This window comes from Pelobates fuscus, chromosome 6 (genome assembly GCF_036172605.1).
Source record: "Pelobates fuscus isolate aPelFus1 chromosome 6, aPelFus1.pri, whole genome shotgun sequence".
Taxonomy (NCBI): domain Eukaryota; kingdom Metazoa; phylum Chordata; class Amphibia; order Anura; family Pelobatidae; genus Pelobates; species Pelobates fuscus.
In genome coordinates this window covers 277,023,658-277,095,746 of record NC_086322.1, presented here as the reverse complement: position 1 = coordinate 277,095,746, position 72,089 = coordinate 277,023,658, and the positions used below count along the sequence as shown (strand labels likewise).

At 39.6% G+C, this 72,089-nt stretch overlaps 3 protein-coding genes across 3 annotated transcripts in view; all 3 read left to right on the top strand.

Annotated features, from left to right (window-relative positions):
- Positions 1 to 20,790: 20,790 nt before the first annotated feature.
- On the top strand, positions 20,791 to 36,799 carry LOC134614935 (keratin, type I cytoskeletal 19-like). The gene is made up of 8 exons (XM_063459218.1): positions 20,791 to 21,272; positions 30,565 to 30,647; positions 31,400 to 31,556; positions 32,348 to 32,509; positions 32,697 to 32,822; positions 34,352 to 34,572; positions 35,492 to 35,523; positions 36,603 to 36,799. Exons 1-8 carry the CDS (start codon positions 20,859 to 20,861, stop codon positions 36,722 to 36,724), a joined length of 1,317 nt encoding a protein of 438 aa, XP_063315288.1. The 5' UTR covers positions 20,791 to 20,858; the 3' UTR covers positions 36,725 to 36,799.
- Positions 36,800 to 39,171: 2,372 nt separating this feature from the next.
- LOC134614934 (keratin, type I cytoskeletal 19-like) lies at positions 39,172 to 50,835 on the top strand. The gene is made up of 7 exons (XM_063459217.1): positions 39,172 to 39,846; positions 43,353 to 43,435; positions 43,525 to 43,681; positions 45,652 to 45,813; positions 46,799 to 46,924; positions 47,227 to 47,447; positions 50,628 to 50,835. Exons 1-7 carry the CDS (start codon positions 39,463 to 39,465, stop codon positions 50,644 to 50,646), a joined length of 1,152 nt encoding a protein of 383 aa, XP_063315287.1. The 5' UTR covers positions 39,172 to 39,462; the 3' UTR covers positions 50,647 to 50,835.
- Positions 50,836 to 68,923: 18,088 nt separating this feature from the next.
- Positions 68,924 to 72,089, top strand: part of LOC134614933 (keratin, type I cytoskeletal 12-like) — a 10,672-nt gene continuing 7,506 nt past the window's right edge. Inside the window, exon 1 of the mRNA XM_063459215.1 lies at positions 68,924 to 69,424. Within this exon, the coding sequence (XP_063315285.1) occupies positions 69,032 to 69,424 (393 nt within the window). The 5' untranslated portion in view covers positions 68,924 to 69,031. The remainder of the gene's footprint in view (positions 69,425 to 72,089) is intronic.

Genomic DNA, 72,089 nt, shown 5'->3' with positions numbered 1-72,089 from the left:
ACCCACTCAGCTGCTTCATCCCGAAAAGATAAAGAAGCCATAGTTTCGTAAATAATTGATATATATCTGAACTAAAGGTTACAGAAAAAACATTATTGGTGATAAACTCATGAGATTTTTTGTTAAATCAATCATATATTATTCATATACGTATTTGTATTTTCATTTAGCTAGGTATGTTAGCTTATGGATACTCCAGTTATATTCTATAGACTGTATGGTCGTTAATATGTAAAACAATTAAGTATATATATAGTATCCCTAGGGTTATTCAAACATACTTTGAAGTTTTTTCTATAATGTATCTATTAGTTTTTTCTATAATGTATCTATTAGGTCTGCAATCACTTGGCACTTGGAATTCCAATTTAAACGTGGCCACCTTACGATATTGTTTAAAAATGTAGCAATCGTAAGATATTGTTTAACTTTGTGTAACAAATTTGTTTAAATATTCAAATAGATTCGTAAACACTTAGTCATTCTAAGGTGGCTTCGATATTTCTTATCCTTGAATTTTAATATGTCTGCGAGTGCAGATTATTAGATATTTGGCCGTAACCACACTCACTTTCAGGCCTTTTTTTCATTAGGCACTCAAGGGGTTAATCCCTATTTCAAAGTTGAGTAATCACTTTCACGTTTGCACAGCCTCTCTTTCATATAACCTACTCTCCAATCAAATCACCTGCAAGGTATATTTAAATCACTTTTTTCCGCCTTTCATTGTCTTGAAAAAAGTCCCACGAGGACTGAAACGTCGACTTGTATGTCTTTGAAGTTTGGCACAATAAATTGTTTATATCTTTAAGAAGACCTTCCGAGTGCACTCTTTTCATCTGTATATATATATATATATATATATATATATATATATATATATATATATATATATATATATATATATATATATATATATATTTATTATATGATTGTATAGAGGCACACTTTGTACATTTTTAGGCAGAAGATGGATGGGCAGATATATCAGCGGACAGACAAACAGTGGGCGAGCAAGACGGGTAGGACCATAGGCAAAGAGACAGACACTCGGATAAAATTCCGGGAGACTTTGCATCAGAGCTATTTTCATGCATCTTACAATGTTTTAGACTATCCACCTTTCAGCGAAACCCAATCAATGCAAAACTATTTTTATGCACATTTATCTTTTTACATCAAATATTTTATATAATTTCTATTTAATCTATTATTTAATTTATTGTACTATTTATCTGTACATTAGATCTCTCTCTATTGTTGCAGAGCAACTAGTACATTTTAGACTTATTTTAGAAAGAAAAATTATAGACTTATCAGCACTTCGATATTAAAAAGTGATGTCAATTTTTTTAGAGGTCCTTTATAGCTACATACCATATCCATATGTGACAGAACATGTTAAAATCAGATTCATCCATTCCTAATAGTGTTTTAAAACGCTCCCTTCAGGTCAACTGCATGATAACGATCAGGTCAGAACCAGAGATTTCATATTCTCCCTGACAGATTAATACTCTTTTAATATTTTACAGCACGTTATAATGTATATATAGATGTTATAACATGATATAAGAGCACTGTGGCCTCAAGGCATGAATCATTCCATTAGATAGAAAAAGGTTTATTTCAATATCGAATATATTTTTTCCAACATTGTAGGAAAAACTGCAAAAATATTTCTGGTTCTGCATGATTAAGCACATTAGCGAGTAGTTGCTGATTCCTGATGTTGTCGGTGCATTTTACCAACGAGCAATTGATTGCTAAAAGATTTCATCATTAAATAAATAAAATAAATATACGGTCAATACAAATTTGGCCTTCAGGGATTGAAATATCGGGTGACCCTATGTTTAAAGTAACTCTCCACAGATAAAGCACTTCATAACGTCTGTGTGTATGTATCCGATTGCATGTGTATCTGTGTGTCGGTGTATATCTGTGTACATATGTTTCTGTATGTATGTATCTGTGTGTGCCGCTATGTGTGTATCTGTGTTTGTGTGCAGTGTATGTGTGTCAGTATGTGTGTGTGTGCAAATATGTGTGTATTTGTGCTTGTGTGGCAGTGTGTGTATCTGTGTTAGTGACATCGTATGTGTACATGTGCATACATCTGAACATTCAAACACCAAAACTACACACAATCAAATGGCAGCACTACATACAAATACGGCAGTGCAATGAAACGTCAAAACTGCTGCACACAAACAAAAACTGCATTCAAATGCCAACACTACACACAAATGCATACCTATATTCACACACACAAAACATGTTATGTTACACAGATACTGTTCACAAATACAGTTCAGCAAACATGGGCAAATGGTAAATCCCCAGCTGGCAAAACATTGTGAGAGTTCTATGACAGTTGAGGATCAACATTTTGGCCACTCTTGCACTACAAGGCCCTAAAAATTCCTTACACTAGGGCTTTGTCTGTATTAGTTTTGTCACTGCCACAGTGCTAACAGCAGCAGCAAACACACTGTGCTAGAGTGAGACTGCTTTCCTTGTACTAAAGCTCATTGAAAAACATTGTAAAAATGTGACCACATGCATGCTTGCGGCTCCAACAGAAAGGCTTCTACTGCATAGACTAAAAGTCTCTGCTTGGGAAAGAGGACGTGGACTTGCAAAGGCTGCAGACAGCAGATGAGCAGCTTTTGTAAGCTGTGTTTTCATATACCCTCCAAAAAGACTTTTGTAATGCCTGGTGCTGGTTGTGGCAAAGGTAGATATGGGTGTAGAAACAATCACACTCCTGGGACTTGGCTGAAGTAGTAACATTTAGCTTTTATTTAGTCCATATAAAATATCAATGTTTCAGCTACAACATGGAGCTTTCGTCAGGACAGGTAGCAACCTTTTTAAAACCAGCCCTATACTATGCCGTAAGTCCATCCTAAGCCTTTGCTTGAATTCAGAGTATTACATTAATATATATGTTTAAACTCAATATCTGCGGTATAATCCCAAGATGTACAGTACAAACCCATCACTCTTCTGCATTAATGTCCAGCAGCACCTACAACATGAGCAGGACCTAACCATCATGCTGTGGACAGTTGCAGAAAGTTTGAGATCCTAGCTAACTTCCATTTATAAACAATATGTTGACAACTCTCATAGCGGTTCATACTGACACTTCAAGGTGTGCCGAGTTCTTTGGGCATTTGATAATCAAGTTTACACTCAGTTACTTGCAGATTCCGTGGAGCTCTGGCTTCTCAACAGTGCAGCTTAGGATGTAGCTTGGACTGGAGTGGTGGCCGACCTCCTTGACAGGATCAGCTTGGGCATCAATAATTTCAGTTTTAGTCCCCTACCCCCGAGACTGATGGGGTTATCCCAATCGCTACCAGTAAAGATGCCTCCACTCAGCTAGTTCCCTTTGACTGGGTCTTTTTCTTTGACATGTGAGCAGCTCTTTAGGAATGGCAGGTACAAACAACCTGGCGGAGACGATGAGTTTGCAAGGCCCCACAGTTCACTCAGCCTTTGAGACAAGCAGCATAGAGCATCAGCTGGCCGCACTAAGCCATTTGTGAACAGTTTAACCTAAAAAGGTTAAAAAGCACAACGGACCTCTTGGCACCATAACAACTTTATTTTGATGAAGTTGTTAGTGTGCTTTGAAAATTTATTAAGATTATGTGAGAACAAAAACACATGATTCTGTAAAACCATACAGGGTACATATCACGTGACTTATCAAACTGATGAACAAAAATTTATTTCTTGGCTTGTTTGGTATGGATATTCATAAGTATTTATACATGTAGCATTGGAGGTGGGTTCTTCATGGAATGATTAGGATCGAGTTGATACTTTTAGATTTAGCAAATGTTCACAATTTCTTTAGTTGAGTTCCTTGTGTAGAAATTTAGGTGAACATGCACAGATATGTAAACAAGTTGCTTATAACGTGGAAGAAGCCCAGTCTGAAGATTGTGGGAAAAGAGAAGAAAGAGACATCTTGTATGTTGTGATATTTTCATTTCTACCATTAGACATTCTTATATCAATGCATTTACATTATCTCGTTTAACAGTTTCCAAATTTCAGTCTTTCAACATCTGACAAGAAAAACAGCTTAAATTTATTTTTCTAGTCTGTGTTTTTATTCTGCATATATAATGGGTTTTGCCCCAGACGGCATTTAAATGTAGTAAAACATTCTACAAACATACTTTGCGGTGTGTCACAATCACAAAAGAAAAACTCTTGAGATGTCAAACGGTGATTTGTGATCATGTAATCCCTCCCCACGGCCATTTGCAACGGTCTCACTTTTTTGGCTCTCGAGAGATGATCTGCAAATAATGTACTGAAATAATACAATTTTGACCTTATAAACAGTATGGGACCATCCCAAAAACCACTTACTTGGTAAATACGTTTTTGAATGTTTATTTTTGTTTTGTAGGAGAAAAGATAATTTCTTTATAAGCTTCTGCAAAGTGATTATTAGTCAATGTTTGCCAACAGAAATGAATAAAGGCACAGAATAAGTAGGATAATGTTCCAGTGGGGGAAGAACGTTTTTATATAATTACAAATAAACATCTATTACATATACAATAACTGGCAAGACTTCTGCACGGCATGATTGCACGGGACATCTGACACTTGTGCATGTGACAGTTCTTGAAAACATTTTAGGGGAAACATTTGAACAGATATAAATGTGGGGAAAAAAAGTTGTCAACTTGTCATAATTATAATATTATATCTTTATAAAGTAATATAAGTAAAATAGCATATTGTAATGATGATTCATTGTTTTTTTTTTTTTTGCAATGATATAATAATGTGTCCTGGGGAGCATCTAGGGAAATGACAACCCATTCACTACTTCCACCGTGAGAAGAACATTTCCCACCCATCCAGTGCCCTATCATTATCTTCTGCCAGCTGAGTTTGCAGAGGTAGCAGGCACTGCCACACTGCGAGGCTCAGTCAGGCAGGGCTAACACTACAATAAAAGACATTTGAAAAAAGGGTTAGACACAGCAGCAGGAGTAATTTAATTTGAAGTAATTTTTAAAACATTTTTTAATTCACCAGATGTTAGAATACTTTTACAAATGTTCAAATTAGTTTGAAGAGAGGGTTGAGTGGCCAATGTGATCTTGCTAGCCTCAAGTATTAAACTGAAATGCAGGATAACTCATTTTGAGGAGCTTGAACTTGAGGAAGGTTATTTTCTCCACATTCCTTGGGGGGACATTTGTGAGCCTTGGGGATTCGGAAGGTTCCCTGGAATGGAAAACACTTGCTCGTTTTGAACAGTGGTCAGTAGACATGACAATAGCTGTAGGGCAAAAGAACACAGAGCAGGCCACATGCTCTTCTTATCACACTATTTCAGAGGGTCATCAGGTAGAAGCAAAGCACATTCAGACAGGTAAGCTTTGACCATTTCAAATGCACTACTCACCTTTCAGCTACTTGCTAATTCACTTTCTTCCCCCAAACTGCCAAGAGCCTAAACCCAAACTGCAGATGCTATCCTCTGCTCTATTGAGGTTACAATGCTGCTTCTGGGAGTAGTACCCAATGGATGTATGTTACGTTTAATCTGCAAATCTGTCTCAACCAGTAGTCCTCTTTGTAGATGCAAATCATGACTGTGTTAATATGTCTGTTTCTCGAGTATGTCAGACTGTTGTATAAGAATGCCACTTACGTCTTAAACAGAGAATCACACATCGAAGTTAGCGTCAGTTCAGGGCAATTACAGATGTGTTCATGAAGATGAACTTTGAGCAGATTTTTCAGCTTCCTGACCACTACTGCTACATTGGTGTGTAGCATACCACCAGGAATAACTTCCTTGTTTTCCAGCAAGACATACATCTTGTTTTTGAGGTGGGTGAATAAGGGGCTGACCTGTCCCACACTTGCATAATCGTGGCTCAAGGTTTCTGTGACATTCCTATATGCTTTAAGAACTGTCATTTACTGTCCTACTATTGTCAAATGTAATGCCCCAGTGGGGAGTCAAGGCCAATGAAGTAATATGAAGATACATTTTGAATTGCCCTCTGCTGTTTCACAATTATTTCCAGCATTCTTAAAGTGGAGTTCCATTACATGCTAACATCCTTTTATAGACAGTGTGCGGGAAGTCCTGATTACTCTTGCACTTGCCTCAAGAGTTGGATAGCCCTGTGTCAGGGTTCTCACCATGACATCCAGACATGATTGCTCCAGACGTGCCCAACAAGGGGATTTGAACCAGGGAACTTTGCGGTCCTGGGCCTGCATTGTACCTTTGAGCAACAGCCTTTTTGTTTAGTTTCAAGCTTTTCCAGTCCTGTTCATCCTGGCTTGTCTGCAGCACTGGGGGCTGGACTTTGACAATTGCTGTGATTCACCTGACCCTGATCAGACATCAGCAGGGTATATAAACACAGCCTCGCCCTGAGAACTGGATCAATTCTTTGATCCTGTTGTGTGTGTTCCGTTCCAGTGTTCCTGTCTATTGATCTACTACTTCATATTGACCCTGGCTTCTGACATCATTTTATATGACCTCTGGCACCCTTTGACTTTGGCTATACCTTGACTATCCTGCTGTTTGTGTCCTTGCCTGTACTGCGGCTTGGAACTTTATCCTGCACAGCCCCTGTTCACAGATTCACAGTCCAGGTGGTTTATATTCTCGTCACCTTGGACTATGTCTATTTGCAAGGGTGAGCCACAGACTCCCAACTCAGGTAAGATCCGAACAAAAGACTGGATCATATGGAGTCCGCAGAAATGTGCAGGCAGCATACCCAGCAAGTGTCCTGCCTGGCCCAGACTGTTTCAGAGTTGCAGAGAGAAGTCGTGATTCTTAAAGGCGCAGTACACCCAGCCCCGGAACCTGCTTATCCTGAGCAGTTCGATATGAATAGAAAGTGGAAGTGCACTCAACCCTTCGTCATGGAATCCAGGGTGCTCCAATGGACAAGTCCCAGTACCAAAATGGACCAAATGTAAAATTATTAAATGTAGAAAATAATCCAGGCACTCCAACAAACTCCAGAATGCAGGCAATTGTATTGGAACCAGGAATTACACAGTAACGTTTCAACCCCTTAGGGCCTTTGTCAAGCTTGACAAAGGCCCTAAGGGATCGAAAAGTTGCTGTGTAGTTCCTGGTTCTAATAAAATTGCCTGTATTCTGGAATTCGTTGGAGTGCCTGGATTATTCCAGGAGATTGGCAGTGGCCACATCGGGAGTGTCTAAGCCGCACCATTTTGTGTGGCTCACCCGTCCCTTTGCTAGACAACCTCGCGGTATGGGAAGTGTTCCCAGGGGGGTTTATTGGGAGGGCATATTGACAAGTCCCAGAAGTGTCCGACACTGGAGGGTCTGACCAAAAACCTAACTTTTTGGAATTGTTCCCTATTGTGGTGGCAGTGGTGTTGTGACGGATCGACAGGTAGTTTTCCACTGCGATAACATTGGGGTGGTGTTGGTGATCAATAACTTGTCAGCTTCCTCCCATCTGGTAGTCAGGATTCTCTGTCGGCTTGTGTTGCGGTGTCTGCAGTTTAACATTTCATGAAGGGCAATTCATCTCCCCGGAGTGACCAATGTAATGGCAGATGCCCTCTCTCGTTTTTAGTGGCGGGAGTTCAGGGAGGCGGCGCCTGGAGCAGATGCAGTTGGGTTCCCGTGCCCAGCAGAATTGTGGTGCCTTGGGTTGACAGAGTGATGGCCTGGATCCAGGGATCAGTGGCGGACGTCACATGGTGCAGGTATAGTAAAACATGGCTGAATGGCCTTTGAGCAGGTACACAAAGGTTTCAGGTCGGATGAGGAACGGCTTCAAGGCTTGCTGCGCTTGCTATGGTTCTGGGAGGCATCGGGCAGCTCTCCCACTGTGGTGTCGGGTAAGTTGGTTGGGATCTGATTCTGGTTTAAATTGTCAAGAGTTACCGATGTTACCAAGGATTTAAGGATTCTATAGCTATGAGGGGTTGTAGTCGGAGGCTCTTTCAGTTAGTCAGTGTGTTCAAGAAGTTGAATGCATTGAGCATCCAGAGTCGGGTCTTTGGGGGCCACTCCTTTAGGATTGAGGCTGCGACAGAGGCATTGCGCTTAGGGCTCTTTGATATGGCTATTTGCAGCATTGGTAAGTCGTAATCGGGGGGGGGGGGTTTAGGTCTTACGTGCGTCCCGTCGGGCTGATTTTGTTTCCTGCTGTCTTCTCTACGTATGTTCCGAGCAACGTGTTTGGGTGATTTGACACTCCTACGTGTATTGGGCTCTTCGACGTCCTAGTGCCCACCCAGGTGGCAGACGTCTGTTGGTTCATGTCTCTGCTGCCTGAATTGGTCCAATTGTCCTGTTTGTTAGGAGTACGGGACTTCTTGGTGTTCCACCTCGAGGGCAACGACCCAGGCAATTACCCAGTATTGGGACTGGGGGACATGATTAGGTGGGATCTAGCGCAGATGCTTTTACTTTTCCCAGACGTCTGCCTAGTCTGGTCGTAGGTGGTGTCCCGGAACTATTGGCGGTGCACCAGGGATCAGCGTGCAATGGAGTGGAGCAGGCTCAAACTTAATAAGTGAGTGCCTACATTTATACGGGGGTTTGGGGACATTGCGGTTCGGCATCACATTTTTGAACAGAATGGGGCTATGTTTTTCAGGAGGGGTAAATAAGCGGGGGATTGTGGCGGAAAAAGTCCTTTGTCAATCAGGGTTGGACCAGCGGTCCAGTGGAAAGGATGATCGGGGCTGATCCCTCCCCTAACCTCGGTTATGATTATGTGTAATGTACGTGCCCATTAAGCGAGAGGCAGGCCAGTGGTTAGCATGGAGTTCATGTTAGGCCAGTTGTGAGGCCAGTTTGTGTATAGGATGAGGGGGAGGGCAGGTGCTCAGGATCAGCAGGAATGGTTGGCAAGGGTGTTGAATTGGAAATGTTTATGGTTACATTATGTTAATGTATGGTGTTTAATAAAATTAATGCTATTTATTGATATTAATAAAGTTGTGGCCTGTTTGTCACCATCAACGTCTTGCATCTGTTTTATTAAGGTAAGCTAATATACGGGTGTGTAAACATCTACACGGTCCCCACTACCTTCACACATGATGGCAGCCCTGACCATAAGCAGCTAATGGGTGACCTTTTAAATTCAGCATCCTATGATTTAGCAGACACCAATAGCAAGTATCATAACTTCGAGAACAGTTGTTTATTTAAACACAAAGTTCCACACTTATACTCTCTCTGATGTGTCTGATGTGACACTGGAAGGCTAATTTTTAACAGGTTTGATTTACAGTTCCACTCAGACTGACAGTTCTCTTTAAAAAGTAATAGCGTGACAATTTTCAGCAGTAATAAAATAACGCAGGAATTTTTCTCAAGAAAAACTATATTTCTGAAATAATGTTAGCTGAAGAATGTCTCTATGTGTTTGTCATAGAAAGTGTGGTATGCATGTGTAGTAGCGATGAGTAATTATTCAGTTATGATTTAATTATCACTCTGTATTCCTATTCTGTTTTTGTACTTGCTCCAGGCAAACGTTCAGAGCAGATAGTAATTCCTCATCTGTAATGCTAGAACTGTGAGCCCTAAGAGCCTACAAGACTCCAATGAGCAATACAGTGGAACCTCGGTTTCCGAATTTAATGCGTTCTCCGGGATGTTTCTTATTGCGAAAAATTTGTAAACCGAAACGCGGTTTCCCATAGGAATGCATTGAAAACCAATTAATACGTTCTGGGGGTCAGAAAAAAGTCAAAATGAGCAGGCATAGGAACCAACCCACATTGCGGAACACACAATAAAAGGCATGCAATCGACGAAGCTCAGCTCCCTACCTTTCCACCGCTTGAGAAATGCACCAAAAAATCCCCAAACAAACGCAAACAATTTCCAGAATGGCTCCAAAACTCGATGCAAAAAACACTACAACACCTCCACACTCGACGCCACGTGCTACCCTCAGGCTCCAGCATGCAGGGGGCGGAGCTATAAACCTCCCAGGTGCAATGCATCCTGGGGAAACTTGCTTTGTATTGCGAAAAAAAATTGTAAACCGAGGCATTATTTTCAATGGATTTTCATTTAAAAACCGAAAATTATGTTAACCGAGGCGTTTGTAAACCAAGGTCCCACGGTATGTCAATATAGGCTTGGCACAGTAGCTGTACTAATGTAGAGAGGGTTCTGGTGCATGAAATTATTTTTGGCCTCATCTAGTACAAGGGCAGCAAAAAGGTCAAGTGTTGTGCAATTCCCCCGTGACTTTGCCGGCTTGGTATACCATTTGTCCATCCTTTTATATGGAGTGCATGTGTGTGTGAATATAAGGGTGTATTTCTGTGTAGTACTGGCCTTTGAATACACGGGTGTACTTGTATGTAGTGTTGGCACTTGAATTAATTTATGTGTAGTGTTGACATTTGAATGCAGGGCACTGTTTGTATTTGGCACACACATACATACACATATGCACTCTCTGGCACACACATATATACACACACTGGAACACATACAAGTCATAATTTACATATTTTTAGCCACCCACCTGTTCAAATCTGGGCGGGTTCCCTGGGGTCCAATGAGAACTAACGTGAGTCTGCGGTTGTTCCAGGCTCACTTTCCTCTCTCTGCCTTCTCATATCCTTCACAGCATGGCTCTCTGTAGCCTAGAAGGGATTGACCTGAACTCACTTTCTCTCAACACTTCCAATTTGGTCGCACCGTTAAAGGGCAGTGGCACCCGGCCAAGCCTCTGATCAGAGATGTCTATTGAGTGTGATCGACCCACCTGATTGGCCCTTTACCAGCCTATGGGACTCAGTGTGGTCATACTGGCTGTACCACCGGTAGTTCCAGCTCTGGCTTGGCAAAGATTCTTTAGAGCTAAAACTTGATACTTATGCCTCCATTGTCCGTTGCCTTTTTCCTAACAAAGTACTTTGTGAGTTCAAATAGTTGCCTGGAGTTCTTTTGCACTACCACTCAGTGTCTGGTCCTTTTCTTGGGTATATTACATCATCATTATATTTAATGAGAGTCAGACAGCAGTGAGCGTGGTCTTTCTCTTGATTTTTCTTGCTCAGGGCAGACGTCCATGTTTCTCACAAAGAGAAACAGAAGATTCATACCTCTTTATGGCAAGCACTCTACTGGCACAGTGCACTGTGTAGGACCCCAATGCTTTTTTACTGAAGCACTGGATTGATCTGAGAAATACTCACTAGTGATCTTCCAGACACCAAGTGGAGCTGGGGCTAGGAGACCTCTCACGGCTCGTTTAGAGGTTAGTTCGCAACTGTAACAAAAGTAAAATACATACTGGTAGATTTACATTGTATTTTAAAATTAATGTATGTGTTTTGTTCTCTTATTGATAGTGTACATTATTTGCTAGTACAAATTACATGGATTATTCTAAAATATGCACTGATACTGTAATACTGCCCAATAATTTCCTACAGCTCAAAGGTGTTGTAGAAGAAGAACAGAGAACAGCAAGAGGAAGCCACCATGAATAGTTACAGAGTGACTAGTAAACTTATTGGTGTGACTGCTGCAGTTCTACGGTGATGCCACAGACCTAATAGAAGGGAGAAGATCTATTATACCTGGGTTCAGTTCCTTGACTTCGCAAGTCCTCCATAGGTACAGGTTGAATGGGAAGACTATAAGGGACATCATAGCTGACATTGAGACTAACATAATCAAGCTCTGTATTACCAACACATATCAACTACACTTTGATGATGGTAGCTGGGTTCCAATAAAATTGGTATGCCAGAGGTAAGCACCTTACTCGGTCACACAAAACATGACACAGACTCATTTTAATCTGGAAATAATTCTACCTGTTAATATTATACTAGGTAATAGTCTAAGGAAAAAAAATATTTTTTCAATGGTCCTGATGCTCTTTTGGATCTCAATGAAAGTATAGCGGTGTAATCACGCTCCGACAAAGTTCATTTTCCCCGAACCACCTCTTGACTATCACCCAGGGGGAACCATACTACTGATCTTTCTTCTTATAATAGGTGACTGCTTTGATAAAAAGCTCCATAAAAGTATTACTTCAGGACTCCAGCCCCCAAAGCCCACTCCTAACAACAATTATGCATTGCTGTAACCGAGTATTGACTTAAGAAATTAATCGTCAGCAATAGTATATCAATGACTTTTAATGCACCAATATTATTTAAAAGCCTTCTCAGTATTACTAGTTTGGTGTGTATGCCATATATATTAATACTGCTGCAGAATATATTAATGTTTCTATTTATACATTATGATAACAGTAACATTACAGTAACATTAATGGCACATGTATTATAATAAAATTGTTATACGGACATCCATTGACGTTGCATGTATCATATGTAATAGAATCTGCTTCTCTTAAATCTGAGCATTCTGGTAGTAATTTTTTTTTTTTTTTAGGTACGGTACAATGACTGTAATATCCTGCTCAGATTATACATGTTCGAGGAAATAAGCTGAAATTCCATTGAGATACATGTAAGCTATCTGCAACAATATCTCTAACAATAAACTATGTTCAATCTGACCTTGGGCCCCTTTAGTCATGACTAGGGAGGCACACCTGCTTTTGTGGCATGGGAGGGTTTTTTTTTACGCAATGTATATTAAATGACCATGCTTCAAGGAAATGACTTGTAAATTTTTTGCTTTGAAGTTTTCTTTATACATTTGAAACACTCAAGGTCATGTCAAAATCAATATTAGAGCGGGTAATAATTCAATTATACCATTTGACCAAATGTGTCTCTGATGTAGAGCTGATCCCAGGGTCATTGACGTCTGGGTACACGAACATTGTTGGTGTCCCTAGATGAGTGTGGCTATATTGCTAAAAGCATCCCCTTCACAAACATAACACTTTTAGCCACACCCTTTTTCTATGGAAACCACTCCACTTCTTTTGCCTTGGGGGCCCAGGCTTTCGGAAATTCGGCAATTCGAACATTCGGAAGCATCCGAATATCCGAATTGCCAGAAATTGGTCCAAATTTACATTTGGAACAAAGGAATTGCACATGTCTAATTGTCAATGTAGGCTTGGCACAGTAGTTGAACTAATGTAGAGAAGGTCCTGGTGCAAGATATAATTTAGGGATTACCATTTGCCCATCCTTGCAGTGTTGTATTTGTCAGCAATGTTTGTGTGTTTGAATGTGAACATGTTTTTGTATGGAGTATGTGTGCGTGTGTGTCCCCATTTGTGTAGTGTTGGCATATGAATGCAGGGCTGCGTTTGTATATATGGTTAGAGTTTGACTGCACTGGTGTATTTGTGTGTAGCTTTGGCATTTGAATGCAGTGGTACATTTGAAGTGTAGTGTTGGCGTTTGAATATTTGAATGCATAGATAAATACACATACACTGAAACACACACCTACACATACACACACTGACACACACAAACATGTCATAGTTTACATATTTTTAGTTAATCTCTTGTTTAGATCAGGGCGGCTTCCTTGGGATCCAGCGGGACTTAAATGAGTCTGGCACTGGTCAGGCCACATTTTCTATGGAAATGACTCTGCCTTTGTGGACCCCCTAATTTCACCAGGTAACATGTCACCTACTTCTCAAAGTAGCTAGTCAGTGCCATTGTTGTCCCACAATAGCTTATCAGTGCAATATGTGTGTCAAAATGGCTAATCAAAGACATCTTTGTCCCAAAATGGCTAACCAGTGCCTGAGTCAATTTCTCTTTTAAAACAGCTTACTGATGCCATATTGTACTCAAGCAGCTTGTAACCTTTGCCTACCAGCTCTGTAACCCGGCACTGATTGTGAGAGGCAGGAGCCATAACAAGAGTGGCAAGACACAAAACGAGGGGGCGGTGCCTAGCACTGCACACTCTGCCCTCTAACTAAAGAGGACCTGGGCGCTGTGCACCCCACCCAGGATCAATCTGTTCTGATGAATACAAAAATACGTTCTTGGCTGATGGACACTGTAGCAATCCCTACCAGCCAGGAGTAACATGAATTTGAGCATGGATGATTTTCTGTGTTTTTATCTACTTTTTGTAGTATACAACCATGTTAAAATGCAACTGCCAACCCATGTGTACCTTTTTCACAGTTATTTGGTTTACACGGATTCATAAAATACTTTGTCACACTGGAGTGCCTGTGTTAAAACTGAAATCATCAAGGTGAATTGTTAGTGTGGATTGAACCAAAGAGGTTTGCCTTGACATCTGAAAACCTTGTTACAGCCCCCTGTTAGGGATGTGCATGGGCAAAAAATTTGAAATGTCCGAATGGGCGAAATTTGTTCGAATTTACATTCAGAACTAAATAAATTGCACGTCTACCCCCAGCTTACAAACAGACAACAGGTCATGTTACTTCCTGATTGTTTAGATCAGTGAAGCTAAACCCAAGATTCGAACAACTGACCAGAGCACCTGCTTTGCAAAGACTTCTGATTGAGCTGGATTGAAAATCCAAAAGTAAAACAATTCATGGTTATTTGAATATATATTGTGATTTGGTAAAGTGCACAGATCATTTTGTTGCACTGTTATTTCTATGTGAAGGTTAGTGAACACACATAGGTCACCACACAGGGTCTCATCTAACCTACAACCGAGCATTCAAGTTTATAAATTTCTGGATTATATATAAGAAGCAATTCTGTTGCCTAAAATTGGAGGTTTCACCAATGGAATATCTCAAATAGTTTTCTCCATTTATATAATAGTTCTCCAAAATGTTTCTCTAATAAAACCTTTATATTTGGCTTTTCTATATTGCAACATAAACATGAATTGGGTTCCGAAGGAATATACAGTATACCAAGTTTTGAACTTGCTCCTTTAATAACATTTTCGGAAAATATCTTGAAATGGTAATATAAACCTAGACACAATATGTCTATGTCTAAGCACTGTATAGATGTTCTCCAGTTTCATAATAGGAGACATATTAATGTATTTATCATAATGTTATAAAAACTCATGGAGCAAATTATGATCTATTGGAGTCAAAAAAGCAATAATCCTAATCATACTACTGCTCCCTTTTGCAGCTCCATAGACAATATTTGCATTTATATGACCAGCATTTGTTTGTGCGACATAGTCAATTTCAAGGTTCTACTGATGTAAATGTGAGTGCATTAACCGTATATACATTGGATGTGTACTCAAAGCCTAACTGGAAGAAGGCTGTTAAGCCAAAACACGTTTGTTGCTATTGAACATTTGCATTTTTGTTTTGTTTTCTTAATCCTAAATTACTTTGTGGTGGTGAGTGGGACTTGTAATTGTATTATAATTTATCTATACATATATATTGTTTCACCAGCATTCTAGTCCAGTACCCTGGGATTTTATTTTTATTATGTGCTTTTTTTATTTCTATTTTGAATAAGATATCACTTTTTTTTCCGGACCTACATCTGATGTCCTGTTTCCTGCCATTGGCGAGTGGATCTTGCAGCCAGGATTGGAACTTTTGAGCCTTTTATACAGAGCCTGGTAGAGCTCTGGATCATGTGAGTGGAACTCCTACCATAGCATAACGGCACTATATGTTTTTAGGGTTCACACTTTGTTGGTATTTTATCTGTTTTAGGTATTTTTATCACTGCTTTGGTACCAGTATCCACAATACCCTATTGATGGTTGTATAAATTATAATATATATTTACAAACTTTTCTAACTGTGGTATTAGTGTTCTTATACACTGATACTAAACCATATCACCTAATACCCAGCATGTTTTCCCAGTAAACGGCATAAATTATATAATACTAAAAACTGCACTATTCCAACACTTACCATTTCCGAATCGGTATTATACAAGCATGTCAGTCCTATAACAATGCAAACTCACAGTTTGAGACTGTTGGTTTCCAAAAACCATGGCTTTGTAAGATGCCTCCTTTGCTCTGGGTTTTATTTAGACATGTTTTTGAACTTAAAGAGACACTCTAGACTTCCAAAGCACTATAGCTTGTTAAGTAGGTAAACAGGACAAACAAACATTATGTATATAGTGTATTGTTATTATATTGACAAACATGTACTTCGTGGCTGTATTGTATGCAACTTAATTTGCTTCAGTCAAAATAACACAAATGCAAATGTATATTTAATTACATTTGAATATTTAGAGGCTAATGTCTCTACCAACAGTTTGTAGTGTCTTAAACATGAATTATGCTCCAAATAAAAACCAAAAGCTTTTAGAGACACTATAGGCACCAAGACTCCCAGTATAGGGGGAGGAAAGGGTGGGGTGGGGTGAGGAGGAGATAGGCAGGAGGGAGTGCACAGTGAAGGGTGGGAGAGGAGAGCTATCATCACCTTGCAATGCACGGACGACAGATGCAAAATATACATAGAACTGAAATTAGGTAGTCAGGAACAGAGTTCAGGGCTGTCTAAGTCACATGTTCGAGGGGTACAACTAGCTCCCAGCAAACAATTAAAAATGTCTCAAGCTAAAAAAAATGCATATACAAATTTATTCCACCATGACCACTTCCAGGCACTGAAGTGGTCATGGTGGTTGGAGTAACCCTTTAAGTAGATAGGAATAATTAGCAGGTAGACCAAGTTACAGTTCCCTTATCCGTTTTCCATCTAAAAGTGTCACATTTCTAAATACACGGTGTGGTTTAGTGGGGTTTAGGTTTCTTTAGTTAGTACAATGGGCAATGTTAAAAAGAGAGTACTCCAAGAGTAGATTGGTGGATTTTTCTTCCTTAATGGCCACTCATGATCTTCCACCAACCTCACAGTTTTCACGTATGCAGTTGAAATCCTTCTTAATTCAAGGACAAACAAAAGACCCCCCCAAAGCCAACCGATAGACAGGATATTACTACCTGGGAACAGATCTGTATTAATAAGCGAATGCCGCCAAACTGTGAACCTCTTTCCATGTGTTACAAGATGTTGGTAGACTACCTCCCATTCCCAAAATCTATACCTGCAACGCAATTGAATGATGACTTAGATTACATTAGCTCTCCACATCAGTGGAGCACACTATTTAGCATGACTCAACAACTTATTAAATCCGCCACCCTTCTGGAGCAGCAGCGGAATATGATATATAGATGGTACATGGTACCGGTGCAAATCAATAAAATATTCCCCAAATGTTCTTCAAAATGTTGGAGATGCAACCTAGAGGAAGTTACAGTTCTCCATGTCTGGTGGCAATACAAAGAAATCCACCATTTTGGTTCTCTGTCCAAGACTTCTTAAAGGAACTGACAGTAGGCGCCCTGCCCTTACGCCCACTCATTTATTTAGCTATGCATCTGCCAGACCGAGTCCCCAAATTTAAGCAGAAACTTGTAATAATAGCTTAATAGCTTAATAGCTAGAGCTTGGAAATCAAGGCATCGCCCACCCTTAACCACCTGGAGGAACTGAGCAACCAATGCACATATGAACGTTGCTACCATAATGTGTGGCCACCATCTAGAACAACACTTGCAGCATGGGAGGCTTGGGACACATGGAGGTCGGTAAACTCTGCACCACAAAGTGCCTCTAACCCACCAATATAATTATTGCAGATGGTTGGATAAAGACCCTAGGGACTCAGAGGTGTTAGGGTTGAACACGAGTGTGGTGTGGCTATATAACTATAGATTTGGACATGTGTAAACTGATTTAATGTGGAAACTTGTCCTCACTGTAACTATATTTCTTGTGTAAAAATATGTTGTATTCATGTATCTGTTGTTCCCCCTCCCCCTTTTTCTCCTTCTGCGCACCCCATCCCCATCTAGAATTGCTAATTTCTTGTGAAAATAATAAAAACTGTAATTTCTTTTTTTTTAAAGAGAGTACTAAAACATACCTTTGTTCAGGTACAGTTCTGAAAGTTTTTTGATTATTTAGGACATGGCATTGTACATGCAGAATAAAAGGTCTATGTAGTTACGATCACTACCTTTTCAACGTTCCAGACTCATGGTCAAACTGCAGTCATGTTCAAATATACATCTTTTATGCATTCACAGAATGGAAACAAAACCCAGGAAGTCTTACAAAGAGAGTGATATCTTTAATGTCAGATATGTACCCACCTTAACATTCACAATTCAAAGGAGTACGTATCACGTATTGGGTCTACATGGTTTAGGCTATCTTAGAATGGGAGGTAACATGTTTACCAAGGCACAAATGGAGCAATTCAAGAGCAAAGTCACCTCAACTCAATTGTAAAGAAAGAAATGTCTGTTCATATGTCTGAGTCTACAGATTCAAGGTGAGTATCAAAGAATCAACATAAAAAGCTGTAGATATGAAAGCAAAAAATACATATGATTAAAAATGGTAAATTGGGCTTTCATTACATATTTTGTATGTATGTATATGATATACCCATTATTTAAACAGGATTCTTGAAAAATCCATAAACCATATGATCTTTGGCCTTGTGGGATTTCTTAGACTGTTTAGACTGGAGACTGTTGTCTCCAGAATGGCATCACTTTCTCATAATACATAACGGTTTAATATTGTGTACACCCTCTTTCTACGAATAATATATATGCATGAATGCCGAGCAGCACAAATGAACCAGTTACTAGCAATAGGTTCCCACCATGCCTGGTTTAACCCCTTAATGACCAAGGACGTATCAGGTATGTCCGATAAAAACTGGTCGTTAACGACCTTGGCGGTACCTGATACGTTCGTGGCACATTTGCGCACTGGAATCGATCCTGATCGCTTCCAACCGCTCTACGGGTATTGCAGCGATGCCTCGATGTTGAGGCATCCTGCAATAACCCCCCTCACTGCCGGGCCGCCGGGTGATTGTTCCCCCAGAGCGATCACTTCCGGGTTGCCCCACATGGCGCCCGGCAGTGAGGCAGAGCATCGGAAGCCATCAGGCAGGCGGAAAGTCCAGGGAATTTAATTTGCTAGCACTATATTTAACCTTGTAACTTTCCAAGACAGCCTAAAACTTGTACATGGGGGGTACTTCTTTGCTCGTTAGACCTCGCTGAATACAAATATTAGTGATTCAAAACAGTAAAACATATCACAGTGATGATATTGTCAGTGAAAGTGAAGTTTTGTGCATTTTTCACACACAAACGGCACTTTCACTGATGATCTTTGTTGTAATATGTTTTACTGTTTTGAAACACTAATACTTGTGTTCAGCGAAGTCTCCCAAGTATAACAGTACCCACCATGTACAGGTTTTATAGCATTTTTTAAAGAAAGTTACAGGGTCAAATATAAGGCTTCAGTTTCTGTTTTTTCACATTGAAATTTGCCAGATTGTCTATGTTGCCTCTGAAAGCGTATGGTAGCCCAGGAATGAGAATTACCCCCATGATGGCATACCATTTGCAAAATAAGACAACCCAATGTATTGCAAATAGGGTATGTCCAGTCTTTTTTAGTAGCCACTTAGTCACAAACACTGGCCAAAGTTAGCGTTCATAATAGTTTTTTGCATTTTTAACACAAAAACAAATATAAATGCTAACTTTGGCAAGTGTTTGAGACTAAGTGTCTACTAAAAAAGACTGGGCATACCCGATATTGCATACCCTGGGTTGTCTACTTTAAAAAAAATTGTACATGTGAGGTGTGATTCAGAGATATATGACAGTTACAATGTCACTATTGATACATTTTAAAAATATATATTTTGAAACAGCAATGCCCTTGTTGTACTTATAGCCATATAACTTGCATAAAAAAAAGCTAAGACCATGTTAACATTGGGTATTTCTAAACTCAAGAGAACATTTAGAAACTATTTAGCACGGGTGTTTTTTGGCGGTTGTAGATGTGTAACAGTTTTGGGGGCTCAAAGTTAGAAAAAAATTTTTTTTTATTTTTTTAATTCATATTTTCTACTTTTTTATAGTAAATTATATATGATGAAAATAATGGTATCTTTAGAAAGACCATCGAATGGCGAGAAAAACGTATATAATATGTGTGGGTACAGTAAATGAGTAAGAGGAAAATTACAGCTAAACACAATTTTTCAATTATCTTACCGTAGGTCCTTTAAGTTTGAAATTCACTTTGAGTTTAATTTAGTGAATAATCCTCTCACTTTTCAAGGAAAAAAAAAATTCTATTTTTAAAGGGGCTGAAGTGATTATTTTTAGATACACATGGACAAATTTTTAATCTCAGGACATACTGTGCAAAGAGTTCCATACTAGCTTCTAATGATATTCTTAACAAGAACTTTTTTTTTTTATCTGTAGAAGAAATAACTACAGATGTTACTGGAAAATAGCAAACATTACAAAATTATAATATTTTTCAACATTTTCATCATTTTAAGATTGTATCCAAAAATATTAAATCAATCAGAAAGCATATTAGAGAATATTAAATCGAGGAACTTGTATGTATGATGTTGCCACAAATTCTAGGTGCTACTGCTTACAGTGTTCTTTTAAGAGTGTTTTAAGAGAGGGTGTGCGTACACCACAACTCAGCAGGTGGAAGTTTGAAAAACACAGCTGAATAGAGGTCATTAATAAAATTCTGTTTGCAAGTTCTCTGTTTGACAGAAACTACAATATGGGTCCTAGATAGGTAAACACGGTGCAGGGTAGCTTTCGAAAACCTTCGAAGAACTATGGAAAAAATCAGGAAGGAAAACAGTTCAAGATTCAAAGGTTTTATTTACACAATCTTCATGCCTTTCTTATCATTTGCAGAAATGGATTATAGCACAGGTTTTATAGCAGAGGAGGAGTTGAGAACCCTGGATATATAAATCAGGTAGAATTTCCAGTGTGTCACTAACGTCCCTCTGTCTGCCCTCTATTCATTACTCAGCCTTCAGCTACAATGTCCAATTACAGTCTAATATCATACAAAAGGACTGGATCCGTGGAAAGGGCACCAACTTTATCAAGTTCAGTTGTTAAAACAAGGTATGCAGGCAGCGTGTATGCTGGGGCTGGTGGATATGGCACTAAAATATCAACTAGTTCAGGATATGGCGGCAGCCTGGGCCTTGGCAGCAGCGGCAGTACCCTGCAGATATCCACAAACAGTGATCTTCTGCTCACCGGTAATGAGAAGGCCACCATGCAAAACCTCAATGACCGCCTGGCCTCCTACCTCGATAGAGTGCGTTCCTTAGAACAAGCAAACTCACAGCTGGAAGTACAGATCAAGGAGTGGTACACCAAGAACGCCGTAACCCCAGACAAAGATTACAATGCTTACTATCAAGTCATTGAAGATCTGAAAGACAAGGTGAGACTTTTCTTCATATTAATACCATTTTGCTATTTTTTAAAGGTAAAAGAGCATTGCAATACTTTAAATGTCTGCTAACAATTGACGTTGAGATAAGGGAATTGTAGCAATTAAGTGATCCGTACATTTACTAAGAATTGTAAAGGATATGTACTGACTTTAGAACAATGCTCCTTACAAATGTGTTTAAACAGCAATAGCTACCAACTAATCAAGCATCCATTTAGAACAGATTCGAATGATGAAACAATGTTAATGAAATACAGATTCCAGAAGGATATGAGTTCAAGATTTGGAAGTATTGATATTTTCATTTACTCGAAGATCAATGGGGAGGTATTTAGTTTGTCTTCGAATGCATATGATGGTGTAATGTAATATTATGTAGGAGCACCATTGGTGTCTGTTTTCACAAATGTATTGGAACAAAAAACCCATTGAAAGCTAATCTTTCATGTTCATTGTAAACTGGTTTCAGTGGGTGTAGTACATAAAAGGTATAAGGTTTATAGACAGAGCTACCACGTCGTTCTTCTAACACATATAGCACAGATATATAAAAATATAAACTTGTGTCATTTCTGGAGAAGATCAAGAATGCTGTCTACATCGTGGGCATGGTGGATGTACATAATTGCACCTTTCACAGAAACCATAAAACGGGTCATAAACTTTATGATTTATGTCTGAATGTATAATTCTTTCTTTACATTTTTACCTAACATTTATACCATTCTGTAACTGATGGTAACACAAAAGATTAAAGGGTTTGGTCACAAAACGTTGAATTTTAAATAAACTGTGCACCCTCTAGTCAAAATAGCTCAAATGGGAACATTTTTCATTTTTCTCTTTTGCTCAAAAGTACATATATTAACACAATTTATGGTTGAATGAATCATTGTAATTATTTTTTTTTTGGAAGGATATACCTTATGCTATGCAATGCATTTTATTTGCAATAATAACATTATACATACATATCTCATATTTGTCCTTAGTTTTGGTTTCAGAACAAAAGAAATATGCTTGTAATTACTAGCGAATAAAAAAAATATAGCATTAATAAAGAAGTATAATGTAAATAAAAATCAACGATGCCTAAATAAACTTTAAAAAAAAATGAAAAAAGAAATCAGTGTTAAAATTATACAACACCGCAAAATTGGATTAAAAGTGGGCTGTTGTTTTAAAACTCAAGGCTCACTGCATGGAGCTTGCATAACTGGTAGAGGTCAGAGAGGAAGATCCAGGTAGACTATGGGATTCTAAATAGATGATCTTGCACAAGCGCATGAGATGACATAAGATACGATTGCGACGAAAGGTGCCACTACTCATCACTGAGTGATGAGAAATGGCAAGATGTGGTGGTGATGGAAGGTTGCTTGAATTGATCTCAATTGCCACGTTTTGCAAAAAAAAAAAGGTGATCTCCCTTATCATGGGGACATTTTGGGAATGTACTCCTAGACTTGATCAGAAATCAAAAACGACTTATTAATCTAGAGTCTGGTTACTTTAGTAAGTTCTTCTTAAAGAAGTCTTAAAGAATGCCACAAACATGTACACAGGTTTAACTTACATAAATGAAAGTTCCACCATCAGTTTCAACTATTATATTACATACCTTCAATTCTACTTATGAAATTCAAGTATTAAATTAAACATGAGGTACTATCAGTTGCAACAGATATTTATATACTTAAGTCATTCATTGACAAATAATGTAATATAATTCATGGAGAACTGCCAAGCTGAACTGGTTCTATGAATGGAATAGTTGGTTCTCTGGTAGTAAACAGTTCATTGTACTGTGAAAGATATATGTTTGGAGATAATGGCTAGTTGTAGTATGTAATCTTGAGATGCTTCAGGCAAATATAAGGACTTACAGAGAACATTTACTTGTTTTTCTCGGTCAGTTAAAAAGTAAATTAAAGAAGCACTCCAAGCATCATAACCATTACATTCCTCTGTAGTGGCTATGGTGCCAGGAGAGCCTAGGCACCCTCCAAATGTAAGTAGTCAATTGTTTTGCAAATTACCTGTTGGCTTGGTTCCTCTTCTGGACGTTTAAGCTCCTTGCACTGCCGGATGCTTAGTGGAGCTAATGGAAAGTCCTTGCAGGACCTTCTAAGCTCCAGATGAGGAGGAAACAGGTGGACGTCAGGTAAGTTGTCAAACTGTTCATAAATAACTTCTCTACTTACACTTGTAGGGCGACAAGACACTTCTTGCACCATAATCACTACAGCCACGTTTTTTAGTGCTTGGGGTGTTCCTTTATTACAAAAAGGACATTGAACACTGAATAGGACAAATTAAAATGCCTGTAGATTACATTATAGCAGTTAATCATCTTAAGCAATGTAATTGGGATAAGACAAATTCTTAACCACCGTCTACCAGCATGCTCTGATCTTTTAAGAAACATATATTTTTAAAAAAGCAGATACATTGTGTCATTTTTTCCATAGCACACACCCAACTTGTATTACCTTTGGTAGATACTGTAATCAGATTGCTGTAGCACACACCCCTATCATAAACATTGAATGGGTCCCAGAACATTGTATATCAAAATAAAATAATAATATCATCATAAATATTATAGATACAACCTTGGCTAATATATAATATTACCATTGATTATATTGTTACACTGGTACCTGTTAAGGTGTGGGATATATTGGGCAGCAAGTGAACGGTCAGATCTGGGAGCAGGAAAAATGAGCAAGCAAAAAGATATGAGTGATATGGACAAGGGCCAAATAGTGATGGCAAGACAACTGAGTCAGAGCATCTCCAAAACGACATGTCTTGTGGGATGTTCCTGGTATGCAGTGGTTAGTACCTACCAAAAGCGGTTCAAGGGAGGAAAACCAGTGAACCAGCATCATGTTCATGGGCGCTCAAGGCTCATTGATGCACGTGGGAAGTAAAAGCAAGCCCATCTGGTCCGATCACACAGAAGAGCTACTGTAGCTCAAATTGCTGAATAACTGAATGATGGTCATGATAGAAAGCTACCAGAACACACAGTGCATCTCAATTTGCTCTGTCAGAGTTTTAAGAAGAGTTATTGTAGCTTAAATCGCTAAAAATGTAATTCTGGGCATGGCAGAAAGTGATAAGAATATGCAGTGCATCGCAATTTGCTGTGTATGGGGCTGCTTAGCTGCAGACCGGTCAGAGTTCCCATGATGACCCCTGTCCACCACCGAAAGCACCTTCAATGGGGACATGAGTGCCAGAACTGGACTATGGAGCAATGCAAGAAGGTTGCCTGATCTGATTAATCCCATTTTCTTTTAGATCAGGAGGATGATCGGGTGCATTGTTTACCAGGGTAAGAGATGGCTACAGGATGCGCTATATGAAGAAGGCAGGCCGACAGAGGCAATGTTCTGCTGGGAATCTTGGGTCCTGGCAGTTATGTGAATGCCACTTTGATATATAAAAACTACCTAGAGTATGTTGCAGACCTTGTACACCACTTTATGGCAATGGTTTTTCATGATGCCAGTGGCCTCTTTCAGCAGGATAATGCTCTCTGCCACACTGCAAAAATTGTTCAGGAATGGTTTGAGGAACATGACAAAGATTTATAGGTGTTGCCTCGGTCTCCAAATTTCCCCAATCTCAATCCAATTGGGGATATGCTGGAACAACAAATCCGATTCATGGAGGCCCACTTCGCAACTTGCAGGACTTAAAGGATCTGCTGCTAATGTATTGGTGCCAGATACCACAGGACAAGTTAAGAGGTCTCGTGGAGTCAATGCCTCAATGTATCAGAGCTGTTTTGGCAGCACGACGGGGACCTAAATGATACTAATCAGGTGGTTATAATGTTGTGGCTGATCAGAATATATAACTGGGGGTTATAAAAATGTTCAGGTTTACAAAACTGGGTTAGATTTATCTGGACTAAACAGGTGCTATTTTGTGTGCAGAGCAATAACTATTGAAAGATAATGTTTTGGTTTCCATGGTGATATTGCTTCTTATTTAGCACTTTGCCCAACATTATCACCTGTTTTTGCCTTGATATATCTCCCACCTAATCTTTTGTAGAGAAATGTAAACACGAGAGGTGAAAAAAAGGTAATTTGGAGAGTGTGTGATTGGCACGTGTTTAGTATTGGGTTAGGATGACTATTTGAGATGGGGTGATATCGAAAATGAAGAATTGAGGTTATTATAAATGGCAATAATAATAATAATTTAAAAATACTTTATTCTGGGACACATTTCTGAAAAGCAATGATCATGGAAACATATGTACTGCTATACTTTTAACTCTTTAAACTAGAACTGATTTTCATATATATATACATATATTACCATGAGACGTATGAAATTGGTACAGGGGTGGGCAAGTCTACTGAGGCATGTCAGTGAAATCACTTTCAGATGATCCGATTTGGAAATGGGTACAGAGTCCACAAAGAAGGGATGTGTCTAGCCTAGCTTGAATGCATGTTAGGCCATACAGCCTGTCTTCTTGGCACCACTCAGGACAAAACATGTGTTGGGCACTTTCAATGTACTTTAAGTATTGGTTTAATGCCCTTACAACACGTAATGCAAGGGCATCTTTTGATATGCTGGCACAATGCTGATTGGAGACAATGAGATAGCATTACAAATTCAGGGTAGTCATGCCAAAACCCAAAAAAGTGGGGAGGAGTGAGTAATAAACTAACTTGGTTAATTTGATTATTTGGTCTGAGACCTAACTACAGAGCAGGGCCTAGTGGTGGTAGACGTGTGGCCAAAAAAAGCTAAATTATTCAAGGGAAAACTAGTGTTGGTTTGGAGACCAATAGTCCAAGTAGATCAGTAGAATGAATCTCAATATATAACACCTTGTCAAGATAGTACCTTCATTGCCCAAGGAAACTATTGTCCTATAACCCTTATATCTTCCACCTTTATTTAACATTATGAACAGAAATCTTAATCTGTGAATCATCTGGCTCCTTCACTATCTCCAGTATCCTGCTAATAATGGAGTGCCATGGCAAATACCATGTCCTACAACTCTTCAATACAAGTAGGAAACCCTAGATTTTGTAGAACACAACTGCCACAATGTTTTGTCAGTCTTTACAATGGCAAAGCCTCATGGATGTTGTATTTTTTAAACACCTGGGTGTTTGGTCATCCCTAATATAAATGTTTCCTTCACTGCAACACACTTATGGAAGGTTCTGCTTCTAAATTCCCACAAAGATTAATTTTCACCTGTATCACTACTATTGAAGTTTTTTTTTAAATCACACACAGTGAACACACCTCAAACAAAAAGAGGAACCTTCAACCTGTAACTTATTAACTCAGGTCTAGATATCTGGAAATTCTGTACTTCAACATGTAATTAAACACAGTTGGCTAAGCACGTAAATCGAACTATGTCATGGCATAAAGATTTCAATGGTTAAGGGAGTGGACGGTTACAGTTCACACCAGCCGTAAGAGGAAATCTTTGAACCCTAGTAAACCTAGATTAATATTAACCATTCCTTTTTAAGTCAATGTCACAAGTAAGCTGTAAAATAAAGAGAAACAAAGCCACACAAATCACATCAAAGCATTTTGTTTTCCCGATCTAAAAATTATTATATGGAATTCGTCCATTTAAAAAAATATATACCGTATATATTTTTTTTTTTTTAATTCTTTATTTTTGACAGTGCAGAAATTAAGACATCGTTAACAATAATACGAGTAAACATAGGTACATTGGTAATTGACAGAAAACAATGTTCGTTAGTATGGTAATGCAAAGCGTATTGCACTGTTGTTTTTTTTTTGTTTTTTTTATAAAGTATTGTAACAGCATATTAGAACATAGCTCTCTTCTATGGCTTCCTACGTGTCCCATCTTAATATGTAATCAATGCTTACGACATGTATCCAAGCTGGGAGTGTGTTAATAAGGTATGCAAATTGAGCACAAAAACAGAAAACATAGTAAAAGGCAGATGACAAAAATACGAAAACTATACTTGAACAGAACGGGATGTCCCATCTGTCTTACTAAATATGCAGCCCAGGTGAGATAGGCTTAACCCAGAGCGGGCATAAGGTTCGGAGTCGCTTGTGGCTAGCCGAGTCCTATGATGATGTGTTATGACATGTGCCCAAATCGTACATAGGTATCTAATTGACTGGGTACCTAAATTATACATATATGTCTCCCACTCGACTGGTTACAGGCAAGAAAATTAAACTGAAACTTGAGAGAACTGTAAATGTAAAAAATAATGGTAAGAATAATATCTCGAAAAAACAGGCGTTATAGGCCTGCATAAGGAGGTCTCCGGTTTATTAGGGACCTTGCTGGTAAGTGGTCTGCGTGGAATCAGCCGATTCCCACGTCTAGGAAGCAGAGGTCACGGGAGTGGGGTTCTGTAAGGCGGCTGGTGTCTGGCAGCTATCGTGAAGAGATCTTACAGTGGCACATAGTGTCGTGATGCCTCCCTGCAATTGCCAGTGTAGGCAGGTCAGTCGCCTATCTCATTCACCGGGCACATAGCGTGGTTGGCTCGTGCCATATCATGTGGGAGGCTAGGTAGGAGCAGCGTGTAGGCTCTCTTGCTGCTGTGTGGAGTCTGTTGTGGGTACCCTGGTAGTCATTGTGTCAGAGAGGTCGAGGGGTGCCCAGGTGTGTGGGTGCGGGATTTCCCCTAGGTTGTCGTGTGTGTCAGGTCCTCTTAATGGCCAGTGCCCCGCTGTTGCAAGGTAGACATGCGACTAAATATGTGTGGAGGTGGATAAGTTGGGCGAACCAGTATGTGTGTTTGGTCAAGAGTGTGGTAACGTCTGGGGTTGCGTCCCTTGGCAGCTCCTCGATGTTTGGGTGTCCCTGTCTGGTCGGTTGCGTGAGGAGTGTGTGTAAATAAAGTATGTCTTGTCTCTGCTGGTAGGTTTGTTTGGTTTTTTTTTGGGGGGGGGGGTAGTTTGGGGGGGGGGGGAGTTTAAATAGTAAAGTCGCTATACAACCGTTCAATCAGGACTAATTTTTCCTTCCTGGTTTTCGTGGGGACGGGTGGGGCCGAGGCCCTGCTTTGTTATAAAAAAGGGGGGGGGGGGTACCATTGTCAAGTCCATATAATAGATTGTAAGTCCAATATTAAGTTGAGGTTTCCCGTAGGCAGTGGGGTGTCTTCCATACAACTCCTGAGGATTGTGTAGTCCCAGGTTTGGTGCGAGACTTAAGTGGTGACCGCAGCATAGGTCACTGGGGTTGCGCCTCTCGGGACAAACGGGTTGATTGTCGCCGGGTCCCAGTTATGCTTCGGCGTAGTCTGGTGAGGGGGTCCTTCCCGGATGAGTGAGTCGTGTGGGATGCCCAGAGTCTTCAGGAGGTCCGCTGCGTCCTGGATATCATGGATTAAATGGGAGTCCGTGCCTTGTTGTACTGCGAGAGATCTGGGGTTCCGCCATCTATATCTGATACCCTTTTGTTGGAGCAGAGAGGTGAGTGGTCGCAGTGATCTGCGCCAGGCTAGGGTGCCGTTGGACAGATCAGCAAAAAAGGTCAGTCCCCTATTTTCGAACTGTAGCGGGGTTTTGCCCCTGAGGGCCGTGAGGAAAGTCGTTTTATCCCTTCCATTTCTGAATGTGATTATTGTGTCTCTCGTGGCTGAAGGCGGCGCCCTGGGTGGTTTAGGGATCCGAAAGTGGTCTGTTGGGCTAATGGCGTCGGACTGTCCCTGAGGTAACACAGCCCCCAATATACGTTGTATAACATGCGGCAATTCGGACTCTAATATCTCTTCTGGGAGTCCTCTGACCTTTAAGTTTTGCCGTCTCCGATCGTCCTCCTGGGCCGCGAAGCGGCGTTCATATAGCTGATTCTGTGTTTGTAAGTCCTGCACTGCTTTCTGTAAGGACGATACGTTTAACTGGTGGCTCTGTGAGGATGCCTCCAGTGTGCTGATGCGGCCTGTCAGGCCCTGCACTTCTGCCCTGAGGGCCTTAACGTCTGTAAGTATGTTGTTTTGGAGTTCCGCCAGTAGGGCCTTCAGAACCCCTGTAGTTACTAATTCAGCATCGGGTCCCTTCTTCTGGGGCCTGGCCTTCTGTGGCATGGCTGGGGCTGGTAGGTAGTTGTCTTCGGCGTCTCCCGAAAGATCATCCGAGAAATCGGAACAGCCGCCGTGGAGGGCCGCCATATTGGGCTCCGTCGGGCCTAGCGCTTGTCTCCACATGTCGCCGATCGTCAGCCCGGCGGTAGGTTTATCTGGCCCCGGTTTTTTATTTTTCTTTCCCATTCTGATGTAGGGGGTCTGTGCAGTCGTGTTGGGTGGTCAGTGATTATATTTCGTAGGTTTAGGTAGATTTTCGTCGTCTGTTATCAGGAGCTCTAGTTTCCAGCGACCGCTTTCCTCGGCAGTTCGGCCCCGCCCCCTCATACCGTATATATTTTTGATATTGATATATACTAAATTTAGGTTGTTAATTATGCTTTACATAATCTAATAAAAAAAATAGCATTTAGACAGAAATATCAATATTAATTAAAACAAAACATATAAAAGTATTTCTCATTTTTAAAATTACTTTACGATATGTATATTGTTATTATTATTTCATTACATGCTGAATATAATTATCAAAAATACATGACACTCATTTTTTTTCTTGATTAAAATTCATAAAATAAAAAATTGATACTTTAGAATAAAATGTATTACACTATTAATTTGAAATTTTACATCTGTTGTCATCAATTCTTTTTTTGCCAGTTCTAAATCCTTAAAGGGACACTATAGGCACCCAGACCACTTCAGCTCATTGAAGTGGTCTGAGTGCAGTGTCCCAGGTTCCTTGACTATGGAAAGGTAATTATTTCAGTTTTTAATAAACTGCAACAATTACCTTTGAGGGTTAAATCCATCTCTAGTGGCTGTCTACCAGAAGGTCCTTTTAACGCCTTCTGAACCATGGGAAGTGGGGTGCGACGGATGGGGACACTACGGGGAGCTATAGTGCCAGGAAAACCACTTTGTTTTCCTGGCACTAAAGTTTCCCTTTAAAATTTATTGATCTGCATAAAAATAAGAACTGCCACTTCCCAGGATTTTTTAATATTATGTTTTCTTATATCAATAGTTAACAAATACATATTTGCTTCCGAAAGAGCAGCAAAACTGAGGACTTTGTCACATACCTTTTCATTTTTGATACTTTGAACCTAGTTACACTAGAAGCCTTCTAGAAACAGAAACGACACATCAGAGCCAGATTACTAATCAATTAATTTTATTTTCAGATTCTAGCCTCAACTTTAGATAATGCCAGAATTTTGTTGGAGATAGACAATTCCAAATTGGCAGCAGATGACTTCAGATTGAAGTAAGTTGAACTCCTTTAATGTGGCAAAAACTCAACAATCATAAAATGCTGGTAATAAATAGTACCTCGTATCATTGGGATATCATTCAATGTTTATTGAAAGCAGTATAAGAAGTAAATATAACAGAACTAAAATAAATTGTTACATGAGTTAAGGTTTTGAGAAAAATAACAAATAATAGGATTGTCGTGTGACAAAGTACATAGAGTGAAAGCAGTAGTCTAGATTGGGGAATTAACTAAATAGGACAGGAAGAAGCAAGGAAGAGGTGGGGGTTCTCCCACTCCTTGGGCATGTAGAATTCAAGACCTGAGGCTGGTATAATACCCTGTATTGGGGGATCAGCATACATGTTTGGGATGTAATATAAAAACATGTTCTTCGACCTCAGTGCATGGTCATTGTGACACAATAGAAATATTTACTGGAACCATTAATCAGTTAATAAAAAAAGTGACACATCACCAAGAAATAATTGTGGAATAAAAATTTAGAGAAGAGAAAATTCCTAACTACTGTTGTAAATCAAACGTAAGCCGCAAAGTTATACTCTGGGCAGAGACAATAACAATATACATGAAACTGGTGAGATTGCAAACAGTAAAAGTTTAAATATTATTGGACGGCAAAAGAGAAACGACAGTTTTGTTGTCCAGCCTAAGCATCTTTAGGTTTTTTTTAGACTGCAGCTTCCAGAATGCTCTACCATATAATGGATTTTTTGCCCACTGCACACATTGCTGTTTTGCAGGTTTGAGAATGAGCTGGCTCTCAGACTCAGTGTGGAAAAGGACATCGGTGGACTTCGTAAAGTCATTGACGACCTTAGCATCACAAGATCAGACATTGAGATCCAGATTGAATCCTTGCAGGAGGAGCTTGCCTTCCTGAAGAAGAACCATGAAGATGTGAGTACAACCATGATGGTCCTTAGATGTTGTTTTCTTTATTAGATATCTGAAAATGTATATACAGTTCCTAGAACTCCTTGCTTTGCCCATAAAGTATCACTTATCTGATAAGCCCAGCATGAAGAACATCAGTCACTCCCTGGTTGGATGTTAATGAAAGCAGTACAGATGCTGTACAGCATGGATAATTGCAGCAAATGCAAAAAACTTCAAATTTGAGTAGCTTTTTAATTATTTATATTTTATTATTTTTACATATTTTTAAATGAACTATCCATATGCACAGCATCCAGCTAGGAGTATCCATGTGATCATTCTTTTTGCATGTAATCATTCTGTCTCTGGTCCAAAACCTCAAACTGTTTCCTTGTGTTCTAGTTATCTGGGAATTACAAAAGACACACAATACTATCATTCTAATGTCCACTGAAGAGGAAATATGTTGTTATTCATAAACAAAGTGATTTTCAGTTGAATTTATTCTCCAATAAAAATTAAACCAGGACAGGAATTGTATGAAATACTAGCTAAGGTTTGATGAGAAGTCCATTGCACCTATGTAATTCCTTGATAACTCACTACTCATCAAACCGAGAGCCTCTGAATGAAACCCATATATATCATACTTTTTAGCCTTCTCACAAGACTATTAAAATAAATGGTGATGTCTTGATCTATAGATTTAATTTCATATAGAAATAATCTCCATAGCAATATGTTGTACTACATCTAAAATGGCATTTATTTAACAAAGCATAATGCAATGTTTTCCTTCAATATATCCACAGGAAATTAACGTTCTCCGCAATCAAGTAGGAGGCACTGTTAATGTAGAGGTGGATGCTGCTCCTCCAGTTGATTTGGCAAAGCTCTTGTCAGATATGCGTCTTCAGTGTGAAACGTTGGTGGAGAAAAATCGTCAAGAAGCCAAGGATCGATTTGACGTGCAGGTATGAAATGAAATGAAGATTGTGCGCATAGCAAGACTTCTAAGAGATTGAACGTGTACCCAAAATTATGCAAGTATGACAAATGACCAGTCTGATCATACATCAGGCCCATCATTCTGATGAAGTGAAATCTACTTCAAAAATATATATCTTTTTTTTCAGGTTAATCAGTAATTCTGTTTTTCAGGTACAAGAAGTAAGTGTGCAGATCGACTCAAGTCAAAGTGAACTTCAAACATACAGGACAACAATTACAGAACTTCAACGTAGTATCCAAGGGCTGGAGATTGAGTTGCAAGCTGAGTTAAGTAAGGTAGGTACACCTTGCAGAATTAAATAATAGCTATCTAGTAAGGTCTTTTTAGAGCTATATGTGGGTTCTAGATATCAAAAGATCTCTTTAGAAATAAAAATGTGTCTGATGGGGTAAACAAGGAAATGTGGTTACGGGGTTGAGGAAAATAAAGCATTTGTGAGTTAGGAAACATGGCTAATGGGATGTATGATTGGGCAGGTTCCTGAGAATTTAGAAAATATGCAAGGATAGCATAAAAAGAAGGAACTGGCAAACACATGATAGGATGGAAAACATAGAGTACAGTCAAAAGAAATGAATGGAGTAAAAGACACAAAGAATGATTCCACATATAGAGGTTGAGCTGAAACAAATTGAAAGGGGTTAAAAAAAACAGTGAGCAAAGACAGTAAGAGGGTTGTGACAGATGCAAATTGGGGTAAAATGTATGTTAAGAAATGTGTGATGTAAAATGCTGCTAAATCTACTAATTTGTAGTAAAAAATATATACTAGAGTGTACATGCTTTGATGAGGTAGAGCTCATTAAAGGGCACCTTTAGTCACATAAAGAATAATCGCTTTCTATCAGTGTAATCACTGTACCCACCTCCATTAATGTGAAAAAGTTAAGTTAAAGATTACTTACTTAGTTTCCAGCGCCGAGACAGAGTTTCCACTGCACTCACCCACTCTGCTTCGCTTTTTCTCAGCATACCTGCTGTCTCTTCCATATTCTTGTATAATTGAATTCTTCTCACAGAGAAGCATTGGGGACGAGATAGACATGCATGTGAAAACACCACTCTCAAATGCTACTATGAGTTTGACTCTATTCCTGAGATGGAAGTGCCTTTAGTAGCTATCAAAAAAACAGCCACTGGAGGTATATTGAACCCTTCAACGTAAACACTGCAACTTCTACAAAATGGCAGTGTTTTACATTGAAGGGTTAAAAAAAACAGGGCCACTGCACATAGACCACTTCATGAAGATGAAGTGGTCTGGGTACCTTTAGTAGTCATTTCATGATGTTCCAGAGTATTCATTATTAAAATGGACCTATGATCTCTCCAGTAGTCAAGTTTTTCATTCTTTGTCCAGGTGAAGATCTCATAAAAAATCTGTCATTGCAAGATGCATTTTGGCTTTTACAAGGAGATCAATTGGCTAAAGATAATAATAATAATAACAAAGTATTTAACCAGGAAAGGTACATTCAGATTATTCTGGTTTTCAATTACATCCTGGGGATGTTACCTTAGCCCAACATCCAGGGGTTGTTCCTATTACCCAATTTAATGGTACTCATTTAATCTACCTCGGAAGGATGAAGAGCTGAGTCAACCCTGCTGGGATATGAACCTGCAAACCAAAGGTTGAACAGATTCTACTGATGATGCATTAGCTCACTGAGCTATTAAGATATAAGCATTTTTAGCAATTCTGCATGTCATTCACTTATACAAAGTATTTTATGTTTTTGTGCTGCTTATTTTGTGTATACTTGTTAACAAAGTTAATTGTTGACTGTGTATTGTCTTACAGAAAAATGCTTTGAGTGCCACCTTGGACAATGTTAATGCACAATATGCTGCCCAGTTATCCAATATACAAACAACGATCACCAATTTTGAGAGCCAACTGGTACAAATCAGAAGTGACATCGGACGTCAGACCCAAGAATATGAACTCCTCCTGAACATAAAGCTCCGTCTGGAAATGGAAATTGCCACCTACCGTCGTCTACTCGAGGGAGAAGATGAAAAGTGAGTACTGAAGTTTATTTTTCATATCTTACAGGTACATTGTAGGCACCATTATATTTTCAACTCATTGATTTAGTTATAAAGCCTGTTCTCCCCTTTATTGTCCCTCCATTCAATGTTAAACCATGTTTGTGAAGTTTTAACAATAAATAAGAGTCCTTGGCTGCCCCTAACCCAGCCCTAACTGGAGGTATGACTAAGGCAGAGATTACACACTTCATGGCAATCATACTGATTTCTAACTGCAAAATCACTGTGGTAGGCTGTAATCGGTCTGCTGACACTCTTATCCAATTACAGTCACCCATTGCTGCTCAAGCTAATTGTTCCACATCAGCCAAAGCAGCACCGAACGGATTGGTTGCTGGGAACTCTTGTTTAGCATTAAAACATTGCATACAGTTAAATAGTGAATGGAAGGACAGTGCCAGGTGACTCTTGACACAGTAACCACTTCAATGAGATGAAGACGTAACAGTGCCTGCAGTGTCCCTTTAATATTCCAATACTACACAAGGATAAGTTCAGTTAAAATAAGTCTATAAAAAACTATAAAAAAAACTCAACTGATGTAGACCAATCCTTTTGTGATTATTATGGATCATGATTTGCACATTTGTATGTATATGTGCCTATTCTTTAACAAATACAGTTTCAATTATATATTGTTATGGTGATGCCATAATACACTAGGAGAGCACAACTACGCAGAATTACTACATCAGAAGCTTCAGATATATCCCAAGGCTTGTCATATATTTAGGTATAGACATATTGATTTGCTAAATAAAAGGGGTATGTATTAATACAGAGGACTAATTTAGGACTAAATATAATAAGACCAATCTCTTGTAGTGTTACAAAATGTAATAACATTTTGTAGATTTGTATTTAATATGTACATTCTCTGATTTCACAGTTGGCAGCTTGACTTAGAAGAAAAGCTGAGAGGTAAGGTTTAAAGCATATTGATTTTTTCTATTATTTTCAAGTTTCTTTAATATTTTTATACACGTAAAAACACACTTTATTAAAGTCCATCAATATTACCAATGCATTGTATTTATTTATTTTATTTATTTTAATATTTTTAGAAATTTAATATCTGGTTAATGAGGATCTCTGTGGTTCTGCAAATCAATTAGAGACTAATTTCACGCCAATAGGGAGCCTTCTTCAATACTCCTAAATTTTGCAATCCAACAAATAGAGCATCTTATTCTGGTTTTAACTATAATACCTCCTCACAACTAAATTACTGTGTTGTTATATTATTTCCCCTTTTATAAATCCATACAGTGAACATGACAATTGGTTCCACAGGCAGATCCTTAGTTACCTTCGATATGCAAAATGCGATCTGAATTTGTCTTTACTTAATAAAGCAAAAATTACATAAATTAATTAAATGTGCAGTAGTTGTATGAGTATGACAAGGTTTATGAGAACTACTGCATCAATTGCACATTCTACACAAGGCAAATCCCCCAAATTCTTCAATAGATGAAAAAATTAGTATTCCTTTTGGGTGCACAGATTATATTTTCATTTGACTCTTTTTAGAAAAAAAATACAACATTCTACAATGACAGTTGCTTACTTATACTGTATAAAGGAACCATGTGACCTACAAGGTATTAACCCTAAATTATGAATAAAAGTAGCCATAAAGGTAGTTTTAGACCAAAAAGTTCCCACTTGGCAAAACTAATCTAGACATTATTGGATCTAAAAGGATTAACGCCTAAAAAGGAATATTGAACTGAGGTTACTTACCTGTTGTTTTGAACTACAACTTGCATTATGTTCTGGAAGCCTATGGTGATAGTAGAAAACTAAGGAAGTTGTAGTCCAGCAGTAGCTGGAATTTTGAATTTCAGGATAGGAAAGGAAGGCCAATACGGGATCTGGGTCGGAATGTTGTGCATCTTCATTGAATGCTATATCACAAACTTTAATTGTGTCTCGTTCACTTGAGAGATGTTCCGACTTGTCTTGTATGTTAATAGATTCCAATTTTCTTCTTCTAGAACAAAACAGAAGTCGCAAAATTAAGACAATTGTAGAAGAGGTGGTTGACGGTAAAGTTGTCTCATCTGAAATCAAAGAAGTGGAAGAGCATCTACCAAGTGTCCTTGTGCCTCACAAATAAGGACAATATTTGCGTGGCAAAAAAAAATATTTTCTTATAGCTGTTATGGCAAAACTTTATGAATAAAAATTAGCACATTGAGTTTGTGTTGTATTTTTTTTATTGTGTTGTTTTTTTTTATTGCAAATAGATGCAAGTGTAGTTCATGTGTATAGCGCAAAACAGCGATAGCCAGATACCATGGGTCAAAGAGTTGCGTATAGAAGAATATGTAATGGAAACAGGGGTGACTAGTCCATGACTTGGCATCCAGACCTGTCCCACTACATACTTTTCCCCTTCATTTCTATCACCATGGACCATCTAGTACATCTGTAATTATTCTTCAGGTATTGCCCTCTATCCACTGGACTGGTAGGTATTATCCCCTCTGCCTACTCCTTTTTTCAAGAAAGTATTGTCCCCACCGCCTACTCTTTCTTCATAACAGCAAACACTGTCTTTACAAATACACGTTTGGCTCACAGGCCATGTTGACTAAGCTCACTGCTAGCAGGTCTGCAGAGTCATAACCAACACCACAAAACCCCCAATAACAAATACAACTCTTCGCCTCTTGGAAACTCATATACACTTTATTTCACACAAGGAATAGGCTTTGGCAGCTATCCATTCTACTCATGGAGATATTCTCAAAATAACATACTTAAATAAAAAAGGCAGGGAACAAGCAATATATAGCACAGTAAAATATAAGTCTGCACGAATGTGTTAGAGAAAGTAGGAAAATGCAGACACTAAATTAAAAAGTATAAAGGACATACTATGCAAATAAATGCACATATGTATATTGTACAGATCAAATAGCAAGGAATGTTCACACAATAGTATTAACAACAAAATAAATAGAAACAACCCCAATGAAGGTCATACTATCAGATTCAGCTTATCAACAGTACAAATAAACTTATATGTAATTTGGGGTAACTGTAGAGGAGACAGGACCATACACGATCATTGTGGAGGTAGAGAGACCAACAATCATCATGGGACTAGGGACTCCATGGGTCTTCAGGGTCAGCCCATTCCCCAGAATGACTTAAGGAATGGTACTAAGCATTGCTATAATAGAGGTGGATTTAATACTTTCACACACTGGTACTGCTTATTTGGATGTCATTTGTCAATGGAGTAATGCATGATAAAATTCCACAGATATGTATTGTGGTGGATGAATATGAGATTATTGGATTTGAAATTAAAGCAACGTTTCTTAAAAAGTTTGTTCTATTTTTTAATAATTAAAAAAACATGTTTAGTGACTTAGTCACTTCCAAATTCCCTGTTATTGGAGGACTCAGATCTGTGTTATCACCATTAGAGACCTATTCAAGACTTCCTTGTGGTCATAGAGTGCAGATTGAAATAATTGCTTGGGCAATGGTTATGGCATTGACAAATAGTTATATTCTATAAAGCAACAAAGATGGATGATTAACAAAAAAACCTTATCTGTGTTTCTCTGCAATAAAACTAGAGATTAGTTACCTGAGTGCCAATGTCCAATGTGGTAAACCTCATAGGGAACCTGCCACCACTAGCTTTAAACTCAGTCACCCGCCATGATCTCTTTACGCTTCTGTAACACCCACCTCTGGTCCACCTTCACTCCTTCTGCGAGTTTCACTGATTCTCCCTATTTGAGGATGCCTGCAGTGGTTATGGTGTCTGTGTCCTCTTGTGTCGTCTCAATATTAACCTGTCGAAAAACACGTATGAATGGTTCGACACTAAACTGTCTCTGTGGGTTGTGGAAGTTTATGCTTCAGAAGTTCTTATTTCCAGGTTAGCATACCAGCTTTGGACATATCTCATTGGTTGAGAGAGTCAGCCGACTCTCACAGCCAATGAATAATGTCCAACATTAGTATGCATCAATATTGTAAAGAGGAGGTAAGATTGTCAACTTTAGTTTAGAAAGGACAACTGAAAGGATGGCAGGCACCTGACAACTAGATAAGTGTAAAACTGTTCATAAACTGTCTGACAACTTACACAGGGATGATACCATGGGACTTCTCCTGCCACCATAACCACCACACTACACTGTAGTGGTTATGGTGCTTATAATATCAGATAGTACAGTTATACAAATGCTAACAAATATCTAACTCAGTATATTTATTTAATGTATTAGCACATTTTTTGGGACGCAAACCTCTCCAATGATTAAAATGAATTTTCAGATATACTTCTGTGCAGCATGTATATGGCATAAAACAAACCAAATGAGAAAAAAATGTATTCCAGTACACTGGAGAAAACTGCTTTGTACAAAATCTTCAAACAGTTACTTGTTAATGATATACCAATGGAATTTTTGGGATGCTGTCTGTTAATAATTTAACTAAGGACAATTCTATGTCTGTAGCAATTCATAAAAAGTAAATACTTGTAGTCTAAAAATCGTGTTATGCATGTAACTTGACTTGAGAAGATACCAATATGAAAACAATATGAGCCATGAGCTTTGTGTTATCGAAGTGAAATACGGAACATTCTCAAATTCCATGTTATCTAAAAATAAGGTTTGTCATTACAAGAGCAGATCAATGACCCTTCGGAGAAGATATTCAAGGCTGTTGTGGTATGTAAGCAAGCTTATCATTATTTAAATATTAGTCAGAATAGAAGAACGGTCTTCTTTTCAGGTATATAAGGGGGACTGAATCAAGTATAACATAGTTTCACTGCAACGGTTCTAACTTGGTTAGTCTTTTGGTAATCTTTCGAATATAATGTTTGGCCAAGTCAAGAAGGTGAGCTCATTCAAGGCTGGACATGTACAAGCCAGCAGAACAAGTGGAGGAAGCTACAGCAAAATATATGTTGGTGGATATGCATCTAGTGTCTATGCAGGGGCCGGTGGTTTGGAAACAAGGATTTCTTCCAGTGCACAACATGGAGGGTACCAGAGAGATATGCCAATCAGTGGTAACGAGAAGGAAACCATGCAGATTTTAAATCATCGTCTGTCCAGCTACCTGGAGAAGGTACGGTCTTTGGAAAAAGCCAATGCTGAACTAGAGTTACAGATTCGAGACTGGTACAGCAGCAATGCAATACGTAAGGATCGAGATGACAACCCTTATCATCAAACTATAGAAGATCTGAAAGGCAAGGTAATATTTCCTTTTAAGAACAGCTCTTTGATAGCTTCAATATTCAACACCTTATTGGATTTATGTTCTAGGGTTAAAAGCATAACTAGTGTTTATTCAGTGTATGGTATTGATTTTACACCAGTTATACAACATAATATATTGAGAAGAATATTTAAATACACAAGTCCATTTTCTGCTTCTCCTAAAAAAGAAACATCATTCAAAATATTTAATGTTTATGAGTTATAGGGTAGAACCTGAATTTAGCATTAATGAATTAATGAAAGTAATCGTTGAGCATAAAGAGGAGCAGACCTAATGTATATAATAAAACTTAACTTTTAATAACGCTAAGATAAAAATCCTCAAAATGGAGAAAACAAAATAAAGTAATAATAACTGAGTATGGAGAGATAGAGTATTAGCTCATGAATGGGATGTGAATAAATCTTGAAGATGTCTTATAATAAGAACAGAAGGAGTCTTTAAATAAAGATAAATCCCAAATAGGTGCTTAAATCGTTGCTACAATCTACTGGTAGCTATTAAGAAAGGTTCCCATCTATAATAATAAATGGTAAATCACAGTACCTGAAAATCTCTTAGTAAAGACTTGTAAGGTCTAACAGAGTAGCCAAGTGTAACAAATGTTAGACAGCAGGAAGAAAGTGTTAAGCAGTCATTTTGTAGGGATACTGCTAAAAAATAGCTACACAGTATAAAGTAGAGAGATTACTAGTGCAGATTAGATTGTATACTATAGATGAAGATCTAGTATAAAGTTGCTGCAGCTCGTTTGAATTTGCTAGTGCAAAGTGAAATGTATAGCTGAAAATAAATGATAGAGAACTGCAACTAAATTCAGCAAGAACAATTATGGGTACCTGTTGAGAGAGGGGGAAGGATACAAAGAGAGTCACCAACCTAGACCATCCCTTACACCCCAGACTAAATCCCCAAGTGAAGCACAGTTACCGCTTACTAGAGCTAAAAATCTAAATCTAATTCTGTCGAACTAGATATTTTTCTTGCTGAATTTAGTAGCAGTTCTCTATAATTTATTTTCAGCTATACATTTCACTTTGCACTAGCAAATTCATACGAGCTGCAGCAACTTTAAACTAGATCTTCATCTGTACAATCTAATCTGCACTAGTAATGATTTGGATAATACCCCTGACAGGGTGACACGCGTGATTACCATCTCTCTCTTGTAAGTTCTCTACCACGTGCAAAATGTATCTTTGCCTTATTTACTTCACCATATTTTGTATTTTTGCCATTTAATAGATTCCACGTTCATGATCAGCCATATACAGGTTGTATTGTTTTGTACCACCCTCTACCTGTGTATACCACCCTTGGGGTTATATACACACGTCTTTAAAGGAAGTGTTTAAGAAGGCTGTGCAAGTCACATGCAGGAAGGTGTGACTAGGGTTCATAAACAAAGGGATTTAACTCCTAAATGGCAGAGGATGGAGCGGTGCGACTGCAGGGACATGATCTATACACCAAAACTGCTTCATTAAGCTAAAGTTGTTTTGGTGACTATAGTGTCCCTTTAAACTGTAGATTAAAATAACCCATGTAGAGTATATCACAGAATGCATTATTGCATATTACTTGTGCAATCAAAATAGACGAAATTGGAAGAAAGAATGAGAAGAAGGAAGTGATAAAGGGTGCATTCTTATTTAGTTGGATTATATTTGAAGGCCTCCACAGATCACACACAAAATACTATTGCTATGGAATCCACATTATATGCTGTGACATGAATTTATTATGAAGAAGGATATTTGCAATAGCAGATACAAAATTGTGTCACTCTCTGCTTACAGATTCTAGAAATTCCCTTCTTAATATATATCTAGCTTCTCAAGGGTTTTGGAAACCCCCTTCATCATGACAGTCCTGGTAACTGGCCAACGACCTGACATGAAATGATTAATAGGCTCTCACACACCCAATTCTCTATTCTTTTAATGTCACATAGTTATTAAAATGACATACATTTTTTTTTATATACTTTAATGAAATGTGAAACAATATAAAGTTGTTTTCCTATATTGGGCATTTATCACGAAAAAGTCCTTTCACTTACTAGTTTTATATATTAAGAAAAAGATAAGCTCCAATATTCTTGATGGATAACATGTGAGGAATGCATTCAACACTAACTTTATGAGTGACACAGGACATACCCAAGATATTTTATTATGAGATCTGTATGTACCAGGCTAACTGTGGGTGCCTTATTAGTCACCCAGCCCTGTAAAACCTAAATAGGTAGCAGGAATGACATGCACAAATTGTAGATCTTTGCAACAGATGGATACATCATGCTTATACAATTCACAGCAAATAATAACCAGATATTTTGGATAGCTACATGAGCTCCTTGTAATATTTGGCCTACAGATGACAAAAATAAATTGAAAGCATTACTCCAAGCATCATGCCCAGTTTAGTATTTTGAAGTGGTCATGGTGCCTGGAGTTTGTATGTGCAGCGTTCTTAGTATGAAATGCTGCACATATGGAGTTTAACCCACCCCCGCCCCCCCTCCTTCCACACCCTTCTCAGTTACAGACACGTCCACTAATGACATGTGCAGGGCATCAATACAAAGCAGAAGGAGAGAGAAAACTGACCCTGGATCCAGCTTTACATGAATCACATTGATCTCTCTTCTCCCCCTTTTAGGATGTTGCAAGGTGAAGAGATCTTCCAACTGCATGTGTGTATATCTGTCAGCATGCCCTATGCAATTTCCATCTTTCCTAGGAATAGGACAATGATTGGTTGGATCAGTGGGTGTGGAAAGCATAAGAAAGAAGAAGCAAATAAACATGAAAAAAAATCATATTTACCTGTTTTTTTCAACCTGCAAAGTGAGGCAACTGCCTCATCAAATCTAAAGCTTTTGAATGAGATAGTTGTCTCAAAGTGATATTTGTCACTTTAAGTAATTTCCTTAAATTATTCTTATTATTATTGGCATTTATACAGCACCAACTTATTACGCAGCACTTACAATATTATAAAGTGAGGAATTTATCAATAGATGAAGCAATTCCAAAATGTTACTAGAATAGGTTGATCCTTTCCCCCCTCAAATGACCTTATAATCTAGAGCAGAGATAGGCAACCTTCAGCATTCCAGATGTTGTGGACTACATCCCCCATAATGCTCTTATACCTATAATGCTGGCAAAGCATCATGGAAGGTGTAGTCCAAAACATCTGCAGTGCCGAAGGTTGCCTATGCCTGATCTAGAGGATGATCAATAGTGTAAAAACGACCACTTTTAACAAAGTTGAAGGTCTCCAGGCAATAGCATCCCTTTGTTGAGTTATATTTCGTCATGAATTTCAGGATTATTAATGCTTACTCCTACAACAGTGATGCATAATAACAGACAGAAACTTTACAGAATTAACACAAATGCTGGAAGCCATATCGGAGCTTTTCAACTTATCACTTTTAATCATATATTTATTTGCATTTAAAATTTCAGATCCTAAGTGCCACTATGGAAAACGCCAGCATATCGCTACAGATAGACAATGCTAGGCTAGCCATTGACGACTTCAGAATAAAGTAAGGAAATATAATTCCTTTGTTTCTTGGTTTTACTGTCTCCGTAAAGACTACAAACAATTATTGCTAACGTGCTTTATTTACTGCAGGTTTGATAGTGAGCAAACTCAGTGTGCTGCTGCAGAAAATGATATATTCGAGCTACGTAAAGTCATTGATCACTTTACCATTCTTAAAGCAGAACTGGAAACACAGATCGAGAACACGAATGAAGAGTTGATTTTCCTTAAGAAGAACCACACTGACGTGAGTGTAAACATATCTGAATTGTTGAGGAATATGCTACCCATAAAGCTATTAAAGTATATTTTACATGTGGACCTTCATTTTTATTTTAAATCTACATACATAACCAATACTTAATACAACAGTTGGCTCATTTAAATTTAAACGTATCATTTCTATCTCTCTCTATTGATTTATCCACACTCAACAGGATTGTGGTAAGGTCAAACATTATACAATTTCCCACTAATGGATTCAAATTCAGAAATTATTGTTATATATTACTTAAAGAGACACTCCAGGCACCCAGACAACTTCTGCCCATTGGAGTGGTCTGACTGCCAACTCCCACTACCCTTAACCCTGCAAGTGTAATTATTGCAGTTTTCATAAACTGCCGCTCATGCGCATTAGGTCTCCCCCGCCGGTGGCCGCGCATGCACAATGGGTCTCCCCCACCGGATGACGTCGGCTGGGGAGGAGCGTGGGCGGACACTGACCCAGAGCCGAGGGATATCAGCGCCTGATGCAGATAAGTCACTGAAGGGGTTTTAACCCCTTCAGCAACCTGGGATGGGGGGTGGAAGGGAGAGGGGACCTGCAGTTCCAGGAAAACGGTTTGTTTTCCTGTCAGTGGAGAGTTCCTTTAAATATGTTCATTAAGACATTGCAAAAGTCTACTTTGGGCATAGTAATTCTAAAAACTCATGATTTCACAAACCTCCCAGAATTCTTAGATAAATATGCAAATGTGCTTATGCATATCAATCTGGGAATTCCGGGATAATTGTGTAAACATGATTTCTCTGAATTACTGTTGTCAAGGGTTTTTCCTTTGTGCTACATGAGACATACAGATGAAGCACAACTGTAATTATAGAGTATAAGCACAATTTTTTTGTATTTAACTAGAATTGATGTGTGTGCTGTTTTCACATGTTTATCGGTGCATTCAAATATTTAAGAGATTATACTTTTTTACTTTCACTTTATGTATCTTAAAGAGACACTATAGTCACCAAAACAACATTTGCTTAATGACTCAGTTGCGCTATATTGATCATGCTCCTGAAGTCTCATTGTTAAATTCTCTATCATTTAGGAGGTAAATCCCTTTGTTTATGCAGCCTTATGCATACCTCCCTGCATGTGACTTACACAGCATTCCTGAACACTTCCTGTAAAGAGTCATCTAATGTTTACACTTCCTTTATTGCAAATTCTGTTTAATTTAGAATGTCTTATCTCCTGCTCTCTTAATAGGTTATATCTGATTGAAAATAAAACCATTTTGTTTTCATACAGGCTGTGTCAGTCACAGCCAGGGGGTGTGAGGCTAGAGCTGTCTAAACAGAAACAAAAGTGACTTAACTCCAGTGCAAGTGAATTGAACAGTGATCTATACACAATAAAAAACTGCTTCTTTTAGCTAATGTTATTTTAGTGACTATAGTGTCCCTTTAGGTCTATTTTATAAGCTGTCACATGAAGGATTGCTGCCTGTTCCCACATTTTGTTGTTTGTTTGTATTTTGCCAAAGGTCAAGGACCACTATAGGCACCCAGACCACTTCAGCTTAATGAAGTGGTCTGGGTGCCTGGTACATCTAGGATTAACCCTTTTTTTTTTTTATAAACATAGCAGTTTTAGAGAAACTGCTATGTTTACACTGAGGGTTAATCCAGCCTCTAGAGCCTCTAGTGGCTGTCTCATTGACAGCCGCTAGAGGGCTTGCGTGCTTCTCAATGTGAAAATCACTGTGAGAAGACGCCAGCGTCCATAGGAAAGCATTGTAAGTATGTTTTCCTGGCACTATAGTGGTCCTTTAACATCTTAGCATCCTTTTTAAATCTTGGTAAAAGGCATCTCAGTAATTACAATTTGCTTCAAATAAGAGAAAAAAAATGATATGCAACCAATGGTGCTTTAAGCATAATAAATACAAATGTTACTGTCCTAAGGATACCATATAAATAACTTTTTCATTACAGGAGATCAAAGAACTACAAAAGAGAACATATGGCAACGTTGAAGTTGAGGTAGATGCCACTCCGGCTGTGGACCTTGCGAAAATCATGGAAGACATGAGAGCACAGTATGAACAACTGGTTGAAAAACAGCGCATGGAGGTTAAATATTGGTATGAGAAAAAGGTAAGTAGCATTTTCCGTGATAGACTGGTGCAGAACTCCTAGACTTAGGCGTGCAAGCAAAGCTGTTTGGTAGCTTTGTTAAATTCCTTTCAGTTATTACCTTAATAATAGAATTTTGATTTCAATCAACCAATACATAACCCATTGTTAAAAAGGAAACTAAGTATTCTATCAATCATACTATATCATATTATATTCTTAGGGATTACCCTAACTCTCCCCACCAGGCGACACACCTACTAAATTAAGTATTGCTGTAGTCAAAATTCCAGACAGTCGCCTACGAAAATGTCATCTTACAAATTATTTTGGTAACTCATTGTTTAATAACATATTGTATACCGTTCCGTATTATATGTCAACAAATCACAAAGAATGTTTGCTTTCTGGGAACAGGAAGTGACTCTCTTGATAGTTTATTATCATTATTTATATTGTGTCATAACATTCCACGTTGCTTTAGAATTATAGAACTGGGATATTTGATAATACGTAATTGACATGCAGAGACAAGAAGTGAAGAAGGCCTTATCCAAATGAGCTTCCTATCTATAAGGATTTGAAATAACCTGAGATATATATATAATCAAAAATAGCTTGGCACTCACCCCTTCCTCACATTAATTCCCAGATACGTGCCTTGGTGTGCAGTCCTGTGTTGAATTCTATAAAAAAATTCCTGGAAGGGCGCATTCTGAAGTCTTTTACAATTAAAATAGTGTTTATTCCGTCATTAAATCACAAAAGCGCTCAATCGACTTTTCGACCCATTAGGGTCTTTCTCAAGATCAGTGTGATATATATAACAAACTGTAAATATATAAAAAAAGTTTCTTGCCCAAGGGCACTTACAGAGGAAGTGGGGTAATCGGGATTCAAACCTGGGTTTCACGGCTATATCCACTGCTCTAACCAGTCAATGTACGATATGTATTTTTATTTGTATACAATCATAGATTACATTCTATTCTGTTTTGCTTTTAAGGTTGAAAAATGGAATGAAGAGATAAGCATTAGTACATCTGAACTAGAGTCGTATAAGAAAGAAGTAACAGAACTCAGACATAAAACACAGGGGCTGGAACTAGAATCACAGACTCAGCATAATAAGGTATGCTCACTGTATAATGCTTTGCGAGATAACATGTAAGAACAACGGAATTTGGTGTACAATGCCTATCAAGCTTATGTGGGAACATTCATGTGAAAATATTCATGAGAAATAATGCCGGGCCCGGATAATTGCATTTCATTGTTTTTATACTTTTGAGCTACAGGTGTCCCAGCCATGAATCTCATCGAAAGCCTACTCCCTACTGATGTGTAATATATTTGTTTTGATTGCACTTATTCCTTGATAAAGTTTGCCAGGTGGTTTCTATCTGGTTTGACTTGTATTGGGTTTATTGGCAGAAAACTGCAATGGCCAGTACCTTGGAGAATGTGAACATCCGATCTTCCGTTCAACTGGCAGAAGTACAAGACAAGATAATGAGTGTCGAGGCCCAGATGCAGCAAACAAAAAAGGATATTGCAAAACAGATCTTTGAGTTTGGAATTCTGTTTGACCTGAAGACCCGACTGGAGAATGAGATTGCCACTTACCGCAGCCTTCTGGATGGAGGCGAACTCAGGTGGGGAACATATTCATGAAAAGGATCTATTAATTTGTTTTAATTACTTTTTGTTAATTGATCCAAACTGGTTATATAATAAAACAAAGCCTCCATGTAGCAGGTTTGTTGTTCCAGTACATCCCACAGATGCCCAATTGGATTTGGATGTAGGGAACTTGGAAACCAAGGCAACATCTTAAACTCTTTTTTGCTGTGTGGTAGGGTGCATTATACTGCTGAAAGAGAGCACTGCCATCAGGGAACACCGTTGCCATGTAGGGGTGAATGTGGTCTCCATGCTGGCGGTGGTGAGATTGTCTCCACTGCATATCCAGTAATCTGCTAAGGCTGGCACATTAGTCCCCCCAGGGAATACAAATACAAAAGGATAAGTCCTGCGCTCACTCCCATCACTCCTGGGCGGCAGCAATGACCACAGTACACCTCAGCCCCAATATATAGTTAAAAAACAGGGAATACAGCTAACTCTTTCAAGGGTTTCAAGGCCTGCATATAGGTGTGAGAAAGAATTTTCTTTTGGGAGGCTGTTGAGGTGAGTTAGAGTCCCCTCACTCTGTCATCAAAAGCAGTGGCAGAGGCCAAGTCACTTCCAGAAATCAGCAAAGAGCCTATCTCCAATATAGAGGACTGTGCACACCGGAAGTCTTGTGACCACATGGCATCCAGCATCTTGGGAAGTCTGCTGCAGCAGATGCCAGCAGCACAGGTGACATTGGAGTATACAGTGCTGGGATAATCTGCTCCATCCAGGAAGGGGGAGGGGGAGCAGGGCGTGTTTCGAAATCGACAGAACCAAGGTGGAGAGATTGGCTATATTGATAAAAGGGAGGTTAAATCATCTTGCATGCCCCTACTCATCATTTAAATACAAATATAAATGGAAGGAAGTTAAATCTTTCAAAAAAGAAAGCAACCAATCAGAGTGTTATGAGTCAAATTACACAGCATGGGAAAATTCCAAATAACTTTTGCATTTTGGATTCCAAGCCAACCAATCAGAATGCTGTGACAGGTAAATGTAGAGACTTGCCTGTTAGTCTCTTCATTTACCTGTCAGAGGACTCTGATTGGTTGGCTTAAACCAACCGATCAGAGCGCTCTGAGCCTAATTGCAGGGTGTGGGAAGGCTTTAGAAGCCTTTCCCCGCCCTGTTGAGCTCATTCTGTGCCGTGCCCTAGCTGGGTGAAGAAAGATTATTTTTTAGCGTCTGTAACTTTGTTTTTTTCTGCGTATTTTTTTGCGCTCTGTTTTTTTAAAATTATTTTAACAGTTGCAGCCTGTATTATGGATTTTTATTTGGCCTTTTTTGCGGCTGAAGAAAGAAAAGAAGAACGAAGACATCAAATGGTAAGTATTAATTTTTATTTTACAGGGTTAGTTTATTTCCCCCCTCCTCCCTCACTATTATTAGGGTGAGGGGGGTAGGTAGGGTATTTGTATGTGGAGGAGTGATTAGGGGCTTGGGGACCCCTAGTCACATTATTATTTGTGGTCCCCACACAAATAATATTTGTGGGCCGCTCAAGGGTGGGGAACTAGGGGGGACATTAGGTCCCCCCCCATTATTCATTTATTTGTGGTCCCCACCCGCCACTCATGGGTGGGGACCGAGGGGAAACATTAGGTCCCCCCCATTATTTATTTAGTTAGGGTCCCCACCCACCGCTCATGGGTGGGGACCGGGGGGGACATTAGCTCCCGCCCATTAGTTATTTATTTAGGGTCCCCACTTGCCGCTCATGGGTTGGGACCAGGGGCGAGATTAGGTCCCCCCTTTAATTAATTTGGGTCCCCACCCGCCGCTTATGGGTGGGGACCCGGGGGGGGACATTAGATCCCCCCATTAATTATTTATTTAGCTTCCCCATCTCCCGCTCTTTGGTGGGGACCTGGCGGGGATGTTAGATTCCCCCTCATTATTTATTTTCTGGTCCCCATCCGACGGTCATGGGTGAGTGCCTGAGTGGAACACTATTTCCCCCCCTTTGCCAGGCCCCCCCTTGTTGCACTAGCGACTAGGAAGCAATAGCTGCCCATTCACTAGTACTTTTAAAATTTGTTTATGCGACATGCCCCTTCTCGCAGAATGCCGTGAGTAGGGGCATGCAGGAGGATGTAACCTCCCTTTTATCAATATGGGGGTCATAGTGACCCCTATACTGATTTATATTTAGTGTTAAATGACAGCGGCTGCTTGCTGTTTAGGCGACATGACTCTACTCGTGACATGCCGCAAATAGGGGCATGCGGGAGGATTAAACCTCCCTCATAGTGACCTGCATAGATTTTAATGCAGGGGTGGGGGTAGGAATGGTTTATTACAAGGAGGGAGCTGGCAGCGCTTGTTTTTTTTTTTTTTATTGCGCATGCGCAGTGATATTTTCATCCTAATGCTCAAAAACAAATTGTTTTTTAACTAATTTGGTTTGAGAGCGAATGGTTTATGGACGAAATTTGGGATTGACTAATAACATTTTTATTTAGTACGAAATCATTTGTACAAAACAAAAATTTCACTGGTGCACATGTCTACTAGATAATATGGCAATGGAAGTATTGCGATTTGCATGGAGATCAAACAAGACCTGCGACCGGGCAGCATGGCAGTCAGAGAGGGAGGGCTGGACTAAGTGAGCTCTGCTGCTATTGGTTGGCCATCTTCAGCATGCTATATGGACATTCTATGCACAGATTTAACATTCCATTTAACATTGCATTCCAGATCGCTAATGATACTGGCAGAGGTGGAGGTGTATATCAGTATATATCTCAGTAAAAAAAACTGCACATGTAGACTCCAAATACCATAGGCACTTCAAATAACTGGTGTGGCCATGCTGTTTGGATTAACTCTTTAATTTAAACGATTGCTCCAAGTTCAAAAGTGCAGAAGACACAGAATACAGTATAATGTGTTATGTTGCAGAATTAAAGAGTCGGATTTCCGTAGCACAAAGTAGACTTTGATCTTCTAAAGCTCTAGTTAAATAAGCACTCAATTAATTTATTCATACAAGGACACAGGGGTTATTCTGAATGGACTCCGACTGTTATCCATAGACCTTTTGAACTATGCTGCCATGGTAACTATAAAAGAGGGATCAGAGATACATGAGAACGACAAAGAATTTTGTGATTCTAAATCTCACTGTAAATATTGTCTCTATTGTTTTGCAGCCTTTCCACCAACTCTTAGAAGACACCTGCAAATACAAGTGGAGGGGCATGTACACAAATCTAAATTAGTCATATAACTAAGGTAATAATGTAGAAATGCTGAGTGATCTGTTACACGTTTTAATCCTGCAAACATTTGTTACTAAAACTATTTCTAAATTAAGGATCTTCTCAATGATTCATACAAATATTAAAATGTATCTAAATAGCTGCTTGACTATGTTTTCTTTTGATTTTCGTGATTTTTTTATTACGTCATAAATTGGTCACACAATGCAGAGATCACAAAATGAAAAAAAGTAAAAAGTAAACACTCATTAGATACATAGTGTATGAGAGACATGTTCAAGAGAATGAGTCAAAATATAGAAAATGTTAAAGTTTGCCATTGCCATATGAGGACAATCAGGAGAAAATGAGACGTAGGAATAGAATCCTCTGGTTCCATTAAATCTTCACGTGATTTACGTGATTACGTGATTTATGGTGAGCAACAAGTCTTATTGGTACAGAAACTCTGTCAATTCTTAGGAGCTCAACCAATACGGTGTCATTTACAAGTCCCTTTAGAACAGGGGTCCTCAAACTCCGGCCCCCAGATGTTGCTGAACTACAACTCCCGTGAGAGAATCATGGGAGTTGTAGTTCAACAACATCCGGGGGGCCGGAGTTTGAGGACCCCTGCTTTAGAACGTCTGCTGCTGGATTCCCTGTCTGCAAGTCATTTATTGGTGTAAGTCCATTCCTTAACAAGCGTCATTCTCGCTCAACTACTGACACGGAATCTGTTGAATGGTATCGGCATTTGTTTTACCAGGTTTTTTGGACACGACTAGGGAAAGGCTCTCAATTTTAGCCCATCAATCTTTCAAAGCCCAATCGTGGTTCCTTTAGTGGCTTCTTGTAGTTACTTTTGACGTTGCTTTGCTTGTCATTGCTATTCTCTGTGCTCCTGATTCTGCTTGTCTCTTGGCCTCATTTGCTCTGACCTGACCTTGGGTCTGTTATATGTCTGTTTCTGATCTTTTACTGCCCCTGTTATTAATGTCTGACCTCCTTGGACGTGCTATTATGTTAAAGGAACAGTCCACTGCCTAAATATGAAAAAAAATAGCTGTTTGGTAGATATACTTCCAATGAAAACATGCATGCATTTAATAATAAATTCTTTTTTAATTTGGGGTATATCTAAAATCAGCTTGAAAAAACTGGAGATCTCTTGTCAGCAGCCTTTGCAAGCCGTCCCAAATTTTTTTTATATTTTCTAAACACTAAAGATTTTCTGTGGCTGTCCAATCACTAACCTCCCAATGCAACTCAATAAGAAGTCTTTGCAAGGCAGGTGCTCTGAACAAATACTCTTTTCGGAGTTTAGCTGCACTGAGCTAAACAACCAGGACCTGGAGTAAAAGGACCTGTTGTCTGATTGACAGCCAAGGGGGTGTAACAAGGTCAATTTCAATTGAAATCTGCACTTTTTGTAAAACACACAAAAACACACAAAACACTTAAGCAAGCTAAAGTAATTTAGGGATCTGGCTTGTCCCTTTAAGTGCATCCATTCTGAAAGTAAGCTGACACCTGGACCTGCTCTCCCCATAACAACGTCTGTGAGCTAACAGTGTTTTGAGGTTGGAAGTGTTCCTTTAATAAATGTTGCTTTGATTAAAAATACCTGCACTGTGTTATGCACCGTGTTTATTAAAAATATATATATATACACAAAAAATATCTAAAGTTCAAGGTTCTTTTAGATATTTTTTTTAAAAAACTTCATTGCTACAGAAAAAAAAAAAAATCTAAAGTCCCTTTCATGCATACATGCATGGCTTCAGGCACACCTCAGCAAATCTATCTCCTTATGTGAACGCAAACAGTAGAATGTGGTTGTTGATTTTTATTCGACAACAAAACAGCTTTCCTGGAAAACTCAATAATAGACTGAGACAAAAAGATTTTGTCAAGGCAAGCTATGGATAAAGTTGTTGACAGCTGACAGTCCCAGGTTAATTTCCTAACCTGAGAATTCAAAGTGACTTTCACATTGAAGTCCAAAACAGCCAAACTGGAACAATTCTCTAAGTCAACCAAGCTTCAAGTTTGGCTAGTTTGCCCTCAAATGTTAAATACACTTTGAATTCACTTAGGTAAAAAAAACAAAAAAAAAAAACGTGTTCAACTTTCTGTCGTAGCTTTAAATGTTGCGCCAATGCCATCCATGACGGACAAAGTTGCATTCATTGAATTCTCTGTAGGAATGGATAAAATATATATTTTTTTAAATGTACCTGACTTATAGAAAATGTAACTAGTGTTGCAAATGGTGAACGCGTCTAATGAATATTCTCATTATCCCTTTGCAAATAAGTTTTTGCCACATTCTACGTTGTGGACACCGGATATATATATGTTCACCTGTTTTAAATGGCTGGGGTTATTGCCCACTAAATTCACTAAAGTGAGAATTGTCTGGCTTTCGAGGTGAATTCAAAATGAATTTCAATGTAAGGCCAAAATAGCTAAACATGAAAAATTATCCAAGTCAGCTATGATTACAGTTTGACTACTTTTGCCTTGAATTTGAAATTCACTGTGTATTTATGGCACTTTATTGGATAACCCTGTCAAAAATTAAGATCCATTATTTTTTTCTTAATTCAAAATAAATTGCAACCGTAACATGATCTACGACTTAAGAACACTAGGTAATCAATTCCATATATCTTTTTAGCAGAATTATTATATTCCAAGGTAAGAAAATATACGAACAATCAAAATAAAAAAATATGACGTGTGAAAATTCATTTTCTGCTTATTTTATCTGGTTCAGCAAAATCTGTAAGGAAATATTTTGCATCAGTAAAAGCATTTAATGCAGGGAATTCCACATTAATTATCACAGTAAAGGGAATGGAACATATTTTGTACATGACTGCTGACCCATAATCCATGTCCCCACCGTTGCCTCCCAATAACACACCAGACACCTTCTTAGTGGATAAGGGCAACGGCCACAGCTTTATTAAATGTATAACTTTTAACATTATCCAATCTGTCAGCTGTTGAGCGGTTGCCCAACAGACAGTTCCCCCAACATTTTTTCCATGAGACTAAACAGCCGGCACTCCGCCATCAGCTCCCATGCGGGCTGTCATCTCCCCAAAGTGACTCTTCGTCTTAACCTTTTCTTTGCGCTGTCCAGGATACCGCCACCGCGATGCCCTCCTCGCGTGCCTTACTGCGCGCCGGCATCGCGCCCCCCGCCGACAGCGCAATTTCAATTCATGACTGAAGTCCCACATCGAATATGCCCAAGCCTACCGGTAACAAATGTACGCCATCCCCCTGCATCAAATTAGCATTATATCCTTCCAGCTCAAAGTGGCGTACTACAACTCCCCCCCGTGCGCTAAATAAATCTAAAGACCGTCATGTTGACCTTCCTCCTACATCTCTCCAAGCCTCTGCCATGTGCGCTCGCCCGCCATACTGGGCAAGGGATGATTTCTAACCAAACTACAATCAAGTCCTTAAAAAGAGCAAAGCAATGCGCAACATCTTGCTTCATGGCCTGGATGAGATCGACCGACCGCCGGCGGCCAATGTTATTCCCGCCTGGGTGCAATACCAGGATGACTGGACTGGAGAAGCTGCGGCTTAATTGAAGACATTCAGAGTACATTTGGTCCCAGCGTAATACCCTTAACCCCCTCCAATGTACCCAAACTGACTCATGGGGAAAACTCAAGTTACGGCCATACACTCTGTCTACCGCGTGCCAGGCTGCCCCGTACACATAGTAGAGCCCTATTATCCATACGAAGCACAGACCCCTGCCTAGAATGAAGGAACAGACATAACAACCCTACATCCGGGAATCACATAACTAACAAATTGAGGGAAGGGAAGAGGGGGGAGAGAGAAGGGGAAATTGCTAAACCATCATAACATATGCGGGCATACATATAGCTGATACCGGCCCGACTTCCATCTCCTAGCCGTTTTAATACCTCTGCAGGGAGACCTGTCCGACTCGCCTGCGTCACCGCACCTATACGTAAGGAATGTGACGTGTACTGGGTAGGGTCTGCATACCTACAGAATCCAAGAGAACTGAATCGACTCAGCGACGTACCATCCTGGTGAACCAAAAGGGGACCCCTCCCTTTGACCCAGAAACCGGAGGAACTCCATCACTAGCAAAACTGGGCAGTATACACCCCCCGTAACTCCGATACGAACCTGGGCCCCTTCGCCTGCCTGATCTGTCTTTGACCATCGTATACGGAGCACTATGCCCGATGCTGACAGCTCCAAATCCCTGAGCCACCAACCGCGAGTGCGTCAAGGCCCTGGGTGCTACCAATTCTCAAAAGCACAGCGCTCCGAAAAAGCACAGTAAACCTCATATGCAGGCGAGCACACCTGAGAAAGGAAGGACAACAGCTTCCCCAGTATCTCAAATGAGATCGGCCTACGAGAGTCCGGTCGTCGACATTGCATCCATCCTTCCACCACACGAGAAAAGCCAAATACCTTGGAGACATCCTCCCACCTGAACCATTGACACAAAAAGGAGAGAGCAGACAAGTTGCGAATCGCAACCGCTACAGACTTACCAGCCGCGCTTAGCGACTCCAAGAGTTCCAGCATCACACGCAGCCTACCCGCCGCTGTCGACAAGCCCTTTTCCGACCCGATGACAAACCAACGCCGCCATATCTCTGTATAGGACCTCCAGGTTGACTCTGATAGGGATCCCCTAGCCAACCTCCTCAAATGTCAGACATCAGGTCCCCTAACTCTCGAGGACATTGCTCCCCCGTCTGCGCCGCCTCTGGCGCCGTCTCCCGAAACCGGTCCCACTGACCGAGAAAGGGGGTCGGCGATGACATTCAGCACGCCTGGAACATGACACGCTATGACGCAGGCTCAAGAGCACTAACCGCCTAAGCAGATGCGACGCAGAGGTAGACCGATTAATTACATGGACAACACCCTTGTTGTCCGTGCGCACCACTACCTTCCTATTTGAGAGCCCTTCTTCCCACAGCTCCACTGCCACTACTTTGGGGAAGAGCTCCAGAAACGTAAGGTTGCCCTTTAGCTTACTCTCCTTCCACGCAAGCAGCCATGCGTCTATGCACCAGTGACCGTGGAAGTACGCGCCAAACCCCACAGACCCTGAGGCGTCCGTGAACAGTTTGAGATCCGTATATGACGTAGCAGGATGCAACCAACACGACTGACCATTGTACTACCGAGGAAGGAACTCCACGTCTGCAGATCATCCCGCAGCTGACTGGAAACCCGACCTATGTGAAAAAGCTGACTCCTACAGAACGCCCGTCCCAAAGAGAGCACATGAGGTGACCCAAAAGCACCTGGATTTGCCTCAGCTGCCTTTTTTTTTTTTTTCTTTTTTGCGCACCCTTCACCATATCTACCAACCTGAGTAATTGCTCCAGCTTCCCTTCCGGCAGCCGAAAGACCATGAGCGAGCTATCAATCTCTATGCCCTGATAGGAGAGGACCTCCACTGGCCCCACTGTCTTGATCTCTGCCAGGGGAACCCCAAAGTCCACGAGACCTTCCTAAATGACTCCCATAGACGGACGCATGTGACCGACCCCCGAGCTCCCACGAACAAAAATTGTCCAAATAGAGCATAATGGACGAACAGCCAGCCACCCATTCGAGAAATGAGGCGAACATCTCAAAGTATGAACATGAAATAGCACAGCCCATAGGCAAACACGTTCAAAAAGAACGAACCCTTAAACTGGCAACCTAGTAAATAAAAACATTCCGGATGCACCAGAAGGAACCAGAAAGCGGATTCAATATCAGACTTCGCTAGCAAAGCCCTGGCTTCCGGCCTCCCTAAGCAATTCAAGAGCCCTGTCAAATGATGCGTACCTAACGCGGGACACCTCTTTATCAATATCATCATTCACCGACCCGCCCGCCAGGTACGACAGGTAGTGAATGAGCCAAAAAGCCATGGAATCTTTTTTTTGGGCACCAAGCCCAATGGAGAGACTCATAAATTGTGAAAGGGCAGAACCGTGAACGGGCCAGCCATGCGCCCCCTTCGCACTTCCTTGTGCAACTTCTCCGCTAAAATGTCTTCTTTTCCCAGCACAGACTTCAAATTACTGGAGAGGGAAGGGGAATCTGAATGTACAAACGGAATCCCGAATTCCACGGCAAACCTGTCCAACAAATCTCAGCTGCCCGCCAGTTAGGTTACCGGTCGAGCCACGGCCGCATCCTTACCACGCTCCCCGGCAAGGGCGCGTCATCTCTTGACGAACGCTGACCTTGTTTACCTTTCTTGAAGCAACGCAATGCTGGGTGAGACCCTCTGCAATGGGAACACTCATGTTTAAACCTGCAAACTCCGAACCACCTGCAGTGGCTCTCTCTAAAGAGCCAGCACACGCCCTTGCGTGCCCCTGCCGACGCACCAGGAAAAGGGGAAAATGCTGGTCGTACCGACACCAACATTGGCCCCCCATAAACTTTGTACGCCCCCAAATAAGATCCACATAACCGAACAGTGCCGGGGCCTTCCCTGGGAAGCTCCTTGACACTATACTCGCATATACCATGAACCCTTGGAGCCAGTTTCCAAAGGTGCGTGGAATCTTACCTTATTCACCCTCCGCCAACTCCCCGCACTGCGGTCTGCCCACAGATTCCCGGTCGGGGGAAACCAGGGTTAACACATCTATAAACTCACCCCTGATTATTTTAGGGGAATATGCATCCAGGGGAATATGCATCCCTAGTGGTGCCATCTCGCAACCGGGCATAGGGGGAGGACCAGACGCTAACGCCTGCATAAGGACACTAACCAGCACCTTGGCCTGAGCAGCCCCCTCTGGCAGCCTGGCTAGTACAGCCCTAAGCAATGAGAGAACACTATCCCCTTGAAGATCCCTTGCTTGTCGCCAGCGCTTCCCATGCGCTAGCGCAATACTCACCAGTACCCGTTGCAGGAATCAGCGCTGGAACAGTGGTCCTCTCCTCCTCCGATCTAGACTGGGCACTGCCCTCTTCAGAAGGTGATGTTGGGGACCCATGGCCGCCTGTACCCGGGGCCGCTGTCTGTACCTGCTTCTCCTGTCATGTAGATGTTGCTGCGCCCAGGCCTGGGACCGGCGCTCTCCCCTCTGCGCCTTAGTCCCGTACTCGCCCGGCGTTTCTGCGCCGACTTCCGGTGCATGCCACGTCGCGTTGCGTGCATGATGTCGACACTTTCGCTCCGCCCGGAAAAGACTCACGCGGACTGCGCGATCTTCTGGCGGGCTTGCCGCCATTGCTGGGGCCGCCATCTTGGGCCTCACCTGTTCCTCCTCGTTTGGACCGTCACCTGCGCCCCGCGGCTACCGCTGGCGATGTCCTCTCACCGCTGCCGGCGACCCCCTGGCTCCCTTGTCGCCACCGATCACCTCTCCTCACCGGACTGGGGGATAAACGCGACAGAGGCCAGGACCGCCTGGCCCTCCGTCCGCCAGCCACCGCAACATCATCCGTTGTCCCTGTGGTCCCCAAGGTCGTTCCCACGCCTGATACCAGGGCCTCCAGCGCCCCCGGCATGTGGGATGCCTGTTAGGCCTCCAGGAGCCTTACCAGGTCGGATTCAGCCATCAGTGTTGTGGTAGTCATACTGGAAGGGGTGTTACACAGGGTCTCAGAGGCCTCTGGTCAGCCTAACAACTTATTTTTCTTCCTTTTGCTTGCAGAAATCTTCAGGACAAAACTGGACAAATTTAAAAGTCAGTATTCTCCTCTCCCTTGTCTCTGCTGACTGGTGAGTCTCCTCCCCCAGCCTCCTACCAAACTGACCACTTTGCAACCTTGTATAATTTTATAATCCAGCCCCTTATTCATGTGCAGCAGTCATGCTCCCCTTCCCAAGTTGTCCAGGGGGAAACTTTTTTGTCAGTAGACTTTGTACATCTCTAATACCTAAAGGGATACTATAGGCATCAAAACAACTTTAGCTTAATGAATCAGTCTTATATAGCTCATGCTCCTGCAGTCTCACTGCTCAATTGTCTGCCATTTAGGAGTTAAATCATTTCTGTTTCTGTTGAAGCAACCCTAGCTACATCTCCCCTGACTGTGACTGACAGAGCCTGCTTTAAAAAAAATATATGTTTTTTTTATGTAATTTAGATGTTAACTTGTTTAAAAGTTTTTGTCTCCTGATCTGTAAATTGAACTTTAATCACACACAGGAGGCTCCTGCAGAGTCTAGAAGGCCAATATCAGAGCAGGAGATTAGAAATTCAAAATTAAACAAAACAAAAACAATTAAAATTAAAATTAAACTAAAGGAAGTTTAAACATTAGATGACTCTTTACAGGAAGTGTTTAGGGAGGCTGTGCAAGTCACATGGAGGGAGGTGTGGCTAGGGCTGTATAAACAAAGCGATTCAACTCATAAATGGCAATAAGCAATGAGACTGCGGGGGCATATTCCATATTCCAAAACTACTCTATTAAGCTAGCGGTGTTTTGGTGTCTATCGTGTCCCTTTAATGCAGCTCTATATTTAATGCTTGAAATAGATTTTTCCCAGTGGAAGTACATCATAAAGGCTCATTGTGAATTAAAATGTTGCTTTTCTGTGACACTAAATTACCATAGGCTTAACCTTGTCCATTATATATAAACAACTGAATGAAGACGTAATCCACTGAACAGCTGCTCACAGTTTTGGAAGAAATGACAGATTGTCTCAGTGGTGGTATACAATAATGATGCTCAGCTGATGCAAAGCACACATCTTGATTTCAAGTCAACCCACTCTCCTGCCTCATTTTTAAAATAAAGAGCGAGGAATTACATGCATGCTAAAAAACAACAGCAACTGTGCAAACTATTAACGATGCTAATTATGGGGTCCTGAATTTCAACAAAGTATTAGGTTAGAGAGCTGACAGTTCGAAAGCAAAACTCTACTGCAGGGATAGGCAACCTCCGGCACTCCAGATGTTGTGTACAACATCTCTCGTGATTCTTTGCCAGCATTATGGCTGTTATGGGAGATGTAGTTGACAAGATCTGTTGTGCCAAAGTTTTTCCCCGCTATTGGCTATATATCTTACAGTATAACAGTTGACCCATTTTCCTGCCACTTTAGTTCGTCTGATTTGGTTTCTGAATCGGGTTTTTAGCACCAAAAGTCTGCAGAACTGTATCAACATATAGCCAAAATATGAGCGTCCCCAAAAATGTGCTATTTTTGGAAAAAAAAGGTTCAGATAAACCACATTTTCTCTCCGTGCATAAGACTAATAATAATAGCGTAATCATCATACAAAAACCTTTACTCACATTACTGCAAATCTTTTATCCGTCAGTGATGGAACAAGCATGATCTTGTTGTTGATTATAAGAAACTATGAACAAAAAAAAAATGGTGATGTTAATTTGTACTATTCATTGGTTTTGTCTCATTTGGAGGTTCGCATCACTAAAAATAGGATGTTATAAAGTGGTATATCTTTTCTGGCCCATCCTGATGTTACACGAATGGAATGCTGATATGATTGAATGAGAGGTTCTGTGAATTTCCATATAGTCTTTATGACACCTTGGTCAATGCAAATTGGCCTCATGGAAAATTAGTGGCAACGAATGAAGAAGACCATATGAAGCTGAAGAAGCAATTGGTTGATCAAATTAATTCATCAAACATGTAGAACTGACATAACAGCAATGCTAGCCCATCTCAGCCGCAGATTGTGTCTGGTACGTTGTTAGGAAAGTCAGCTGTTGTTCTGTTGTTAGTACAGGATATCAGTGTTTACCGAACGAATGCAAATATACTTGTATGTACGTAGTGGGGAATTACGATGCAGCATAAACATAATAAACCCCATTCAACCTCCCCCCAATAACGACAGACAACGTGGTATGGATGAACAGGCCACAGCATTTATTAAAACATAAATAAATTACTGTATAACACACCCATAACTCCATATATTAAACTCTTCTTTCTGTAACGAAATTGTTAGCAACAAAACATAAATAACATATATATATAAATAACAACTCAACATACAGTGCTATACAGAGAACCCCCCGTCCTTGCCAATAAAAACCTGCAGTGGCTCCTAAACACCACTGCCTCTCACCTCCCCCCCCGTCATAAAAAACATATTCCAATGCCTGCCATCAGCCGACCTTATCCACGCTCGATGGGCACGAGACCTCAGGCAACCTAAAGTTAAACCTTTTGAAGCAGGGGAGGCTGAGACCTGTAAACATGAGGAACTTATTCCATCCTTAACATAACCACACTTAATTGGCAAGGACATACCCCCGACTCGCTGTGACTAACTAAACCTACTCGGGGTGGGCGGGCGGGAAACTGTTCACTGGCCCGAATCCCAAGTGGCACTGAGGTAAGACCTCCCCCCTGCTAGCTCACATAGCCCTAACCCCCACCCACACAATACACCCACTATCAAAGACCCTCCCCTGCATCTATCCCCACACTCCTACATGTGCCCTTGTCCGCTTAGCTGCGCTATCTCCCCAGGGCCTCTGCAGACATTAATGGAAAAACAAGTACATAATATTTTGAGTTTTTTTTATCATTGTGATGAAGTTGGAGGTTTATGCCCCTCGTCACCTCTCTCCTTTTACAAATGCAGTTATTAGTTTGTTTATCATTTAGTTCATATCATCTGAAAAGTTGTATTATCAACCCACCGTCTGTCTTTTATCACTTTTTATGGCAAAGTCTGTGTTTTGTTTCACAATCGTCTTTACATTTACATTTAGGTTTGAAAGTCTCCAGCTCCAGGGTACAATAAAAATACCCTCTGTTCTCTTATTATTTTGACTCGTATAGTGAAGACTTTAGTGCCTGGGTTTATGTAGCTTTTCTAAATGGTGTATTTGTAGTGCATGTTTTACACTTATATCTATGTGCATGTCTTATATCTTGTTATTCATTAAATATTTTTTTTTGTATGCAATATATCAAGGTGTGCTTTGAGTTCATTTACTTTATATGACTAAATAATAGCAAGAAGAAAATTTTAAATATATATACTATATAGAGAAATGTAATGTTAATGCACTTTATAATTGTAAAGATTCAGTTTAACAAAGTGAAAAGAAGTGTGCTAATTCCTTTTAAACATTCTTGAATGATGGCATGTGACAGATGTAGCCACGTAAAACAAGAATATATAGACACAAAAAATTAAGATTTTATATGCTATAAATGCACCCACTGAACATATATAAACATGTCTACTCACAATATGTAGAGCAGCGTTTCCCAATTAATGTTAGGGTTCCGCGAGAACAAAACTGGGGTTCCACCGCAAATTGCCCATTGGGTGGCCCATGCACTTTGGGCCACCTGATTGGTATTATGGCTAAACAGGACCCGGTCCGGTGTCGCGGCTCTTTAAGAGCGCAACCGAGTCCCAGGCTGGTACTTCCTCCCAGCATCATAGAGCGAGTTGCGCGGGAGGAATGAACTGAGGAAGGAGGAGGCTGGAGGCAGTGGCTCACACAGCAGCGTGGAAGCAGAGGAGAGGCTGAGTGAGCTTTTGCTGCATACTCACTCCCATCAGCCAGGACCAGGTCTCCAATTAAACCACCCTCCTGGACACAAAAGGTAAGCTAACAGAATGGTGGCTGCAAATACAAACTATTTAACATATATGTGTTTATGCATGTCAGATTATGTGTGTATCTGTGTCACTCTCAACAATCAGACAAATCCATCCAGTAGATAAAAAGTTAGCTGGGAGTCCTTTATAACCGACCGCAAGAACATTTTCCTGCCCAAAACAGTTCCATAGATTTGGGCTGTGCGGTCGGTCTATTTTACACAGAAAAATGACTAGGTCCCATTCGAATGCCATTCGTGCATTTAGCTTAGTATAGCAGTGAGTAAAAACTGCCAAACGGGGCTTAGTCTCTGCAGCTGAAAACGGAGTGTAGGAGAAGGTAAGGGTCAGCGGTGTTCGTTGAAATGTGTAGCTGATTTCAGTTCCATGGATTTGGCTACACATACCGCTGACCTCGTTCGAATGAACAAAGATGGCCGCCGCCACGTGTTCGTTTGTCGAATGGCGTCCATTTCGACTACTTCGGCACTTCGGCTGCATCCGAAGTGCCAATTTAAAGCTGTAGAACTGCTCCAATACAATCTAAAGGGGCAGCAAGTCTTGTAACCACTTAAGGACCAAACTTCTGGAATAAAAGGGAATCGTGACATGTCACACATGTCATGTGTCCTTAAGGGGTTAAAATCCAATCTGCTAAAATAGTCTTTAACAGGCAATGTCTTCCAGGGGCCATCGTCTTAAAGGGGCATTGTTCCCAAAAGTCACAGTATGTCCCCAGATGGTTCTTAAAGGGCCAGCAGCAGCATAATAAAATACAATATGCTCAAATACTGTATTTAAAGGACCAAATCTCCCAGGGGTCATAGTCACATGTCAAGAGACTGGCAAGCAGTCCTCTCCAGGCACAAGTGGCAGGGGTGTTTCCGCCACAGTGTGTATGTGCCAATGTGTGTATCTGTGTGTCTTTGTGTATCTGAGTGTGTTTGTATGTTCCAGTCTGTGTATCTGTGTGTGTATATGTGAGTATGTGTGTATCGGTGTGTGTGTATATGTCAGTATGTGTGTATCCAGGTGTGTGTATCTGTGCCAGTGTTTGTATCTGTATGTCAAGGTGTGTATGTGTATATACCAGTGTTTGTGTATCTGTGTGTCAAGGTGTGTGTATTTGTCACTGTGTTTATCTGAGTGTGTGTGTATGTACTAGTGTGTATCTGTGTTTTAAGTTGTGTGCATGTGTCAGTGTGTGTATCTGTGTGTCAGGGTGTGTGCATGTGTCAAGGTGTGCATCTTTGCTTCTCCGTGTGTATGTGTCAGTGTGTATATGAATGTGTGTATGTATGTGTCAATGTGTTTATATGTGTGTATCTGTGTCTCAAAGTGTGTACATGTGTCAAGGTGTGTATATTTGCATCTGTGTGTGTATGTGTCAGTATGCATATGAATGTGTGTGTGTGTGTGTGTGTGTGTGAAACACCAACACAACATGCAAACACACCCCTGCAATTACAGACATTACATACAAACACCCTGAATTCAAACTCCAAATTTATATACAAACACTCACACACCAATACTACACACAAATGTACATCCGCATTTAAAAGCCAATACCACATTGAAACAACCTTCGCACACCAATGCAAACATTATATACAAACATATCCCTATATTAAAACACTAAAATTATATATATATATATATATATATAAATATATATATATATATTTATATATGTACTACAATTTATTTACTATCTGTAAAAATTAGTGTATGTATACCAAAAAACAAAATGTTCTATAAAAGACACTCTTGTAATTAAAAAGTTTGCGCTATAGCGCAAAAAAATATTACGATGTTGGTACACTATGTCAATGGGTTTCACAGGAAAAAATAATTGGGAAGCCTTGGTCTAGAGCAATGGCTAACACTGATTTGTAGTATCTTTTTTTTTTATTTCCTCTTAATGGGATATTTCTTTAAAGCTCAATTCCTACAATTACCCCAGAAAGAAAACTCAATTCCTTCAGTAACCGCAGAGAGAAAACTTAATTCCTACAATTACCCCAGGAGAAGCCAAGGAATGTATTGATCCTTTAAACAAATGATGTTTTAATATACCAATACTATTACAATACTAGAAAGACAAATACAAATTACGTATAGGAATGTCCACTCACACAGTCTAGAGCAAAACTTTGCTCTGATTGGAAGAATTTATTTGTATTCCTCCGAGCCAGAAATTCATATAAACTCAATGAAATGTGAATACTTGAGACTAATTGTTGTGTAATTTGTTTGGGTTTATTCTGCTGACTGAACCTGTAATGCAACCATTGTCCCTTGACCAGTTAAGTAGATCAAGCTCAAATGTTCTACCTGAATTGCACCTAGTTGTTTTTCATGATTAGCTTGATTCTCTTGTTCTTTAAGAAAAAAAAAAAGCCTGCACATCTGTTCATAAAGTCTGTTTACCTGCTTGTCCTTAGCTGTACCAGCTTTACCTTGTTATTAGTAGAGTAGTTAAAAAGATACATTGTTTTCTGTTCAGTATGACACAAAGGAATGCCATAGCTGGAGGTTGTGAATGATAATCACCAAGCCACCCGTCCCTGGCCTCTGTCGCAGACACACATCATTGCCTTTGCATGCTTAATTTATGATTGACTCAAAAACACCATTGATACAAAGAATTCAAGAGACATATTAAGTATTATGTGCAGTGCATTAAACAGAGATACCCCCAGAATGTTTTGGATGCAGAAGGACAGACCAGACCCCTGCTGATTCTGTGTGCATTCAGCTAGTGACCTGCAATAGGAGAGCGCACAGCACATTGCTTCCCTCCTGACAGTCTTTGCATGTAGCATGGCCGAGCAGACCATGTTAGAGGACCTTCTGTATACTCTACCCGGTCTGACATGAAGTCCTATTAGTGAGCACTTTATGTCACAAACAGAAGATCTGCGGCCAGCTCGGTCATGGAGATGAGCAGGCACAGGAATGGATGGGGGATGATATACATGCGGACGAGGGGGAAATTAAACACATGGAGAGGCTGGGAGAGATGAGAAACGTGGATGGGCTCGGGAGAGTGAGACACATGGAGGGGCTTAGGGGGAATAAGACACATGGCGGGCCTGGGGAATGAGAATGAGGTGTTAGACAGTGGCACTGGAAAAAATAAATTTGCTTGACCCCCTTAACCATCCCTATGTAAGGAATGAGGGGAGTACCAAACTGGTAACATGCCCAGGGCCTTACTCGTTCTCTTCAACGCCTTCACATCACTAATTATACATTTTTAAATCATCTCTCCTAATAACTCGTCCACCACTCTTCCTCCCTTCTTCTCAGCAGGCGCAAGCTGGCTCCTGGGACAGACAGTAATCAGATCCTCGATATTCCAAATGTTTCTTACTGTGAGGCATGTACAGGACATTCCCATACTGGCATGGTGCACACCCCGATGCATCCCCCCATACATCTGCACTGGACAGATTTTACTCAATTTATTTCTTAATGCTTCTTTGTGAGCACTCCCTTTTGGGAGTCCAAGTTCATTTAATAAAGGTAATTTTACTCTGTTAAAGCCTGTGTCTGCTTTGCATGTTTTAGCTATGTCTGCCTTTAATTTGGCTCCAGGGGATATAATCATGAAAAGACATAAGGTATAATTAAGTAAACATAATCTTTCTAACATATGTCTACCTGCTAAACAACTGTTTTCTTAAGTCTTCTTCTCCCCAGAACAATTTCTATTTCCACGCGTAGGAAGACAAATGGTTTTTTTAGCACATTCCTCCACAAATGTTCTCATTTCAGTTTAGAAAATCATTTAAATGTGCTATATTTGTGTTTCAGAAGAAAATAGTTTCTCCTGTATCTATATGCTGACTTAGCTATAATAAAAGAAAAAAAAAAACCAACAACTTGATTATCTCTTTTCTTTCTTTAAGGCAGTTTTTTTTTATGAATAGGGGATCATTGAACAAAATGTAAAACTGGTTTTCAGACACCTGAATAAAAAGCTGAAAAAACACAGAGCCTCACCCCACTTGATGATAAATCATCAGTCGTTGATGCGTTTGGAGATAGATGCATACCAAGTGAGCAAGGTGTTCAGGACTGCAGCCCCCACCCATGAAAGATTATAATCATTATGTCTTTTTGACTGTGGGGAAATTGCATTTCACAATCATAAGAGAGGCTGTCAGAGAAAGGGTGATGAGGCGCTAAGAGAATGCTAGTCTTATACCATTGAAACCACACCTTGACTGCACACATTAGGATTACTGTCACATCATGCATATCAGATGCAGTCAAAACAGAAAATCTAAAAGTATGTAGATCTAAAAGTATATATATACCACAAAATGTGTTTTGTCTTGGAATTTATAAATCAGTTATACTTCCACTCCGACTATTTTGTTTTAAAATTTGCAGTTTTCTGGACCCTGCTCAGGAATATTTGTAATGATCCTGCTGACTTTTTCGGGAATGCAGATTCCCCAAAACACCACCACAACATGAAAATAATATCTAAAGCTTGGAATAATGTCAAAGTCAGACTTTTGTGCTGTGCAGTATAGCAGTGGTTCTCAAATGTTTTTTGACCAATAAGGAAATCATTCAAATTCTCTTTTAGTTTTTTTTTTTTGCTTTTGCCTTTATCAACAGTTTATAAATGTCACATATATTTGAAGCGTATCCATACTTCTAGTCAAACTGATTTATTAGATTGCATTATTTGCCATATGGGAATCACAATTTTTATGCAGGCACCTATTAAAAAAACACATTTTTCGGAATTCATATCATCTATTATAGGATCCCATGCTCACTGTGCCTGAAGGGGTATCAGCTAAACTTTTGTTTTGGACTGCCATTACGGTTGGGATGAGTATGATATGCTTCTGAATATGTTCTCTCTGTAATGGTTAAAGTGAGCAAAAACTATTTTGAGACCTGAGCAGGGATTTACCGAAGGGCAAGCTACTGAGTATCTTTCAGCTTTTGTCTGTTCTCACAGTTCTCTTATTTATTGTTTTTGGTGTAATCTATTACAGCCAAGAAGTCTGTGGCACACTTTGAGATGGTTTGAGGCCCACCAGTGTGTCAAAGCTGTGCCACTGGTATACAGCATTGCAAATTGCTTTTGCAGACTGGAAATAGGCCCTACATAGTGTGTGTCCACCTCCACACACACACTCTAGAATACAACTTAGTACAGTGATTGCTAACCTTGACACCATACTTTGTTTCTGGACTACATTTCCCATGATACTCAGCTAGCTTTTAGACTCTTTTAGACTCTAAAAGCTAGCTAAGCATCATGGGAAATGTAATCCAGAAACAATTTTCTGGACTACATTTCCCATGATACTCAGCTAGTTTTTAGACTCTTTTAGACTCCAAAAGCTAGCTGAGCATCATGGGAAATGTAATTCCAGAAACAATTTATGGTGTCAAGGTTAGCCATCACTGACTTAGTAGTTTCAGCCATAAAAGTTCCAGTTTGAAGGAGAAGACAATTAGTGGCAGTTTGAGTCTGTATGCACAGACTGAGTTTTGATTGCAGTCTCTGTATACAAATTAATTTCTTGTTGGTGCTGGTTCCTTGCTGGTACTGGAGCAGAGAGGAACGCAATTGGGTGTATATGTGCTAATGTTTGTTAACTTTTATTTTGCATCATAAAATAATGCAATCTTGTGTTTACAAGGGGCTGGAGGAGAAAAAGATTAAAATAGAGTAATTTAAACAATCCTTCTGAAATAACTGATGTTGCCATTGGAATCGAATTGGGTAACAGTTACATTTTAGAATTCTGAGCATCATTGCAAGTTGCTTTGAGAAACTGGTCTACTAAATAGTAATCATACCCTAATTTCCTTCAGGTTAAAATGTTCAGCATTGTTTTGTACCAGAAATTATTTCAAATTAATACATTTAAATTTTAAAGAAAATCTAAACAAGTTGTCATTTTTTAATAAAAATAATATAATATATACAAAGATGGTAACTTAACGTAGATCATAGCCACTGCAGCCGACTACTATGACTCAATACATCCATACAGAAAAAAACAACTGCAATGTGGCTGATATAAGTGAAAAGTAAATAAATATTAAGTGTAAAGTATTAGTGAAGCAGTTAGTTGTTGAATAGTGTTTAATACAGTTTCTTGATTTACCACTGTGGGTTATAAAGCTCATTATGAGATTCAAGTTTGTGTCCAAAGTATACAATATATCTGTACGTAAAAAAAATCACGCAGGTAAAGTTTACTTCATATATAGCTATTCTCATATACATCATATAAAAAACAATGCACACATAACACATGAAACACAAAAGTACATTGCATGTTCTCCTTCCTTTACCAGAAAATGATGGGTTAGCACAGAGAAACAAATCGAGCATCCAGTGTCATTACTAAAACATAAAAAATAGTCTCATAAAAGACATATTTTTCTACGCCCCTTTTCTATTGTACTGTACTAAAATGCCTGAGGCATAAAGGATGCATCTTACATCATTACATCTGTTATCCTTGCATTTAGGCACAACAAGCTGAATGGGTAGGCAAGAAAAAAAAAACCTATTAGAAAGGTGGAATTTGCACAATGAACATCCACCCTGGGACCCACCCACTCTGAACATATAAAGGTGTCACAAGAAGGGAGCTCAGCACTTGTCCCATCCTGACAACATCACGGAAATTCCTCAGTGTTTGTAAGAAAGGTCCCTGCTTTCTTGCATCACCATTGTTAAAGGTGTTCTACTGAATCATGTCTTTCTCCAGTACTATTCAAACCAAGCAAACCAGCCAAAAGGTCCATGGAAGCGTCCGTCAAGGAAGCAGTCGTAGCAGCGGCTATGGAGGCTTTAGCAGTGCCTCTCTCTCCAGCGCTGGCTTTGGTGGTGGTTACGCAAACTTCAGCTCTGGCAATGCTGCCTTTGGTGGTGGTGATGCACTGCTCCTCGGTGGGGAGAAGCAGACCATGCAGAACCTAAATGATCGTCTGGCCAGCTATCTGGATAAGGTCCGGGCACTGGAATTGGCCAACACCGAGCTGGAAAAGAAAATCCGGGAATACTATGAACAGCATCTTAGCATCAACAACAGCCAGAGCCAAGATTATAGCAAGTACTACAAGATCATTGAAGATCTGAGAAGCAAGGCAAGTACGCAAAATAAAAAAATGGGAAACTCTATTGTACAGATGTTTCTAGCATTATTAAGCATTTCAGATACTCTGACCCTGACATTTTCACGATCCAGTCTATTTAATGTTAGCACATGATCATTAACATTCCATGTCAATATAAGAAGTAGAAGGTGTCTCTCTGGGGGAGATTCACCAAAGTGCTCTGTTCTAAAAAGTGGTGCGAAATATAAAAGTGGAGGAGACACCAATGGAATGTGCCAGTTGGTACAACTGCTTTCCATGGTGATTGCCCAACTTTTAGTACTCTAGACAACAGAACACTTTGAGAAACATTCCCTGTTCTCAAGCACTCTGTATAAGGTGCTAAGGGATATTTAAATTGAGCCCACTAAATTAACCAATCTTATTGCTACTAAAGATGCATTTTACAGCCTGCATAACATTATGCCTATAATGTCTGTGTATGTCTCTCTGCTATATTTTACAATATGGTAAAATGTGGTTTATTGACATCTTCAATTTTTTTTTATAATTTCAAATAGTTATTATTATTATTATTATTATTATTATTATTATGAATACTAAAAATGTTGTCAAGTATTTTTTAAAAAATGACTCTCTGCAAATGACAATGTTGTGCTGTAGAACTGACAGGACATCACAATTTGTCAAAATGTGTGTCTTGTGATAACATCACAGCTTGTGTTCGTGGGCCGACAGCTGTGACTGAAAGCAGAATGCACAGCTATAACCTGCTTCCTAAACAGTGAATTGTGACCAATTGAACTATGAAAACATAGGTCAACTCAACTGTAATTACAGCTTGGGTATTTAGTTTGAATTTTGTCTTTTGGTTTTCAATTCAGCCACAATTCACTGATTGGTCAATATAGGCTTATGGGGTATATTCATTAAACACCAAATTCTAGTGAATGTAAATATAAATAGTGAAATGTGGACTAAAATAGCTGGGGGGGGGATGTAAAAAAGTCTCCCTTCTCGGGGTTTGACCTGATATTTGCAATTTCCTATGTAAATATGCACAACTCTAGTGAATAAACCTTGTAGAGTTTTTTTAAAGAGAGAGAGAAGAGACTGGTAGAAGAACGTTATTGTAGCTTCTGGGTTTATTGCAAATTAAATTAGCGAAATGTACTATGAACTGTTGTCTTGTACATCTATCACATGGCTTGCTCAACATTCTGTAAGGTCTATAAATAAACTGAATATATTTTATAACATCTACTTTCATCTAAGTTTTGTACATGTCAGCAGTTAACTCACTACTTAGTAAATAGACCCCCTCGTGCCGTAGTATTGTGGATTTGCTGTAGGGCTGCAGTGCCCAAAAGGTAGATCCCCAGATGTTGGAAAACTACAACTACCATGATGCTCTGAATGACTTTAGAATTCTTTAGAATGGCAAAGCATCATCAAAAAGCTATAGTTCTAAAACATCTGGGGATCTACCTTTTGGGCTACCCTGCTGTAGGGGGTCAGTGATTTTCTTTTCTTTTTACACAATGCCGCTACCTAGTATGGGGAACCAAACAGTCAAATGTATTGAATAGAAAGTTTTGCAAAATTTAGACTAAAATTTCTAAATTGGGTACAATAGATGAGTTGCTTATATATTTTAACTTCTGCTCTTTTGTCTAAATTTCACAATTTAAATTCACAACGTATCACCGTTTAGTGAAATAAATCCAGTGTATTCACTAAACTGTGAATTGTGGAAAATTCGCCAAGCCAATTGTAAATTTAAGGCCATACTGGATATGTTGCTCCCATTGTACAGCGCTACGGAATCTGATGGCGCTATATAAATAATAAAACAATAATAATGTAAAGAACAAAGAAAAAGCCTAACCAAATCAAGTTATGTCTTTTAACGTTGCATACTAACATTTATTACTAGACAATTGTATTTAGATTTCCTTAATTAATTAGCAGTTCCTCTCTTCCCCCACCCCTTTTTAGCGACGCTTCTTAATCCGTCTTTAAAAGTTTTGTTCTATCATCTCCTCGGGTTATACTTTTGACATTTTACAATGTTAATAAACTTTCCATGTGAATGACAGGTGGATACAGAGGCAATTGTACTTTAGAACGTTAAATCTGCATAGGCATCAGTAGTACATTTTGTACTGTATTTATCTAACTTTTCAGAAAATACGATTTCCTTTTTTTCCTCACAGATCTCTATCCTTTCATGCCTGCCATAAAGATTGCATGATAGAGAATTTTCTTTAATGTGCATCCTTATCAAACCCACATAAACTTCAGATGCATTCCAGAACAAATTTTAGAATTGATTTACAACAAAACCTAAAAATTCCAAACTAAACACGATATATATTTATTTTTGTTTTGTTTTCGTTTTTTAATGTGTACTGTTCAAAAAAGTGGTGCAAAAGAGGAGTGTAAAAGAGGAGGATTCAACAATCAAATAAGCCTGTTGGTCCTACCAACTTCTATGGTGATTGCCCTGCGTTTTGGTCCTTAGACCACTTTTTAGAATAAAATAAATTCCCCTCATTGCATCCAGTGTACTCATGGGGCAGAGTGGTGTGCTATGTACCACTCTCCAATTCTATTAATAACCCATCTACATAATTATTGCATTTTGTTCAAAGAAAACGTTGATCTAAGAAGTTCAATTTTTCCCATCCCACAC

Coding starts and splice junctions, on each gene's coding strand:
- LOC134614935 (XM_063459218.1), top strand. CDS start 20,859: ATGTCCAATTACAGTCTAATATCATACAAAAGGACTGGATCCGTGGAA. Junction 32,823..34,351: donor TGCAAGCTGAGTTAAGTAAG/GTAGGTACACCT, acceptor ATTGTCTTACAG/AAAAATGCTTTGAGTGCCAC. Junction 34,573..35,491: donor CTCGAGGGAGAAGATGAAAA/GTGAGTACTGAA, acceptor CTGATTTCACAG/TTGGCAGCTTGACTTAGAAG.
- LOC134614934 (XM_063459217.1), top strand. CDS start 39,463: ATGTTTGGCCAAGTCAAGAAGGTGAGCTCATTCAAGGCTGGACATGTA. Junction 39,847..43,352: donor TAGAAGATCTGAAAGGCAAG/GTAATATTTCCT, acceptor TTAAAATTTCAG/ATCCTAAGTGCCACTATGGA. Junction 45,814..46,798: donor AATATTGGTATGAGAAAAAG/GTAAGTAGCATT, acceptor TTTGCTTTTAAG/GTTGAAAAATGGAATGAAGA.